Raw genomic sequence first — 63,713 nt, 5'->3', positions numbered from 1 at the left:
CTGTCACACAGGAGGCTGTGTTTGGATTGCAGACCAGTACCTATTTTGTCTGAGTGGATCTATTCACATTGCTTAATGTAGAGCTTAAGAAGCTGATGGCTCCTAGGTAAGCACCAGTGTGCCTGGGATGGAGAATGGAACAAACCTGCTAGTCAGACTGTTTACTGGAGGCTGTTTGGGAGATACCTGGTGCATGGGGGAAGAGGACTTTCCTCAAAGCCTGCAGACTCAGACCTGAAACAATTAGCCACAACTGTGCTGTCTGCAGCTATTTCTGATTTTATGTTCCGTGTTTCAAAGCAGAAGAGAGATTATACAGATGTTGCTGCCTTCTGTTATTTCCTTAAGCTTCTTCTTCCCATACTCTTCTGTTGGGGTCTCTCTCTCTAGCTGGTCAGAGTGACCCCGAAAAAGTTCAAAAGTTTCTTTTCCCAGCCCGGTGCTCGAAGAAGGAGTCAGGGCTCTTCATTTTTCGGTCTCAAGGTTATTTATTACATCTTATCTATAAAATTCTTTCTCCCTGTCCAGCCGAGATCCGTTCGGCAGGACAGTCAGAGGCACTCCGCCCTCCCCCAGGGCGGTGTTATCTTTATATACTACAAACTACATGTACAATATTTACAGTTATTTTCCAATACTATCATCCACGCTAGACAGTGAGTTTCTACTCTAGACCAATCTAAAAGTGCCAATATCACCAGAGAAGATGGAGGTAGAGAAGAAGAAGAAAGGCTAGACATGCCCAAATCCCTCCATCTTGTCACCAGAAACCCCTATACCAAAAATCCTAAACCTACATTTACACTCCGTGAATACTTTATCCCTATACCATCTAAACTGCCGTGGCCTCTATCTCCTCATGCAAAGGTGCCAAGCTGTTCCATGGCCCGCACTCGAACCCGATGGTGTTCTGGGCTGTGTGCCAGGGTCTCTGAGCCCCCTGGCAAGGGTCCCAGGAAACTCCAGACTCCCAGAGGGATGTCCTGAGTTCCGACACTCTTCAAGAAGAGTTAGGGCTGAATGTAACAGAAGGGCTGATCTAAATAAAATCTCCTTAGGCTCCTTAGGTCAGTAGATCTAGGGAATGAAAGCTTAAGGTCCTTCTTGGATTTTGAAATATTTTTTCTCTAAATTAACACCCAAATGTTAGCCAAAGTGAGTTATTTCTGAATTCAGTTAACAAGTCCTTTGAACTAAAAGAACTGCTTCTTTACATCGCTGTACTGGCCATAATGTGCAGCTAGGAAGGAGCTGTATCTTATCACAACCATCAAGGTCTCTACTTCTCCAAATTCTCATGCTGGTAGAGTATATATGTGCTCCAGACCTATTTCTCTGGCATCCAGAAGAAGCAAGCAAGTAGTAAATCACCCAACTTTTTTTCAGAAAAAAATTCTCTCAAAATTCTGTTAAATTCTGTTATTTTAATGCCTCACAGACAGAAGTTTGGAGAGCAAAATGGTTCTGCACTTTGTAGTTTGAACAGCAGAGAATACTGTGCCCAAGAAACCACAGGAGTTAGTTCTTCATTTTTGCCTTAAGCTCATGAAAATAATTATTAATGTTTGTCAGGAGTGGCAAGCATAAATAGTAGTTTGTTCATTTTTTTCATTTATTTCATGTGATGCATTGCTTTCCTAGTTAAATTCTAAAAGCAGTTCTTGTTTTTCTCTCTTTAGTACATTTGTTAGTATGTTTTGTTTCCTGCTTGCAAGCACTGCTTATCAGACATTAGACAGTTGCTGAAGTTTTGTTGAACATTTGCTAACACATAAGATGCCTGATTCCCCTTATAGCATTTTTCTGCTCATGTGGGTGCAGGCACAGATTAAAGACCTCTGTGTGAATTCAATTAAATTCAACAAAATATAGACTCCATGTTAAATCAGAAGATTAATGGTTACCAAAGAGTGCAAGGGCTCTCAGTCCGCTCAGCGGGGTTGCCTCCCCTCTTGTGTCTGTGGAGGAGTCATAAAGGCAATAACAAGTAAATATTTTTGACTCAGTGGGTCAATGATTTGAAGGTGGTGGGGCAGGTCTGGTTTTACCAGACCAAGCAGATTAACACTTATGATTCATCTGGAGCAATGTGGAGATCCCAGGGATATGGAGGACAGGGTGTCCTAGCAAAGTAGCTTAAGAAGGTCAGTTTGGATGGGGCTCTGAACACCTTGGTCTAGTGGAAAGTGCATCAGCTTATGCTAGGGGAGTTGTCCTAGGTGGTCTTTAAGGCTGCTTCTAATCCAGACTCTTCTGTAATTCTGTGAAATTCTCTGTCATGTGTTGCACAAGTGACATGAAAGGTGAGTAGGCAGCAGGCTGCCTCTGCACATCCCCCACACAATCTAACAGCACCACAAGGCTCTGCTGATCAATACTTAATCTCCAGAACTGAGCTTGTTCAGGGGCAAATTCAAAATAAACACAAGTTCTGTTTATCTTTAATGTTGTGGTGTACTTGTAGAAGGAGAAAGGTCCCAAACCCCATGACTGGAATCAGGGCATGGTTTGAGCAGCAAAGTGGTAAACAAGAGGGCAAAGGCTCTCTTGTCTTTTTGTCTTTGTCCCTCCTTCTTGTCTTTTCACAAAGCTAATGCTACCAGGGACCTTTAGCCCAATATCAATTAGTAAAATGTGAATAACAAGGAGCAACTACCCAAAATGTCTGGGAGACCACAAAAGTAATTCAGAGCATCCTGATGAGGAATGCACACATTACTCCCTTCTGTACTAAACCTATTCAGGTGGACTGTTTGTGTCCCAGCACTGCTGCCTGTCCAGCACCCCTCATCTGAAAGAAACAGGCAAAGTCATCTGCAACAAAACCAGGTTTAATTCCCTTCTCTGTGCTAAGGCAGCTGTTTGTCTCTTAGCCACTATTTGTGTCATGATTTCCTGCTCACAGTCATATCCCAGTCCTTTTTATTAAGGACTCCTCTGTGGACTCCCTTCTTGCTGATAACGAAGATCAGGTTTTGAGGTCATGCCAACAGGGAGAGATCTGCTGTCACTGCCTTTGCTTCTGACATCCATCACATTGTCCTCATCCAACAGCAGGTTTTCACAAATCCCAACATACTTTTTACAATCTATGGTGATTCCCACTCACAGGAATATTTTCCCATCCTGGTCTGTGATGAAGTGATTCTTGAGGTCAGTGTGAGGAACTGTCCTGGCTTGATTGCTCACACATACCTATTATCCAAAAGGTTCACAATAGCCTCATCTTCAATGTCCCTCTCCACCAGGATGCTGCTGATGGAGTACTTGCATTGTGGCTGGGCTGTCTCCCCAGAAATGCTCAACACTGAGCTTCCCCATCTTCTGTATTCTGGGACTTTGCTCTCAGCAGACTTATCATAAAAATTTCAGTTTGGCCATCAGATCCCTTTGCCTGTGAGAACAGACCTGTGGCAACAGTGAGGTTTGCCACTCCAGCCTGTATTTGATGTCATATTTGCCTTGCAGCTGGGTCTCCCGCAAAGCAACTCCCTGAGACCCTGCCAACAACCAGGAAGCTCTCGGAAGGGGTCTCAGGAGTTTGGTACCAGGCAGCCGGGGTGTGCAGCTGTCCCAAGGCGGCCGAACAGCACTGGACACCCCATTTGCTGCCCTCCACGCCTCCATCCACCTGTTCCCCTCTTCCCCGAGACAAACCCAACGCGAATTTGAAGCACTTGTGTATTCCCACACAGACCACACTTCCTGTAGCGCTGCTTTTACAAAAAGCCCGCGTATCAGACGGAACACATAAGTCACCGGTACTTTGCCAAGCCGGACGCTCAGCCGTGGATTTTCGCCGCTGCCCGCCCCCTTTCTCGCGGCTCCGCGCTGCGCCCGGCCGGCGGCAGCGCTGGGGCAGGCGGCAGGCCCCGAAGGCCGGGCGGGGCCGGAGCTGGGGCCGTGTGAGGGGCGGTGTGAGGGGGCCTGGCTGTGCTGCTCCCGCCCACGGTCGCTCCGGGGTTGCCGCGGGGTTCAGTCGCCATGAGCAGGCTGTGGGGCGCGGCAGGCCCGGCGCGGCAGGGCTGGCTCTGGGGGGCGGCGGCGCTGCTGGCGCTGGGCGCCCTGCTCGGGGCCTGGCGCTGGGCCGGCCCGCGCCGCCGCCGCCGCCTGCAGCGGGTCGGGACGGTGCTCAGGCTCTTCGTGTATCCGGTGAAGTCGTGCCGGGGGGTGTCGGTGCGGCGGGCGCAGGTGACGCCGATGGGGCTGCGCAGCGGGGAGCTCCGGGACAGGTAGGCCGGCCGGGCCCTGAGGCCTCCGCGTGGCTCCGCGGCCGTCGGGTGTTTGTTTTCCTGAGGGCCTGGGAAGGAGCACCTGCCGTGCGGGTGCTGCCGAGCCCGGCATTAACGCTGTTGGGCGCATTTGTGCCCCCTACCCCCGCAGGTTCTGGCTCGTGATCAGGGAGGACGGGCACATGGTGACGGCTCGCCAGGAGCCGCGGCTCGTCCTTATTTCTGCCATCTGTGAAAACGGGCACTTGATCTTAGAGGCCGGGGACATGGAGAAGATAAGCGTGCCTGTAAAGCTCTCCAAGAAAAATCCCGTCCGCAACTGCAGGTACTGAAGAAGGTTTTTTCTTTCCCCTTTCCCTCTCTCTCAAAGCTGTCTTTCTCATGTGCTTTTCTTTTCAGGATTGTGTATATAATATGAAATGCTTCGCATTTTCTTATGCAGAAATTGGAATGTAGAAGTTCAGTACCTCTGTGTCTTCTGTGTGGGTATTTCTCACTGTCTGCTTTAGAGAGATAGACTTCAAAGCAGAGCCTGTACTGACAAGACAAGGCACAGTGGTGTTAGTAGGTTTAGATTAGCTATTAGGAAGAAATTTTTCGCTGTGTGGTTGGTGAGGCACTGGCATAGGTTGCCCAGAGGAGATGTGGATGCCTCATCTCTAGAAGTGATCAAGGTCAGTTTGGATGGGACTCTGAACACCTTGGTCTAGTGGAAAGTGCCCCAGCTTATGCTAGGGGAGTTGTCCTAGGTGGTCTTTAAGGTTGCTTCTAATCCAGACTGTTCTGTAATTCTGTGAAATTCTCTGCCATGTGTTACACAGGAGGCCAGGTATGGTTGTCATAACAAAAGCTCTTCTTTTAATCTGCTAAACACTGGTGAAAACAAATCTCAGAAAAAGATGACACAGTATCAAGGACCACGGGTTACACATCTGCCAAATGATCTGTGATCTTCTGTCTTCATAGAACATTGTGTTTGCTTATTTGTATTTACTTCTAGTGTTTTTGCTCCTGCTTGGGTGAGCAGCTGCATCTTAGAGCCTCAGTCATGCACTTTGGTGTTTCTTGATCACAACTACTATGTACATCAGCATTTTTGCATGCACACTGGCTGTTCAGAGCTGGTGAGATGTTGGGGTTTAGACTCTTTGGCCTGTGTCTTTCGCCATTTAACTGAGGTGCCTCACGTAAAAACTTGGTAGTCCAAGGCTCACCCTGAGGTCACAAGGGAAAGACTGGCATCCCAGGGACTTAGGGCATTCCCTGTTAGGTGCTACCCCAAAGGAGGTTCAAGTGGATGGGTTACAAACAATAATTTAGCTTTGTGCTTAGAGTTTTGTTGTGTGACTGCAGGCCTAATAATTTTATGTATGTATAGAAATCCTTGTTGAAAAACTGCCAGCAGGACAAGGAAAACCTTTTCTCTGCTGAAATGTCAATTAATATGTAGTGTTTAGGAACTGTAAGTGGTGTAAGGCCCTACAAAGATACTGTGAGTGTTTGTTCTTTGGATAGCAGAGATGGTTAATGCACCAGCTGCTGTAATAGTAACTAAAAGATTGCTGGCAAAGAACTGCATTTGCTTGCTTTTAGCATAAGTCTGTTGCTGTGGAAAGCCTTGATCAGCATAGCTCAGTATCTCTGTTTATACAAGGCAGGTGCAAGTTGCAAGTGGTAGCATTTCTCCTGGAGAAATGGAACAGGCTTTTACAAACCTATGCAAAAAGCCTGTGTGTTAGCCAATGGCACATGCACTGCAAAACCATGCAGTTTGCAGGAGCTCATCTTTCTAAAATTTGTTGTGTCGCTGGAAGAACATTTAGATAGCCTAATACATTGCAGTGATGAAAAGTTAGCTTGGATTTCTTGGATCTTCCAGTTTTAGAGCTCAGTGATATGTTCTTCTTGTTTCTTTCTTTCTTTGCCCTAATAAATTTGCCTTCAGATGGGTGCTCATGGGAGCTCATGCCCCATAAGCTGGAGCTAAAGAGGTGCCTTAGAGCCTCTGGCTGCATATAGCTGTGCATGTGCTGATCTTGAAAACTGCTAAGTGTACTTGCAAATTTTATTTTGCTTGGGAGAGTCAAATGTAGGACCAAAACCATTGTATAGGTATGTTTTCTGCTTATGCAAATGCTGGCGTGCTTCCCTCTGGCTAAGAAACTTCATGCTCTTCATCTGTGCCCTTTGTCAGTGTGTGTTGTAATGCTTAAATTGTGTGATCTATTCCCATGGATCCCTACAGCACTGAGTCAGAAAGCATGCAGGAACTGTGGGATGGAGGGAGGAGAAAGGCAGTTGAATGCTGTCTGGAGCAATGACCTTTAATTCTAGCCTGTATCACAGGGTGGACACAGGAATCCCAGCAAACTGAGCAAGGATATTGCTGCCAGCACCCTAATGATCGCTCCCCCGCATGAGTAAAGAAGGGCGCCTAGGAGCTGGGCTGGATGACCTGCATGGGCATCTCAGTGCTTCAAGCTGCCCATGATTTGATTGCAGATAGGAAATTGCAGTACATTTGGGTCAAAATGGCTACTTTGAAAAGTGTAACCAAACTACTCATGACTGGTGTTAAAGTTTATTGAAAGGTTGAGTCAAGGTTTCGCTGTTCTTGCCAGGAACATGTTCCTTGCATAAACTTGTTTGTATTCTACTGGCAGTGGCTTTTTGTGCCCCATGGACTTTGCTTCCAGTACAAATCTTTAACCTCCTTTAAGATACTGAGCTATTTTGTATGTGAAATCTGAGCTGAAGAGTCTCACTCATCTCTGGCTAAAGTTTGACAGCACTAAAATCTGAAGGAAAGTTTCCTTAACGGTTAGGGACACTTAATTTGTACATATCAGTTGTGGTAACTAATCACATAATTTCAAACTATTGTTCATTTTCTGAAATTAGTTACCTCTCAGTTGATTTCTCAGTAGAAATCATTTGGTGCAGCAGTCATGTGCAAATGCAAGACCAGGCCCCTTTTCCCTCAAAGTAGGGCGAGCAGGTGGGTTACTGTCACTGACGGGGCAGTCAGCTCTGGGCACATTAACACTATTTCAGAGCTCATTATTTCACCAGCTGATATTGTTTGGTCATGTCTGTGTTCCTTAGCTTTCAAAACACACTGGCCACAAGGAGGTTGCCCTTTGGAAATGATTCATTTTCTGTATATTGCTACCACTATTAAAACATGTTTTTTACCTTGGAATAAGAAGCTTCATTGAACCTTCATGTTTCCAGCTAACTTGTTGATGTGTTGTGACTCTCCAGGGTGTTTGGACAGGATATCCAAGGTAGAGACTGTGGTGATGAAGTGGCTCAGTGGATCACCACCTTCCTGAACTCAGAGCCCTGTCGACTGGTGCACTTTGAGCCCTCCATGGTGCCAAGAAAGTCAAAGGACACAATAGCCCTTTTCCGAAACACAGATGAGGTAAATGAGCGCTTTTTCTCAGATGTATGTCCTTTTAACCATTTCTACCCACCCACCAGAAACTGCCCCTTTCGTCTTTGGTGATTGAGCCCAGTTTAGCAAGATGTGTAGTTGTGTTATAAAACCATGTGAGTGTTCTTTTCTGTAAAGAGGTGACTTGCTTAATTTTTACTTCAAATTGGTTTTAAACTATTGACCGTTCACAGCTAAAGAGTCTGAAACTGATACTTGAAGAGGAACTATTACATTTCAGAATACAATACCCTTTTGTGTCTCAGAATAGAAAAATGTTACATCTTTAATGATGTTTTGATGGTGTAATCTGTGTTACATAGGAAGATTCCACTCCCTATCCCTTGTTAGGTCTGGGAATATACTGATGCAAGTCGTGTTACTTTGTATTTTGTTCAAAGGAATGATGTTTAAACAGGCTGGTTACAGTTGTGGGCCTGGGAAGTAAAATTAAAAGGAAGTTTCAGAGGTTTTATGTTGTGTTGTGTTAGGTTGTTCTGTCCCCCTCTCAGTTTGTTTGTTGGATTGTTCTGTTTCCCCCCTTTAGTTGTAATGGTTCAAGCCTGGTTCATTCTGCCCTCCTCCCCACTGCCTGTCATCCCTGCTCCTCCCCCCCCAGCCTTATGAATCCTTTCTTTGATCCCGCCTTGGCAGTCCCTCCCTTCCCTCTAGAAACTTCTAGCTGGAGCGTCGAGTGATTGGATCAGGGACCAGGACCCCTCCCTCGATGTATTCCCGTTGGTCTGTCCCTAATGTCAATCCCCTGCATCCGACTCCCCTCTGGTTTCCCATTCGTCCAGAGGTGGTTTCCTCCCCTGTTTCCCCTGCCCCCTTAAAAGCTGCTGCATTTCTGGGGTCGGGGCTCCAACCGGGAAAATTTATTAGTGCCATAGAAGCCTGATTATACCCTCGGCTGGAGTCAGTTCTCTTTTTCTGTTGGCTGTTGCTGTGAGCCCCATCCGTTGCAGGGAGCTGCCTTCACCATAGTGTGGGGCTGTATCCCTAGGCGCTGTCTCGGGGGAGACCCAAGAGTGCTGCTGCTGCAAGCAGTGTGCTGGTTGCTTGCCGGGCGAAAGGGGAGTACAAGCCTCCCCCCGACAGCTTGCTGCTTCAGTTTTATCTCTTTCTGTGGAAGAGGCTTGAAGGTATGATTAATTAAAGAAATGTCATGGAAAGGTATGGAAAGGAGATGCTGTGCTCAGACATCCTTATATCATGCTGCCCTTTTTTTTTGAACAGTTCTCTCAGGTGAAGATACTTCAAATTGTATCAAATGTAAGGTTTTTAAACAAATTGAAATTGTGAGTACCTTGCTTTAGTGATGTTATTATTTGTAGGTCATCAGTGTTTTGCTTGTTGCATGAAGAGAAGAAGGTATATTCAATTGTAGACTTCTGTAGATATGCATTTGTTATGTAAAGGCACTGAAACCAATACAGATGCAATGTTTCAGCAATAGGGACATCAGATTGTGGGGGGTGATGTTCTGGAATCATAGCAAGAAAGAAAAGGCAGAATTTTTGGGTAGTTATTTCAATGCTCATTATCTTGTGGTTGAAAGGTATGTACAAGAAAATGGAGTAAGACTAATGTAAGAGAAAGGCAGGATGGTTATATACTAAAATTCTTACCAAAATGTCTCTTTTTTTTTTTTTCCCTGCCCCCACCTCTGTGCAACTCCACTTCTTGTACGTTTAGAGGTTTTTAAATACTGTTCATTTGCCTTATTTGCTAATATGGCCCTCCCACTGCCCAGGCATCCCAGACTGATGAATGGACAACTGTAATTGAGTATGGGCTGTTCTGGATGTAGAACTCCCTCTGGTGTTCTGATAAGGCAATTTGAGCACACAAAAATTGCCATGGTGACTGAAATAGGGAAGAGCATTTTGTTTTCCTTATTAACCTACTTTCAGGAAAATCAAAACTTGAACAGAGCAGCCTAAAAGGCTGCTGGTTCCAGCATCTGCAGTGACTTTCCTCCCATGCTCTTACAGCAACCTTAGGATTTGGTGGTGTCTTTTTTCTGTAGGTTGCGTATCCTGACTGCAGCCCAGTCTTGATCATCTCTGAAGCTTCAATGGATGATCTAAATACCAGGCTGGAAAAGAAAGCTAAGATACAGAACTTCAGGCCAAATATTTTTGTAACAGACTGCAATGCTTTTGAGGAGGTAAAATAACTGTCTTAAATGTCTTTTTGGAGGCTTGCTTTTGTTTCTTTGTTATTTAGTTGCTTTGTGTGATGGTGCCAGCAAGTGTGAGGAAAGCTGCTATTCTGTAATTTTTACAGCTGAGTTCCAGAGAGATAAAGCTTCAGCTCACATCAGTGCATGTGAAACATTGATGGAGGTCACAGGTCTATGAATGATTATTTTTCAAACTGAAAAAGCTCCTAAAGCTGGAATAGATTTTTATCTCCCAGGAGGATTTGCAATAGAAAGCTTGTGTAGATGAGAAGCAAAAACTTACTTCCCCTAAAAATTTCCTTTCTGCAAAACTGTAGATTTACCACAGGCCGCAGATCAGATTAGCACCCATACAGCAAGAACAAATTACTTTAGGTTCAGTGCTTCAGACAAGTGTATGTTGCAGGATTCAGGATTCATTACTTGTGTGTCTCTCTTCTTGGATAGAATTATTAGTGCGTCATGAATTGGATAAATGCAATGACAGTAGGGTTTTCTTTATAGTACTGTAGTGTAACTATGCATATTTTGAAGGTGCTAGTAAAGGTGATCATCTGGAATGGTGCACCTTTTTGTGAATGACTGTTCCACTTCTGGAAAAGTAATTGCATGTGCTTGTGTCTAATATGTGCCTAATGTTTACTTCCCTCAGGACACCTGGGAGGATATTCTTATTGGTGATGTGGAGATGAAAGGGACTGTGTGTTGTGGCAGGTAAACATTGGAGACCTTTATTTTACATAGGAACAAAGAGGTTTATGATAAGAAGCCCTGACTGATTTGGCACTGTCTGTCATTGCAGGTGTATTTTAACAACTGTTAATCCAGACACTGGGGTCATTGACAGGAAGGAGCCCTTGGAAACATTGAAAAGGTTATAAAAATACCACTGTTTCTTAGACTGTGGGAGAGGATTTGTGCTAGACCCTGACAGATGTGAGACTAGTGTTTTAAAAGTGATTTGAAGTGTGTGTGGGACATAATAATGCAGTGTGAAGGTCTGTGTATACTGGCTTCCAGTCTACTTCTTGCAATTCTGTGTGGTAAGAAAATTCAGGATGTTCTCTTCTTTCTTGCAAACTCCACGTTCCCTGTCTCTGTCATATCTGCTAAAGTGAAAGCTTGGGGTAGCAGGTATTTAAAATATCTAACTGTGCTTCTTTGACTTTTCTTTATAAAAAGATTTTTGTATATATTAAACATGAAGGTGTGAATACGGTCAGGCTTTTTTCCCTCCATTTGAACTGCCTGGGCATCTTAACTAAAATATTTATTTAGTTTTTAGCCTAGTATGATGACCAAGGCAAGGCATCATTATTTGCATGTCCTTTCTTTCATCATATATATTTTGATGTATCGTTTTTGCTATCACTTATTCTAAAGAAGGGCTTTCTCTTTGCAGTTACCGCTTATGTGACCCATCTGAGAAACACATTTATAAAACCAGCCCTCTCTTTGGGAAATACTTTGCTGTTGACAAAACTGGAACAATTCAAGTTGGAGACCCTGTGTACAAGATGGTCTGGGAATGAAGGAGACTTTGATCAGAAGATGCTTTTTCACTTTGATATGTAGGGTATTTTCCATGTACATAGTCACCAGCATAACTTTTGCTTCTTCCTTGCAATATTTTTTTTTTTGCTTTCTAAGGTGCAGGAGGTTCTTTGACGCTGTGAAGTGCCAGTCATTTCAGATCACATAATCTTCTGGCATGCCTGTAGTAACACATCTTTAGTTTTCCTGGAGGCTGTGGTAGAAGAAACTGATCCATAACAGACTTCATGGCACTACAGTGAATATTATACCTCCTGAAATTTGGTGTCAACCATAATATTGGAATCCAAATTTGTGTACAAGAGTTTGCATCACGTGTTAGATACATTTAGTGCCTATAAAGAACCACAAAAACAGTCATGCCAAGCACAAAGTGTATTTGTCACAGAGCTGCCTTTACAAGTGATCATGGAGTGCAGATGGCAGGGTTCTGCTTCCCTCCTTTGGTCCTATCATCTTGCCCTGTCTATGTCCAGAGGTAGTTTTTAGCAGTGTTTCTTTCCTTGCAGTTGTTTCCCAAAGATTGCTACTGTCTCTTGAGATAGGAGCAATATCATAAGGAGCATTGTGACCTGACTAAATAGGTCTAGAGGTGGGGGTGCCAGGTAATGATGTGTAAGGCTATGGGCTTGTTTAGTTTGTGACGTCAGCTTGACAGTTTGAACTGTCAATTTTTTATCCTGTGAACAATACCGTAACACTGAGGCTGTCGAGTAGTGATGCATTTGCTAACATAGAAGTAGAATTTCCAGTTTGACTAAAAGAACTGGATGTTCACTGTCTCAGAGACTTCATGGGCATTGGAAGGAAAGAAAAGCCTTAGGGAGCGATCTGATGTTGAGCCTGCCCTGTTCAAGCTGCTGCCCAGGCCAATACTGTAGGGCTCATGCACAGCTCCTTTCTGGCTCAGTGAATCCCTTTATGTAGACAGTTAGGCTGCTAAGCAGATGTTTGGGAAGCTGCAATTTGAGCATGTTAACATCCTTACTGGTTCTACATTTAAATCTCTGGTTGTCCCCCAGTCCAGCTCCAATCTAACCAAAATGCCATCTGTTTGTAGGAAGCTGATAAATGTATTTTCTGCTGCATAAAACAAATAAGGGAGAAAACTAGTTGAATTACAGCAAAGTTATCTTTTTTAAAATGTTACATGATTATTTTTTTTAAAGTAGCCTCTAGGACAAATGCCAGCCATCTTTCAAATGCTTGTCTGCTTGTTTCTTTTTTATGGATTACTAAATTTAAAAAGAATGTTGCCCTAGCCTAAAAGAGGAATCAAATTAAGTGTGAAGAAGGACAAATATGATCCTATCTGATGTTTAGATTCTTCATTTTCTGTTGTAATACGAAAAGGGAATTTTGGTGCATGTTCACAACTCAGACCTGTAAAATGAAGAGCCATTGAGCTTTGAGAAAGTGCAGGTGGGTGTATGTGGCAAGCCTGAAGCAGTCATGTTGGGGCGGTAGTTTTCTATTATTTGTGAACTCAGAGTTGCTCTGAATGCCACTTTGTCAGCAGGGGTGCTTTGTAAGTATTAAGCTTTCCTGGGACAGACAAGTGCCCAGTTTAAAATGCATGTTGCATATTTGTGTATTGGTATGCCTGATGCAGCAGCTAGTGGGAAGAAGTGAGAGAAAAATCTTTTAAAAAGAAAAAGAATTCTGCGGTTCACTCTTGAAAAGCACATGTTGGAAGTTCTTAGTGTTAGAAGCTGAAAGCTTGTGGAATTCCTAATGGTATCATTAAGCACAGGCAGCCTGCTGGCCTGCCAAAGCAATTAGTTGAGTGTGTCTCTTCATTAAGTCACAGGAGCTGAAGGAAAAAGAGCAGATTTTTCTGCTTCTGGCCAAACATATTTTTTCTACTGTTGTTCTAGCAGCACTTCATCATTTAGATAACACAAATTATGTGGTATAGATCCCATTGCCCCTCTTTAGGCTGCTGGTTTTGGGCTGATTTGGAAATGGGACTGTCTTTGCAAAAAGAAATTGTCATCTGCATCCCTGTTTGGGAGAGGCCATAGATCTAAAGTGATTTACTCCTGTTAAGCCTCTTAGCAGAATATGGCTGGAATCCTAAAACTGGTCTGCATGGGGGTGCAGCATGCTTCACAGATGGCACTCAAATCAATTATATGGCCATTTTGTAAAGCTGAGAGCATGAGTTAGAACATTGCACTGTAAATATCTTCTGTTCATTTGCTGTAACTGTAGGGATTGTGTTTGATTTTGTTTAAATAATTTAGAAAATTGACTGGAAATGTGTCAGTCATAAGCCACTGTTTTTTAAATTGTGTACTTAACTGTTAATTTTTAACTCTAGAAGAAGAAAACAAAAGTATCTAATGAATACAGCTTTCTTAAGGAGTAACATTTGTTTGTGATTTTTTTTTTCTGTTTCAGTATTTAATTCTGACTATTGTTAGCAGGATCTCATAGTTAATATTGATGATTGTCTTTTTTAATCCTACCTCTGAATTCAGAAATATCTGTAGTTAACCAGAAGATATGTGTAAGAGAGCAGAACCATTAGATATGAATAGTCATCAGACTCAGTTTTGCAACCCTTCTGATCTAGATAAATGTGCTGATTTTGCATTAACTGATATTTGGTAAGGAGGGAAGAAAAAAAGAAAATGTTTACAGACTTAACTTTTTTTTTTTCCAGGGATGTATGAAAATAGGAGAAAATGTTTAAAAGTGTGAGAGTTTACTCAAGTCAATCCATGTAATATCTCAGAGTATAATACCAAAACCTTTTTTTTTACAGCATTTATTGTACCAACAGATCTTGCAGAGGACTATGTACAAGAATGACAGTTGTTAAAAGCAGAAATTTCTGGGTTGCTTAAGATCAGTGGTGGGTACATTTTCATCCAAGAAAACTTGAGAAAGATCTGCTTCTGCATCCTGAGGAGAAAAACAGCATTTCAAAGACATCACTCTGCTGCTCTGTAAGAAGACAAGAGATTTACAAATCTTGCCTCTACAAATGGCAGAAGTTTCAAAAAGGGCTGATGCAGAGTGATCATTTCTGGTCTATCCTAGCACCTTAAATTGCCTTTTTTGTCTTTTAAGATCCATAAGAAATTCCCTGTGCTAGGGAGCTGCAGGGCTGAGGACTACACATGCAAAGTCTGTTTCTTTTGGGGCAGAAGATTCTAAAAAGTGATGCAGGCATAAAGACTATTTATGTATCAGCCTTCAGCTGAAAGAGAATATATTTTATTATGTAAAATATTATATTTTACATAATCTTCATTGTGTAATGTTAACAATCTCAACTTAGAATGTCACTGTTACTAGTAATTCTTTGCATTTTATCTGAAAAAATTGGTAAACTCAGGAAGGGTTTCACACACCAGGCCTTTTCTGTAACAAGTCTGCTTACTCATCATGACCAGAGAACAGGAATGGTTGGATGGGGAAAGGAAATGAGCAGGGCTTAGGTGTGTAGAGGGTGTATGTTAGGGCTGGAGCTGCACGAGATGGGACTGTCAATGAAGTCAAGGTGCTGGGTGTTTCCATGTTCTCCAGACATTTCTGTGCAGATGGACTGAGAATGAGCCCTGGTTGTGGAATAGCATCAATTCCCAGTATTCAACAATAACCTGGCCTGAGGAATGCCACTCTCCCCAGCAGGCCACAGCTCATCACATCGACTTCTGGAAATCACAGAGTGGGTCAGGCTGGGAGGGGCCCCAGGGGATCATCTGGTCCAACCTCCCTGCACAAGCAGGGTCACCCCAGAGTCCAGATGGTTTGTGAATATCCTCAGTGAAGGAGACTCCACAGCCTCTCTGTGCAATCTGTTCCAGTGTATGGTCACCTCCACACTAAAGAAGTTCTTCGTATTCAGGGGGAACTTCTGTGCATTAGTCGCTGCCTATAGCCTCTTGTCCTGTTGCTTGGCACCACCAAGAAGAGCCTGGATCCTTCTTCTTGATACCTATTTTTGGGTACTTATGGACACTGATAAAATCAAACCACAGGTAATTGTAGCCTGAGCTAAACATAGAGGTAGAGACTATCTTCCACCTGTGCAGAAAAGAACATGGAGCAGCCTGTGGTACATCACAGTGAAGAGTTTGGATGGGAACCTCGCATTTTTGCCCTTTGTCCTTGGATTGTTATACATGAGATGCCTAGGCTGGTTGAAATTCCTCTGTCCTCCAGGAGCAGTATTGTAGAGAATTGTATCTTCTCTAGTGCTCAGAATTGCTCTGACAGCTTATCACTGCTTGTTTAACAGCTGTGAGTTCTCACTTTCTTTAGTCACTAGATAATAAGCACAGTGAAACAATTATTGTGCTTCACTGATGTGCTAACCCTCATAGCCTCTTTACTGTTGAGTTCCAAAAACCAGCTTCATTCACTGTTAATTGAGGCTTGTCTTCAAGAGATTATGTAGGATGACAATTCCTCAGTCATAGCAGCCACAATTACTTTTAGTAAGTCACGTACAGTTATTTTTAGCACACCTTCGTAAATCCCTTAGGCATAAGTTAAAAGTGGCAGCTAAATCTCAATTTTTTCAAGGTTTTACATGTAGACATGTAGGACTAAAAAAAATTAAAACAGATGGGTAAGAATGCAGTCTTCTCTGTTTGCAGAAAGCAAGGAAATAGACATGAAGTTTAGACTTGGAAAATACTTGCTTCATTTCTTCACATAGCATGGGCCACTGGGTCAACTTCCTGCTTCCTTTGAAAACTTGATATTTTTGGTAAAAGATCAAAAGCTGCAGTGATAGTTGGACTGCAAGAATATCATGGCAGAGATCAAGAGTACCAGCAATGTCCTAGATTCTTTCAAATGTAAAGATTTCATTCCCTGAAAAACTACGTTTCATTGTGTTTACAGTTGTGCAGTTTGGTGGTCCATATTCTCCGTTTCTTGGATTTATTTAAGGTAAAGCAGAATATTGTCTTTGCAGTTACCTCAAGGGACAGGTAGCATGAAGTTTAATTTCCCTCAGTTGTCCTTTATTTCTGTTTACTACAGTTGTCCAGTGATAGTTTTCCACATCCTTGGCTGTGTGACTTTTAGCAGAACTAAATCTCTTACAATTCATGTTCCTGTGCTCAGAAATGTCAGTCACAAGCATCCTAATTAAGGAGTGCAGGTTACTGTGTAATTAATCCTTGAAGGGAACCAGCAAGACAATTGGATCCATCACTGTAAACTTAGTTGCAAAAAGTCTGGAAAAATAAATCAATGTTTTTCATGTAATTCTGAAAGTATCTTCTCAGCCCTGGAAGTGGTTTTTATGAAAATATGGAGTTTACTTGACATTGAAAGGCACATACTGGAGTCCTTCAAAAGCCAATTCAAGTAAGAGCAGCTCTTGGGCACTGGGTCTGAAGGAGCAGAAGGTCAGAGTTGCATCTTACTTGCATACAACCCAGTGTATTACTGCTCTCTAGTTGAAGAAACTGTACTGAGCTGTGCTGCCGAAACACCTGTCCAAGTGGTCAGCTGGGGTCTCCGTTACAGTAAGACTTGTCTTTTTTAAGCTGAGTGGCAGTGTTGGCTGTGCTCTCTCAGAGGACCTATTCTAGGAGCAACTGTGCTCCAGGAAGCTGCTGGGCCTTATCAGCACCTGGGAGGATGCTGAGAGCAGATAAAGTTTAAACAGCTTGCTGGGAGTTCTGTGGCACTGCTGATAACCTGGCTCAGTTTATCACCTAGGCTCAGGTTGGTCACGTGGAATCTCTCTTGGTAAGCAGTGTGTGCAACCATGAAGGGGTAAGTGACATACATACTTATTTTAAGATTGCCAAGAGCAAAATCTATCTGATTTCTTTAGTTTGAACATGCAGCTGGAGCGGAGGGAAGTCAGGCAGTGCAGCAGACAAAGGAAACCTGCTAAAAAAAAAAATTAGGCTTTTCCTCTTTTTAATTCTGTATGAACCACAGAATTATTTGGGTTGGAAGACGCTTAAAAGATGATCTAGTTCCAATCCCCTTCCATGGGCAGGAACACCTTCCACTAGACCAGGTTACTCAAAGCTACATCCAACCTGGTCTTAAACACTTTCAGGGATGGAACATCCACAGCTCTGAGCATGCTGTGCCAGTGCCTCACCACCTTCACAGTAAGTATTGTACTTCCCAACTGTAGAGAAACTGGAGCTATGGATGGCATGGCTAGATAGTCTCCTTGCATGGGGAGCAGAAGAGATTAGCTCCTGCACCTACGGAGTTTAGAGTGTGTCTGAAGCCTTAGTAAACTTTGCTTGACCACAAAAGTCACTGCATTTAAAGTTTTGGGTTTTTTTTGGATCTTCTTTTCAAAAGAAAATTATCACATTATTTGCAGATATGTTAAAATATTATTTCATTTAATTTAAAACAAACAAATGCAAAAGTACTCCCTCCCCCATAAAGAACCTCCAAACCGTAAAAGTAAAAATTCTGTCTTTTTTCTACTGTTTATTATGAAAAAGACTTCTGATAACACAGCTCCAACCAGCAGAGAGGTCACATTGCTGATCAAAGGGAGTCCTTCATTTAATGCATTTAATAATTATGAAGTCCTCTGCCAGCATCTCTTTGGTAAAAATGCATTTTCCTAAAAAGCCCTGTCAAATTTAGCATCCTTATAAGAGCCTTGGAACACCAATGCTTGTCTTGTGTTCTGTTGACCTTCCATCAACCCTAAAATAGCTGTTCCTATCCCACTGAACTTTCTAAGTACAGAAAGACATTTCGTAACAGCTACATTTGAAGAAAATAAACTATATTTAAGGCTATTAGTCAGTATCACAGATAGTTCCTGCCCTCCCCCGTCCCCCTGGGATTGTTTGCCCTTTTTAAATGGAGTATGTTTGGATAGAGTATGTGTGTCTTTTGTGCCTGTTTTGGAGGGACCTCCCACAGATGCTATTTAACATATGCTCTGTTAATTAAAGGAGAGGTCAGTGTATTTTATCTGTTCATCGAGGTAGAGCTGTCAAAGTGGATTTAGATTTGGATTTAAAGACCATTTAAAATTTATAGATTTGGTGGATGCATGCCTGCAGGTGAGTCTGAAAGCAACCACACTTACCACCAACTTCATTTTTCCATTTAAAAAATAAAATTTGATTGTCCATTATTTAAAATAGACTTCATATAATGCTTTTGGTTTTATTTAGGGTTTACATTTATTTGTGGAGACTCAGTGTTCAGTCTGCATGTTCTCCCAAAAATTGCAAAATCTTGAAATTTGCCACAAAAAAATCGTACAACACAAATGTGGTTTTGAAAAAAGCAATCCAGTTCCTTCTATCCTCTGTCACTTTTTTTATTGGGTAATTCAATATGGATGTTTTTCTTTCCACCTTAAACCCATAAAGTAGTCAGCTGTTTGTGGTGTGTATGTCTATGTGTATATATGCATGCGTATATATTTATTGTTGAATTTTGAATGTCTAAGAAATCAACCTTGGTTTCAAAATGATTGGTTTTCATTTATACTCAAATACTTTGTTTTGTCACATTCCCCAAGGTTGCCCCAAACAAAGGTCTGAAGTCATCTCTGAGTTAGCAACATTATCAATTCTACCCAGTTTATTTCCATTCCTGATTGCTTACTTTTTCTCATGAGAAATTCTTTTCAGGATAGCATGCTTAACTTGTGGAAGGAAATGGAAGTTCCATTCCTGCAAAATATGAAGGTTCCCTGCCTTGCTATTCTTGTTTCATACTCACTGCAACCTATTATAGATGCATGCATGGATATTTCTGTTTTCTTTCCTGGCAGGTTTCCACTAAAAAAATGAAGGCATTACTTTTGGTACATCCTGTGGACTAAAAGTCCCCTGGCATCAGTGAAGTAAAGCAGGAAGGTACACGGTGTCCCAGCCCTAGATGAAGTTGTGATAATTAGTTATTGAAGCTTCAAAGGTTGATTGATTTGTTGTTGAGTTTTTGGGGTTTGGGTTTTTTGGTTTTTTTTTTTTTTTTTTTTTGGTCTTTTTTCTTTCCATTATTTTTCTTGGCTTAGTTTTCTTTCTCCTTTCCTCATCTGTGTTTAATGACTGGTGAATGACCTGGTGTAAGGCACCTTAAAGGAAGTTTCTGCTAAGTGTTGAGCCTCACTGCTTCCTGCTCCACTTTAAGTCCCTCAGTGTCATACATCTCTTAGTGCCTTTGAGTGCTCAGTCTCCTTTTCTGCAAGTTGAACATCTTTCCTAGACCTACAGTGGCTTTTACTTCATTTGCCCATGTAGCCATTCAGGGTGCAGTGCAGCCAGATGGGAAGGGGGTGTTGGGGTTTCATTGGGACTCTCTGCTCACCTTAATGTGTGGTGAGGGAAAGGAAAGGGAGAACCATCATAATTCATTAAAATGGAAAATAGCATGAGTTTTTTGTTTGCCAAAGCCCAGTGAAAAATGGGTTTCTACTGGATAAGGGCAAGTTCTACTGGGAGCATAGAAACCTCACTGTTCCTCCTGGGGTTCTCTTTAACCCCAGTATGTCAGGCAGGTTTCTGGAGAGTCTATGGTCATAAATGGGGTCCCCTCTTGAAAATGCCAACCCCTGGTGTGTGGTGGGCTGTACTGTATCAAAGGGCTATGCACCTTTGAGGTGTCCCAGTGGCATTTGCGGGGATACTGTGCACGGAGGTGACAAGCTGACCCAGCAGCCTCCCACTGCTCCAGTGTGTGCACATCTCCACAGCCTGGTAAAAGAGGTCTCCACATGCTGGATGGTGCCAGGTGGCATACCCAGTGGAACTGGAGAGCAGCCTTGTGTGTGCCAGTGGCCAGCTGCAGCCTGCTTTAGCTTTTGCTGTGACCTTTCTGTTGAGGGCTGGCTGCTGGCCTTCTCTGGAAAACAATGTTACTTATTTTGGTTTTGAATCTCCAGTAAATCTGTTGCTGTCTTTTGCACTGTACTGGGACATGTGGGGTTTTCCAGTTGGTTGTGCCTGTACTGTCACAGAAGCTTTTGATTAATGCATCACCTGCATGCCAAATATCTACCTCTTGAAGATGATATACTGAGAAATAAAGATGCAAAATCAGTTTGGGATGTAGGATGGCCCAGGGTGATTTGGTTGGAGTGAATTTATGTCTAATCCTCTTGGTGTCAATTCTGTGTTCAGTCTTCACCCCATAAGGAAATTAAGAGTCTTGGCACTCATCAGTGCCAAGAAATAAATAACTGACCAAGATTCTCTCCTCAGACCTGTCCCAAGTGAAATTTTGTGCGTGACTTTTTTGTTTGTTTGTTTCATTTGCATATGTGACTAGAACCAGTCCCTGCTAGTGGTATGGCTGAACAGCAGGAAGCCTTACACAAATTGCATGGAATAGGTTCATAAGGGACACAAGGGTGACATGAAGTTTTGACATAGTTCTACTTCTTGAAAATATGCAGTGTATGCTGTCAGTGACTGAGAAGGAATAACTATGCTAAACAAAACCTTTCAAGCTGTTCTTCTCAGCTTTGAGTTGCTCTGGCAAATTCTGCAACAGGGTCTAAACAAGTTGGGAACAATCACCTGGAAAAGAAATCTCTGGGAAGCTTTTGAGGTGGTTTAGGAATGGTACTCCTCAATTCAGTGCTCTCATCCCCAAACCACACACTGCTGTCTCTCACTCCCCCATTTTTCCTTTTGTTTTGGCCAAAATTAGGTATTTTAAACAACATTCTTTTAATGTCTTTTTGATGGATCAGAACAAATGGAAGAAAGCACTCTTCATGTATTTAAAGAAAAACAGGTGCGTTTCCACTACATTTTGGAAGAGCACCCGGAAAATACCTCTTCTGAGCGCTGGACTGCTATGATTTAGCCCAAGGAACCTGCTTCACATTGCTGCTCAACACTACTGCACTAGCTCTGTGCAAAGGAGGTGGCACCCATGGGTGGTGGAGGGTACCAAGAATCTCCGAACCCTCTTTCACAAGCTTGTGGAAACATGATTGCTTCTGCAGCCTACAGGAGGAGCAGGAAACCACTTCTGAATTAGAGCCAGGAATCACTTGTAAAATACTTCTTTGGTCACCTCATGAAGGGCTTGCAGTACCTCAGGTATGTTAATTCACCTGTTTCCTTACAAACCCCAAGGGGGATGGATAATCCTCCTCTCTTTCTTGGAGAAAGCAGAGTGAAACATGAGAGATAAAATTCTTTGATAATGACAGTCAGACCCTGCCAGCATTTTGCAGTTAGAAAGTGGTGGCTTCTGGAGGGCTGCCAGGTGTGGTATTGTTCACAAGGGTCCCAGGATGAGGGAAGAGACGAGAAAGTTGACTCCATGTACCAGAAAGCTTGATTTATTATTTTATGATAGATAATATATTAAAACTATATTAAAAGAATAGAAGAAAGGATTTCACTAGAAGGCTAAGCTAAAAATAGAAAAGGAATGAATAACAAAGGCTTGTCTCTGACCGAGTCAGTCTGGGCAGGTGAACTGTGATTGGCTATTAATTAGAAACAACCAGATGAGGCCAATCACAGATTCCCCCTGTTGCATTCCACAGCAGCAGATAAGAATTGTTTACAGTTTGTTCCTGAGGCCTCTCAACTTCTCAGGAGGGAAAAATCCTAAGGAAAGGATTTTTCATAGAACATGTCAGTGACAGCCAGGCATTTCTCAGAGAGAGGCAGGAGCCTGTGTGTGCTCTGCAGGTCGTGTGCAGTGAGCTGGCAGCATCCAGGAGCCTTTGGTGTGCCAGCCGGCAGACTGCACATTACCTGTGTCTGGAAGCCCATGATCGTGCAGGCCAAGGAACTTTGAGCCGGCTAGCAGGGCTTTGCCAGGTTCAATTCATAATGGAGGTAACACGTGAATTCTGCTTGAGGGCTATCTCTGCTTGCTGCTCCACTGTGCTGTGAGGAGCTTGAGTTGATGTTTACAGGGATGGTTGTTTGTCTTGTTCTTTGCTTCTTGGATGCAGAGCCTTTAGTTCCTCTTCTCTTGCAGTACAGATGGTAGTTGTTTCCCTTTCTGAAGCAAAGCCTGGTGATAACCGTGTGTTACCTCTGCAGATAGTCAGTGTTGATCCACAGCTGCAGTGGTGGCAAAACTGCATTTCATTCCTATGAGGGAAAGGGCAAAAGGCTCATTGAGGATTTAATGTTGCCTGCTGGAACAGAAACCAGAATGGCTTCTCTGCAGGGCATCCTGTCTCCCTAACTTTACTGCAGCCCAAACAGATAGGATTTAAGAGACATGAATGTATGGTAGCCCTCAGTTTGTGTATAGCTGAGCAGCCAGCTCGTCCCGGTTAAGCATTAGGAAAACCTTTCTGGCTGATAAAGAAGGAAAGATAAAATCATTTATGGTAGAAAAAAATCTCTGAGACTGAGTCCAACCCTGCGACCGAACACCACCTTGTCAAGTAGACTGTGGTATCGAGTGCCACATCCAGTTGTTTCTTGAATATCTCCAGGGACAGTGACTCCACCAGTTCCCTGGAGAATTCATTCAAGTGTTTAACAGCCCTTTCTGTGAAGAAATCTTTCCTAATATCCAACCTCTGGCACAGCTTGAGGTCATTTCCTCATGTCTTGTCACTTGTTACCTGGGAGAAGAGACCAACCCCCACTTGGCTACAACCTCCTTTCAGGGAGTTGTAGAGAGCAATGAGGTCATCCCTGACCCTCCTTTTCAATAGAAAGAGAAGGTGGACAAGGCTGTGCAGACATCAGGAGAGGCTTTGCTGGTGGAGATTTTTAAGGACAAGTTGGACAAATCTTGTGTAATAGAGTAGTGGATCCTGCCTTACAGCAGGGATTAAAATTGAATGGTTAATCACAGTCTTTTCCACCCACTTGTTGTGTTGTTTTTTTGGTTGGTTGGGGTTTTTTTGGGGTTTTTTTTTTTTGTTTGTTTGTTTGTTTGTGGTTTTTTTTGTATTGCTACTTTACTCTGTAAATTCTTTCTAGAAGTGTAAGTGCAGAGAAGTGTTCAAAACATTTTAGCCCATGGGTTCAGGCACTTGCATAATAGATCTGGCATTTTAAATCATTAACAACAAATGCTAATTCCTGCCTGTTGTGCAATAGATAACTTTGGATAGAAAAAATAGGCAGGCTAAAGAAATTTAGATTGTTCTTGAACTCTCCCTGCACGTTCTGGGAAAAACAAAACAAACAAAGTAAACAAAATCTAGATTGTATGCAATCTGTGGGCACATTGACAAGCTGAATTGGCCTCACATATCCAGTGAGGACAACAAACCTGTGTGGCTTCTCTTCAGTTATTATTTATGCTTGTCAAAGCTCACAGTGCAATATGGTGTATTTTTACCCTCAATTTCCACTGAAAATTGCTTTTAGGGTGACTTATTTGGTCCTCTTTTTGATTACTGACATGTTCCTCATTTCAGTAGCTCTTGTTTGAATACACATAGCCTTAATCACTGACCTTTTTTTACTTATCTCCTTTAAACTGTGAAAGCTAAGGGTTTGTAAGCCCTAAAAATCCATATATCCAGCATCTCCAAGACCTAGAGCTAAAACTGAAAAATCATTTCTCCTGAGTAAGGTGAGTAGGATTTGACTTGAGATCTCAGTGTGCTACAGACGATCTTTATCTTTTCTTCAAGATGTTTTTGTGGAACTGCAAGGGTTTGTCTTGCATCCTTCAGAGCTCTGCTTTTTTTTGCTTTTTTTTTTTTCCCCCCTGTCTGAGCTGACAAGCCTGATAAATTCACCACGCAGGAGCACCCCTGTTTGTGATACCGTGTTATTTATATACAAAAATGCAGCACTGGAAACCGCATTTCTGCTGTGAGACTTGTTGCAGTGGAAGTCTGCATCCAAGAAGCCCTGATGTGGTCTCCTGCCATGTACCTACTCACTAAGGTGTCTGTAAGACTAAGTGAGAACTCTGTCTATAGAGGGCCTCAGTGCAACTGAACTGAACTCTCTATTTTTGATCATCTTACAAAACTCATAGGCTTCTTCCAGATAAAAGAATTCAGAATGACCTCTAGTCTGTCTTAGGACTGTGCATGAACTTTAGGCTCCCATAGTTACAATAAACTGTAGATTTGTAGGAGAGGGAGTCGTTAATTTGAAAGACTGACATCCATTTCATCCCAAAGGACAGATCCAGCTGAGGATCCTTCACTCATGCCTGAAGGAGCTTTGCATTTGACCACACAATGTCCTAAATCTGTGCTAGCTCTACAGTTGTCAGCAAACTGTTCTCCTACTCCTATCCTTTTCCAGATATTTAGGAAGTAAAGCTGTATTTTACTGTCAGCTGTTTGAGAATGCTGCTGTTTTTTAAATAAACACAAAAGTTAGGATCTTAAATCATAGATAAAGTATAAATACTCTTTAAACCCACATTTGAATACAGTTTCCATTGCTCACCTGTCAGTGCTCTGTTGCTATTACTGGAGCTCAGATCACCCCTGGCTGAATGTTTCAGGGAGCTTTGCTCCCTTTGCAGTTCAGGTGATTTGGTAATAGTGGAAAATGCAACTCTTTTGGCTGGGATCTTAAGAAAGCTTCCTTCTCTCTCTCTTGCTCCCATATCCCTTCTGAGTTGCGTTTTGCATCATGTTGACCTCTGGAAAAATATTGCTCATACAGCGATCCTGCGACTGGCCAAACTTTATTTATTCTTTCCTCTCATGCCACCAAGTGATATATTGATGTTTGATCTTCAGGTTTTCTTACAGTGTATGTTTATGCTGTCTAATAGAACAACAATCTGAAATTATTGTGAATTATATTTTAGACATATGTTTTATCTGGTTGGCAGAGTAAAGAAATGGAAGGAGTGTGACAGGGAAGGCAGTTTTTGTTTACTTACTTTCTCTAATAGACCAATGTAACTAGAACACAGATTAGATGAGAGGGATGGCATGGTTTTGCTTTCTTCTCTGTGCAATTATTGCTTGGACAATGACCTTAAAAAATTTTATCAAGCAGAAGGAATGCTGTGAAACAGCTGTTGCAAGTCACTTAGCCGTGAGCACCATTATCTGTATTGCAATAGTCTTCATTCATTTGCTTTCCTTGCCACCTGTCTGGTCTTCTTTTGCTACTCTATCCTTGTGAGTTTACTTTGTCTTTACTCAGCAGTGTTCATGAGGTGGTTCCTTGCCCTGGCTCTCTTTCCTAATAACACTCATTATTTGCTTTCTTAATCTATTAGAATTGTGTAGAAATAATATTGTCCTGTCATTTTTACCATTGAAAATTAAGTAATATATGGGATCAATTTTCCAAATAACTTCATAACATGTTATACTATTTGAAAATAGGACTGTTACTCAGATATTCAAATTCTCATTTTTTATACTTAGACTTTGTAATGACAGCTTCATTCTTTGATCTGAATAAGTAGCTCAGACCTTGTGCAAATAATAGTGTTTCCACTAAGTGTTTGTATTTACAATATATTTCATGTATAAGAGCTCCAACTAACTGAAATGCTGAGAAGTTTGTTTAAATCAGATTTTTTTTTTATGGTGTCTAGTTACACATGACTTAAGGTTATGAACCTTCATTTCGGTCAGCTCCTGGTCTTTGTGTTGTATGTGTCCTGTATATCTCCATTCTCCAATTTATGTATGCAGCCACAAAAAAACCCCAGACAAAGCAAAACACTTCTGAGACAAGAGTAACACACTTAAAAGAAAAAATTATTAAAGGTATGTCTGTCAAAGGCAAAATTACCAGATTCCTTCTATGCAGATTTTTCTATTAGATGGTTAAGTGTCTTGAAAAGTCTATGATAATAGAGATAGTTGTATTGGAAGAGTGGTAGTGCACATTTTATCTATCTTTTTTCTTGCTGTAGCTGCATGATGGGAATTAGGATTTCCCTAAATTCTCCTGAATTTCCTCTTTGCAGTGTCTAATGCAGAAAAGTCAGTTCTCTCATTTGCGCTTTGTTTTGGTAATGGTTATCTCTTCGTTTATCTGTTAGTGAAAGTAGACAGAGGGAGTATTTTATGGGCAGGCACCTATAGCTCACAGGACTGGCTTAGTCATTTAGAGGAGAGTGGTGGGGTGAAATGGATGAGACTTTTGTTTAGACAGGGATTTTGTTCCTAGCTCTGCCTAACGTGACCCTGCTCAACTTTTCTGAGCCTCCTGTATTTTATCTCTGACATGGGTGGACTGATACTTGCTTTCCTCATAAAGTTGGAAGATGGAACTGTGCTTTGTAATTATCTATCTGAAGTGTCAGCATCATTAGGCATGATCAGGGGAAAAAGTAAAAACAGGACTCCTGGGTCTCCTCCGAGATTTCTCTGGTTGGCAAGGCAATCCCAGCTGTTCTTCCTGTAAGCGCCAGTTTTACTCAGCTGTTTTTATAAATGATGGAGGAGGGACAGTGGGTTCAAGAAAAATGCATGGGATAGATAGGTAAAATCTCTAGAAATGCTTAAACAACATATGAAAAGTGAGACCCTTCTTTCTTCTGCAAGTGGATCTCACAGCAGTGCTACACCACCTCTTAAATTCTGATGGACTCTCTTCTTGCCAAAATCTGAATATTTTCTACAAACCCCAGAAATATTACAGGCTTTTTAAAGAATTATAGGATCATTTAACTGGGAAAAGGTATTTAAGATCATCGAGTCCAGCCATAAGTTACACTTTAAAAACTGTCTTTTTTACTGCCCTTGATTCTAGAAGTAGATGCAGGCCAATGTAAAGGTTGATATGTCTCCTAAAATATGCACACATTTTTTGCATTTACTCTGGAAAAGAACACTGATTAAACTGAGGCTGACCGATCAAAAGGTCAAAGGAGGAATTTTTTTATTTACTGGCAATTTAGAAAAAAAATCTCCAATTCCATAGTTGCTTTTTTTTTCTGTATCACAGATAGCAACTGTCTTGAGAATTCAGCTTGAGCACAATGGGAATGTCAGCATGAAGGATATTACTATTTCAGGTGTTTATTAGAGTGGCTTAATCTAAAATATTCACAGAGTTAAGATGTAATTTGGTAGAGTCCCATGTATAAACATTTTTTCTGCTGTCTGCAGAAATGCAGTCTGCATTTATCCTCAGCTTTAGTGTTCCTCATTGGTTTTAGTGTGTAGGGGAAACTGCAAAAAAACCCCAAACTAACAAACCCAAGCAACTTTTTAGTTCCTGTCAGATTAGCTCTTTTTATGAGCTTGCTTTGAATTTCATTGCACTGTGTTTATGTCCAAATTTTCTCAGTTCCTTTTGTGTGGCAGTTTTCCCTGGTTTGGATGGGTCTTTCATACCAAAAAAGGCAAAAAGAACATAGATTAAAGAGAGTTGAAGGTGTGATATTTAAACTTCTTTAAATCATAATCATTTGTTGTTGAAATTTTTTTCAGTCTAACAGCTTTGTTAGGGTCTAGAGTAAACAATCACTAAGAAATGCGAAAAATATAATTCAATCAGAGCAGATTAATTGCATGCATTATTACTACAGAGATGTGTATATGTGTCCTCAATATACCATGCACAGGAAAGCTTACTTGGAATTTCATGTACTGCTTTTGGAGCAAGAGCTCAGTTTTGATTGCTTGAAGGTCCTCTTTACTGCCTTGGTATTCCATCTTATCATCCACCCAGCTCTGGGTCTCTGATATTTTGGCACCTGCTGGGTCTCAGGTTGAACTCAGTTAATTAACCCATATGTTGTTGTTTATTTCAACAAAAATACCAGATTACTTACAAAGAAATTAAGCAATTTTCAACCTCTGAGCACAGCCTCGTGGGACAGGCAAGGACAGCTGTAAAGTTCTTCTTTTTTAAGAAGTTCTGGTTAATGTCAGCTGAGAAAGCTCTCAGTAAACAAATGAATAATTGATTGCTCAGCTTTCACACAGCTACTGCGTTTTTGTGCTCACATGACTCATTTGTGAACCATTCCTGTCATCCTAATGCCATAACATTGGAGAAATGATGATTGTTTCTTGGAGGATTCTTCTGTGGACATAGTTGCCAAGACCAAAGCTGTAATGGTTTGTTATTATGACCTTTGTTATTCCATTAGGCTCAATAGCTTTAAAAAAATGATGTGTGCATACTTTAGGAAAGTTTTTACCCTTTACATTGACCTGACATCATAGTTTATGCTACAAAATATATTAATGACCAAGTAGTGTTTTCATGTCAGGAGGACAAATTTTAACAACTATAATCTGCCCTTAGTCATCATAAATACAAATGTATTGGTAAAACAGACCTTGTTAATGCAGCCAAGACAAATGCTAGGCCATATTTCAAATGAATTTGAAGCACTAGTCTATACACTCCACAATTTTTTTTGTGTATAGCTTCAAATCCATTATTGTCAAAGCACTGTTAACATGGTTTTCCAGGGGGTATTGTAGAGCAGTAATGGCCCATCAGATGCAAACAATCTAGGCTGTTTTTTTTCTGGATTACTTGAAGATGTGTAAATGTCTTTGAGGATATGGAAGGGCATAGGGATCATTTCATTAATACTGTTTTGATGTTTTTTCGATACTTGAAAAATCAGCTGTAAAAAAACCTCATGATCTGACAGTATTTGCAAATTGCCTTTGAGCAATTTATAAAAGTTTCATTTATAATAAATTCTGTATGTTGTAGTTAACTGAAGTACACCCTATCCAGTACTCACTGCAGTGATAGGTTTGCTGTTGCTCTGCTGTTTCGAGGCTAATACAGTGACCACAAGTGTTCTGTTCTGGTTTTGCTTCCATAAATTAATTAACTATGTAAAAAGGTTGGCTTTGTTCCTTGGCTTACACCCTTTCTTGGACTCTCAAGGCAGAATGAAACTCGTGGGTCTCTCAGGGCAGAATGGAACTCTAGAAGTTGCAAAGCAGCTTTCTGTTTTCTTCCTGCTCCCTTTCATATTTCCTAGCTGGAGTTTGAATAGCTGTATAGCCCTGCGCTGAGAGGTCCCAAGGAAATGTATAAGAAACTCTTGGCCTTTGTTTTTCCAATGCCTTTGTGGAGGAGAACCACCTGCTACTGTACTCTGACACCAGTGCGCTACCAACATCATGGAATCTTCCCTCATGGAGACTTTGCTGTCAGGCTTTCATGCAGAGAAAGGAAATAGTGAACTTTCAAAACTCTTCCATAGACTTGCAAGGAAGCAGAATTGAGTCAAGTTTGGTTATGTGTGGGTTCAGATAGAGGGAAGTTTCTCCAAACTGCTTGAGTTTACTGGAGAAATGTTTCTTTCACTCACAATGACACTGCACTCAGGCAAGTTTACAAATAGCTGTCCTATTCAGATAGTAAGCCAACCTTTTTACTGCTCCAAAAAGTGATGAATAATTTTTGGTGTCAGGGAGCAAGAAGAGACTTAGCATAGCATCTCTCTGCAAGATGGAAACATCCATTGCACATATTATCCCATGCAGATGGATAAGTACATATTTAAAGATTCAGCTCTCTGGTTTTAGAACTAAATCCTTATGGAGAACAGTATGTGTCTTAGGAATCTTGGATGCAAAATTATCCTGCTTCTGCTCAGTGCTTTTTAACTGCTGAATTAATCAAGTACAATTGCTTAAGGCCCTGGAGGGAAGGATGTAATAAATCCTGGGAATATTTGTTCTGGTTTATGGCTGGGAGAAACTGTGTAACATTAAATCAGATGTTATAAACATTTGCAATGGCACATTTTCCTTACTCGGGGCATTGTGGCATGAGTCTTGAGACACTAAAGAGGGTATGTCCTGAGGACTGGATGCATTTATTCTAATTTTTTATGGCTGACAGCGTTGCTTTGCACGGGGTGGGAAGGGGCCGGCTGCTGAGGAGCTGCACGTTGTGCATCCCACGCTTTCGGGTAGAGGGCAGTCGGGTACCGCACATGGAGCTGGGAGCCCAGCTCCAGGCTGAGCCTGCTGCCCCAGCCTTCCGATGGAGAGCATTCCCCATCCCCAGATAAACTTTCCTGAGATGGAGAAAAAGAGAGATGGATTCATCTACCCAGACTCTGATAGTGCTCTGAAGTAGGACAATTTGCTGACAGACATGCATGCTTCTCTGCACTGGGAGCAGGAGCTGCAGAGACATGCAGCAACAGTTGAAAAAACTATCCTGGCTGAAACAGGAATCTTCTTAAGTTTAAAATGGCTCTGCCTTGAGTTATTTTCCTCCCTGCAGGGGGGGACAGTCCCAGTGCACTGAGCAGAGTGGGCTGTTCTCATGCCCAGCGTGTCCTGCCCGTGGGACATCGATCACTGGAAGCAAAGCAAGGAGGCAGAGCCTCTTTCCCTGGAAAAGATAAGTGCCTGCCATTCCAGCAAAAGAAGCTTTGTCTCACTTTAGGAGACAATGTCCTGAGGCATTTGAGGGTTTTTTTCCATCTAAATTAAAACTACCTGAACAGGGTGGTTCTACCGTGCTTGTTCACTGAGTGCTTTGCTCTGAACCCTTCAGAGCAGCTCAGAACCTTTGGAAGGTCTAAATTGTGTCAGCCTGGATAAGGAGCCACAGCTGGACTCCGCTTGTGCCAGGGAGTGAAGGGTGAGCTGAAGTTTCTGGGTTTGAGCCCTGAAGAAGAGCCAGGGCTCTTTGTTCTAGCTAGGGATGGGTGAGAAGCTGCTGCTTCGGTCTCTTGTGCACCAGCCTTCCTCTGCTGCTTGGTGGTTTGCTGGGTGAAGCATTTGGAGGGGTTGTGATTGCTGCATCATCCCAGTACTTTGTGGCCCTAGACTGGGCACAAGAGCTGGGCTATTCCACAGGGAATAATAAGCCCCTGTGGTATCAGATCTTCTTCTTGCTCAGGCATTTGAGAGCCTCTGGGTGATGGGAGGATGCAGCTGCTTGAATTTTTGCTTGAAAGGGTCTCTTTGGAAATGACTCCAGAAGCTGCACGGCAGAATTGGAGCTTTTGTTTTTTACTGGTTCAAAGGAAAGCAGAAGACAAAAGGCAACCTAGGAGCAAATGTCTGCTGCCAAGGCTGAGCACCTAGTGTTCATTCATCCCCTTGGACTGTAAAAGCCCAGCAGGGGACCAGAGGGACCACCTTGCTTGCACTGGTATTAAATCTGATCCCATGTCACTCAGCTTCTGTGGTCTTCTCAGACCTTCCCAGCAGAACCTGCACAGCCGCTGGGCAGTGCATTGCAAACAAATCAGAACCTGTTTTAAGAATGTAGCTGAAAGCATAAAGGATGCAGGATGGAACTGTGTCTGCAGAGGGGGCTGAGTGTCTTCTGCTTCACATTTTGCAGTGGCTGCGCTGTAAAGCACTTCCCCAGAGCTGCACAGAGCAGGAGCCACCTGCCAAAGCAGCCTTGCAGACACCCCGAGCAGCTGGCTGCTTCCCAGTGGGTGTTGGAAGTCTCTTTAGGAAAGTGCTCCCTGCTGAGGGTCTTTTATTCATCCAAGGGATATTTTTGTCATTTTCCATTGAGTTGATGAAAGCACAACTTGTGAGAATCAGAACATGCTTGGGCAGTGAGGGACCTTCCCCTTTCTGGGGACAGTGTCTAGGTGGGAGCTGCATTGGTGAAATGCTTCAAGGTTCGCCTATCATGGCCTTAAATCCAAACAGATTCCCAGCTGTGATGCTGGCACTGCTGGGGATGTTTCTGGTTCTGGTGCCCATGAGCACAGTGCCTCCATTTCTCTGCTCCCTGGTTTCTGCCCTTCCCATGCCAGTGCACCACACCTGTGCCTCTGTCATAGCAGATCAACGTCATACCAGCTTGTTTGCAACGGCTGTAGAGAGCAGCAAGGCCACACCATAAAATATGACCAATTTTTATCAGAACAATTTCCTTGGAAGCTTTTTTATTTCTTTTCTGTTCTTTTTGTTTTTCTCCTTCTGTAACATAACTTTAGGTTTTAAGAGGGGAAGGAAAATAATAGTCTAGAGAAAATAGATTAGTGGGGTCTGGAACAAAGGGGCATTCAATGAAATTAGAAGGTGGTAAATTCAGATCAGAGGAAGATTTTTTTATATGAGGTGGTTCCAGGCTAAGGATCTCATTGCCTCAGGAGACAGCAAAAGGCCAGCAGTGTGATGGGTTTTGAAAAGGCTGAAATTTGGATGGGTAGCAGGAATGCTGAGAGTTACCAAAGTCAAGAGAGGATGCATGGTGTTCATTGGGTAGAAATACTAAGCTTTCAGGCAAAAGATAACCTCTTTTTATCACAAGCTAGGATCTGCAGTGGGACAGGTCGTTTCAGTGCTTGGTGGGACTCCAGAAGCAGACCTGAACATTCCCCGCACAAAACAGTGATGCAGAGAAGCTCATTCAGGGAGCCTGCGACATCACCAGAATATGACCTCAGAATATGCCACACGGCCACCCTTCCTCTCACAGGCTCAGGCTTTCAGAGCTTATGTGAACAGGGCTTGGACACAGACACTCTGGACTTGTTTCTAGTGAGAAATTGTGAGTGTCAAGAAACTTGGGTTTTATTCCTCTGCTTCAATGCTGTTGTAAAAATAAATGTCTTGAGAGATATTCATAAAAGTTAATGGAAGTCTTGAATACAGCTTTTTTCCCCTCCTACCGACCTAATAAAATGTATTGCTTTTTCTCCCAAGTATTTTTATATTAGCAGGCAGCGGCTGCTGCAGGAGGAGAGCTGTTCTAGTGCTATAAAACGACTCCAGATGGAGACCCTCTTGCTGTTCACTGACTTCAGGCTCAAGCAAAGCTGAAATGTAATGCTTGTCCTGATGGTCACCATCCTCAGCCAGGAAATATGGGAATCTGTTTGGCTCAGGGAACAGTGGTGATCTCCCCTTACAATGTCTGATTTATCGGATGTCTGCTAAGACAATAGTTTTGGAATAACTTTTAGATTTTCTTTAAGAAAGGGAAGAAAATGAATGAAATGGAACTGATGCTCTAGGCTTGACAGGCATAACACAGAAATCAGTCCCCACAGATCTGGCATTAACAGTCATTCTGAAAGTCTGGATCCAGTGCTCATAGCAGATCATTTTTCCATCTGCTTGGGAAAGTCACAACCGCTCTCTCCCAACAGCTCACACGGAGATGCAGCCAAAGCTTCTTACTGGCAGGCTAAGCCAGCAAGAGTGTGGGTGCCCACCACCATCAGGACCAAATGCTATAAAAAAGAATTAAGAATAGAAGACTTGTGTGGTGCTCACTGTGCAGGGAAGGGAAAAAAACTGTTTTTTCCAGTGTGCAGAGGTACATCACTGCTGTGGTGGCAATGAGGGGACAGTCTGAGCAAATCCAGGTTTAGCTTGGTCCTGCTCAGGACATCTCTGCAGAGCACCTGGTATCCAGACATGCTGCTGCAGCAGCAGGAGGGCATGCAGTCTGGAAAGATTATATCACTGCTAGAATATGCAGTAGCAGTAGCGGAATAAGGATTTTCTGTGCCTTAGTGCTGAAGTGCTTCAGGATTTATCTATCAAGCTCTGAAATCCAAGCAAAGAAAATCCTGGCTCTGGTGAAGCACTGAACGGATGCTCCCTCTTGTTCCTTCTGGTATGGAAGAGGCAAAGGAAGTTTTCTATTAGCTTATCTAAGCTAAGCTGTATAGTAAGAGTCTTTGCATCATGCCCCCCTTTTGTTCTTGCAGAGAACTCATCCTTTCTCACCTATTAGACAATTTGTGCATATTTCAAGTTTTCTTTGGAAATGGCTTGCACTAAGCTAAACTTTTATTCCCTTTCCCTGTAGTCTGCCAAGTTTTCTGCTCTTTTCTAAGTGACCCACACTCTAACAGCTTGTCCTGGCTGCTGTGCTATTGTTCCACACACATGTGCTATCACTGCTATTGCTGCTGGGCTGTTTGTCTTTTGGTTGCTAGTGGCTGGATGATTAAGCCTCAATGAGCTCCGTTATTTTCTCATGGGTTTTCCTCTCCTCTAGCAGCTCAGCCTGGCAGGTGACTTTGCCATTGTTGTACCGTCTGGGGCTACATACGCACATGGGAAGTTCACAGGGGAGATTTTCTGCATTTTCCTTTCCTGCCGATGGATCTATAAACACTCTGTCAAAGCCAAGTGCTTGACTTTTCTGTTGTCCTCACAGCAGCATGCTGAGGGTCAGCTGTACACCTCGGTTTTCCCCAAGAAAACTTGGAGATTTCAAGGAGGGGAATTGTAATCCATTGTTGGATACTGGTTCAGTCAGGTTTCCTACTCCACTGAAAGCAGCTGACAGGAAAGCAATTACAGGAGCAGATGTGACTTGTGACGTAAATGTTACTTCTGGCCCTTTTGTGCCTTTTTTTTTTTTTAATTAATCCAATAAGGCAATTCCAAACAAGTCAGCTGGTACATGAGGTACATGGGCCTAGGGTGGTTGTTTCAAGCTTTTCCTTGGCTCAGTCAGATCCAGAGACAATTTTCAATACCTTAGCAACCATTTTTTAAAATATCAAGAGGAATTTTTGGAGCAACTTCAATATGTGCATCCTGTGTAATTACCTTCATGAATCCCACTGCTCTGTCCACTGAATGATGTCTCTGTTGTGAGCAAAGTATTGAAGTGTTGCTTGTAATCCCTTTGTAGTAATAAATCTGTGTTTTCCAGCTCATATTTCTTCTCAAGACAAGTTAAATCCATAGCCTGAAGTCTGGAAAGAAAGCTGGCTTTAACTATTTAGGTCTTTTAAATCACCTTATTTTTAAGGACATCACGTAATCTCTGCTGTATCAGATGGAGCTGTTACAGATTGTTTGTAATCTTTCTGGATGCTTACTTGTCTGGGTGTTTTGTGAGGATAAGCCCAGTGAGCCATCAAGTTTGATCTCCCTCTGGGTCCATGGTGAGGGCAGCAATCTGGCCATTGGCACACTAGTCTCTCGGCACAAGCTCCTTCCCTGAGCAGCCTGGTGTCCAAATCATCTTAGGGATGTGAATTGTCCCCCCAGACAGCTGCAGCCCAAGAGCTTTTGTCTCCCTGCACCAAAAGCTGGATGTGTCCTTGAGCTTCCTTGATGCCAGTGCAGCAGTGCCTTGGTGCTGTCCTTGAGCTACATGCCAGCCTTGGAGTCCCAAAGGAAGTGGTAACTACTGGAGCCTCACCAGTCAGACACTGAGATTGCTCATCTCTATGCACAGGACCTTAATTCTTCCCAAACTCACCTAGCATTGTCCCCCTAAGCTCATGTGTCGGCTGAAAACTGAACACACAGGCTGTTACTGACTGGTGGCAGAGCCTGATACACATCTGGTTCAGTGGGTACACATCTGGGGCAGAGGACATATCTGCTGCTCGCCTTGCTGCTGCCCAGCACTGCAGGGGCCCCTCTCCCTACCCACAGCACTGAGCACTGCAGTCGTGCAGAGACAGCATGAGTAGTGGTGAACATTATGCCTGCTCATGAAGCTCACTCTAAAGCTGAATTTGCTCCATACCCTTCACTGGCAAAGGTTTTGCTTTCATGTTCTGTAGAGATAGACAAGGAAGGGAAGTTGGCAGCCACAGCTGGCAAGAGTGGCCACCAGCAGGCTGCAGCTCCAAGCGGCACCTGTTAATGCAAGGGCTGACTCTGTCTCACATTAAGTTATTCACACGCTCATATTTCTGGCCAGAGAAAACTCTTCCAAAATGTGCCCTGCCTCATTAGCAGTCCCCACCCAGGGACCTCCTTTCAACTTCTCCAAGCTTCCCAGCACCTCACCACAGGGACCAGTCAGGGACACAATAGCTCCAGCCTGTTTATTTAATTTCACTTTTCCTCTTCTCTTGGCCGGCAGCCAGCAGAGATGTTCTTTGCAAAGATAATAGTTTCAACTTAATCATTCACCTCTTATGTGTCTAAAAGGAGTTAAGGAGACTGGAAGTTTCCAAGAAAAATAAATGAACTGAACTCTTTTGAGGGGGCCTCTTAAAGGCTGTTTTATTGATTAAAAAAAAGGGGAAAAAAAAAGCAAAGAAGCAAGCTGTTCCTGCACATCACCCTTGCCCTATTTTTTTTTTTTAATGCATGTTTAAATTTGGAGGGACAGTCATGAATAGGAGAATTACAAAGTGTTTCTCTTAGTGAGGATATTTCTGTTTAGAGAGATGCTTTCAGCATGATATTCTAGTTGGGTTCATTCTGGGAGTTGTAAAGCTGAATCTGGATCTCAGAGGACTCCTTCCTCATCCTGCATGTGGATGACAGGCAAAAATGTACCCATTTGGTTTTGGTTGGTTAGTTTTTTAAGGGGATTGTGATTCTGTGTGGTTCATTTTGAGGTAGTTATTTTTGTCATGCCCTGAAGCTCTAATGTTTCAGAAAGCTGGAGGACCCAGTCCCTTGGTGATAGACGCCTTTGGGTTGCCTCTAGCTAAGCAGCCACTATCACCAGCTCCTTTTGGAAATAAGACCTTTGTTTAAGCCACAGAAAACACGTCTTCCTTCCACCTGGCATGGGTGAGGGACAGTGATTAAAACCCATATCTTTCCCACTGGAATATCGTGTCCATGAAGCTGTTGAGAAAATACATGTCCTTGGGAACTGTTGATAAAAATAAAAGGTTTTCCTTTGACAACATTTAACAAAGGCTTTTTTTTTTTTTTTAACTGAAAACCTGAAAAATTGAATGGTTTTTATAAAGAAGCTCACTTGTAGTGGGGGGTGGATTAAGACACCAGCATTAAGTCTGAACCTGAGGAATGAACTCCTAAATCATACAACTTTGGAGGAATCCATCTTTTTGTGTAATCCTCAAACCAAAAGCCATGCTATGGTGGACCCTAAACTATAGGATGAACCAAATGCCATCTGGTAAGTCTGGAAGGACCAACAGGCTGCCCTGAGCTCAGGCTGCTTTCCCTTGGTTCTCTGGGATGGGGCTGTAAGTTGTGATTCTGTGATTCTATGATTATTTCTGTGGTTTTCCTACCTTCAAAGAAGCCTCCTTCCAGAAAAAAGTGAAGTATCTGAATCCATTCCTCCTCTCCTATGGTTCTGGCTCCATCCTCTGAGCCAAGCGACTGTGTGGTGCCCAAGCTCTCCATTGTGGTGCTGCCTTTTGCTCATGCTTGAGTATGTGGATGTGTATGTACTTAACACCCTCTCCCTGCAGCTGTCAAGGGTCTCTGCCTGATCCCACCTTTGGAAAAAAAAACCTAGGTTTCCTTGTGGGTACAGATTGTAGGACTCATGTAAGTGTCAATAAAATAGTGGGAAAGGGAATAAAGTTTTAACTGTCATTCACTATTCGTAAAAATTCCTGCAGTGCAGACACCCATTTTCCAGACTTTGATGACTAGGGGGAAAATTGTCCTGCCAGGCAGAGTGAGATTTCCAGTTCTTCATTTCAGCAAATGAAGGGCTGAATTTAGCAAGCTTGTAGTTAGATGGAAATGAAACATCCATTCTTCTCCTCCCCCTCTTTTTCCCTTTTCCCCTGGGCATGCAGCACCCTCCTCCTTAGAGAACACAGACATGTTAATTGTCATGAGGCTGTGATGAGGCTCTGGGCTAGCCATGTGTTTCCCTCCCCCTTCACTGAGCACTCCAGTAACCACACATTACCCAAGCTCAGTGCTTTCTGCATGACTCAGATATTTTTTTTAAGAACTAAAATCCAATGGACATTTTCTTCACTGATACCGCTGGGACTAGAGGTCTTTTTTTTCCCACCAACCTTAAAAACATGCTGATATACTGCAATTTTTTTTTCCTTTGCAATATTTTGTTGTTATTAAAACAGCACCAAGTCCCACAACACCAAAGGATGGGATCTCTCTTGCTCTTTTTTCCCTTCCTCAACAGCTAATTAAAAAAAAAAAAAAAAAAAAAAGTTTTATTAGACATAAAAGAAAACACTGAGGGATGGTTGGACTGAGCTGGGGGCACTGGCAGTGCAGGATGGAGACATGGCACAGGTTGCAGCACCCTGGGGTGCAAACAAGAGAAGGGGAAACAGCTGCCATCCTGACAATGAATCAGGCTGCAAAAAAACCAGCACTTTTCTTAGACCTGAGGCATCCAGCTGAGCCTGGACATGAATCAACCAATGCCAGGTGAAGAGCAGAAAATGCCTTTGTGAAGGCAAGGGTAATGACCTGCAGTCCCTCTGTCACCCTGGGTCTAGGTCCCAAGAGTTCCTACTCAAAGATCTCTGAAGGCAGAAAAGAGGTTTTGCAAGGGCTGGCACCAGCTTTGGTTGGAACATAATGTGGCACAGATAATCGGCACGCTCGCCTGTGCTTTCATTGTAGATTTGTGGTGGGTGTCTGGGTGGATCCGTGCTCCTGCTGGCTCGGCGCAGGGAAGGCCCAGTGAGCTTCCCCGGGAAGCACAAGCAATGTGTGTAGCCGATGTGTGATTCCTCGTGTGAATCCCAAGGAGTTTAAATGGACATGTTTGGGGCTACAGTCCCCATCTGACATTGCCTGTCTGATGTGATTATTCAAGCCTGAATTCCTTCAATTGACAGCCATGCTATTTCCAGTCTCTTAGTCAGCATATACCACTCCGCTTCCCAGTCTGATGAGACCTGGATTTTCCCACACTCCTCCTTAAATGGAAACACATTGTTCATCTTCATTTTATTTATTTATTTAGTACAAAAAACCAAGATACTGCTATAACTTTGAAGTGCTGCCTTCTACAATGGTTGGTTCCTTTTTGGGGCAATGGGTTTTCCTAAAAGCTGCTCTCAGCAAGATCCTTATCAAACTTTCCTTAACGGGAGACAATGAACATTTCACAGCATGAAGAGGAAAAAAATAAAAAGGTTGGTGAAAGGACAAATGCACTAAGTGAAGAGATAGCCAAGGTGAAGATGAGATCCTCCAGCCTTGTAAACACAGATTATTTTCTGTCTGACTACAGTCTCCAAACATTTCACTCATTGAGTCAGTTCCAGAGTTAATTGAGGAGTGAAAATGGGGACCTGGGCAATGTCTGGACACTTTCATTTGGAACCCATGAACTTCACACTCATGTGACCAAATATCAAGAACCTGACTGCCAGTAGTTGCCAGGGGTTACAATTATGAAGGTATCTGGCAGGGAGAGGTGTCTCTGCAAGTCACCAGGGGTGGCTTTCCTCAACAGGTCACACTGGGACCAGTTTGTTCCTTGCTGGCCTGCAAAATCAGTGGCTGACCTGTGTGGTAGCACTTGCAGCTGTAGGGAGAGAAACCTCCTGCAGAAGCCCAGCTGCCAAGCCTTGTGGGGAAGGGGCAGCATCTCCCAGAGCCTGCCCAAAACCTCTCCTGTGTCAGACTGATGGCAAAGGATGCTCAGGGCAGGGACAACCTGGGGTCAGCTTCAGACGTCTCCTAAAAATGCCGGTGACACTGGACAGCTGGTGTGGGAGATGAGCAAGCACAGAAATGGATCATCCTAGCCCAGCATCTGCCAAATCTGAGCAGCACCTGCCAGCTCAGCTCCACAAGAGCCTCCATGGAGGCAGGCCCTGGGGGTGGCCAATGCTCCAGGTCAAGGCAGGGGCATGGGAGTTGGTTCTGCTGGGGACAATCACTGCTGTGCTCTGGCTGAGTCCGAGCAACTCCATGCACTCCCGGGTGTCAACTCTGTGTGGAGGAAATATATCGGCTGGCGTCTGCCGTGGTTTTTTTTTTCCTTTTAGCCTAATTGTATTTTTAATTATTTGTCAGATTGTTTCGAGCCAAGACTATGCAATTAGTCAATGTTTGTTGGTTAAAACAGAAGTAAACACTAGGTTATATGAACAAAGGAGTGCTCTGGTTTATTGCCCAGGGATAACGCTGGCATTGTTGGGTGGATCCTCATCTGAAGGCTTTGAAGAATTCTTGCTCTATTTATTTTTATAAAGATGGATAACTTTGTTCTATTTGCACAGCTTCATAAGGGCTTGAATAGACAAAGGGTAAAGTGCTGCAAAGGTGGGTCTGGCTCTGAAGGGGCCCGTTAGGAAAATGTATTTTTGGATTCTGATCTCATCCCAAAAGTGTCTTGCATTTCAGTACCTTTAGATAGCTTACACATTGGAAGTGCCAAGGAACCAGAAACCTTCACTCCAAAGTCAACTCTGCTTTCATTAATAATTATTTTAAGACAGCACTGAGAGAACAAAACAGTACTATGTGGAGCAGAAAGAAGCCCATGAGGAATTTGGGGCTGAGCGAGAGTTCAGCCACCATCCCCACTCTCATGCTGGATGTTAAGGATCAGCATCCTGAGGTGCAGGAGAGGTGTTCACACTAGGTGGTGGTGAGGCGTGTGATACAGGGGAGAAAAAAGAGCCACCCTCCAAGCAATAGCAGCAACAGCAGAGCCCGGCCACTGCTGGGGAGAGGCAGGCAGTGGGATGGGCAGAGCTATGCCCCTAGGGCTGGGGAGAGGCTGAGCCTGGCTCAGATTACCTCTAGCACCCACAAAGGCAACATTCAGGGACCACATGTTCTCCTAATTTCTTCCTGTGGGAGAGATACTGACCCCGTTTTACAGATGGGAAAACCGAGCAGCAGAGCAGAAGGACTCACATTTCTTGCCTAATGTGGGACTTGACTTCTTCCTTTGGGCCTGACCTGGTATCATCCCTCACCTTGTTTTCTTGTCATAAAGTTGCTGCCTGTGCCTGTGATGTGCTTCTACAAGTGCTGGAGATCATTACAAATAATATTAGATTTATCACTTCTCTGTGTAACGTGCCAATCCTGGCAGCACGTTGTGAAAGCACAACAGCAACAAGAAGCATATGTTCTGCAAGTCAAGTTAGTGGGATTTTTTTGCACTGCCAAGGACAATAATTTTTTCCTTTTTTTTTTTTTTTTCTTTTTCAAAATAAACATCATGCTGGAATGTGCTGCAGCAAATGGCTTGGGCTCTATTATATTTCATGCAGCTTTCTAAACAATTTTCAACCCTGCTGGCCCAGTGTCAAACAGAAGGCAACCAACAATAGCAAAATCCCATTAAAGCTGAGAAGGTTCCTTCCTGAGGTGAACACGGCCAGAAATAGTAATCTTGGCTCTCTTTCCAGTTTGGCATTGGGGACTAATAATGCCTGTTCTCCTAATGGAAATTATCTAATTTCATCCAAGTGCAGCTCCAGAGAGAGCTGGGCTGACGCACAGTCAATATAACAACATTCTTCTTGAAGACCTGAACAATGGGGCTTTGGTGGGACTGTGATTAACAACGTCAAACTAAGAACAAACAGAAGGTGTAAAAATAGGCATCTGAGAAGTTGACACAACGGACTATTTTTCATCTGTAAGGCCAGAGGAGAATAGCTTGTTAAATTGTATGCTTCGAGCACTTCATCAGATGTTGTGTGGAATGATGAAAAAAAAAATCCATTTCCCATCTGGGTCTGAATGTACTAAGGAACTGCACATGCCTTATTAATATAAATCACGCTAGGAGTATAATTCCCATTAGCATTAAAGAACCATTTTTCAATGAAATGCTCTTGCACCAGGAACACCTAATGGGAAATAATGATGTTTGCTTCATTTGGAGAGAATAGTAAAATACAGTGTGGAGATGGAGAAGGTAGAGAAGCATTTCTTCCCTCCAATGTGATGGGTTTTTGTGTCTGCTGTAAGATATCCCCTTCCCAGCCTAGCAGAACTGTATCCAACCTCTGTGTAGAAGCCCCCAGAGGTTGTAGGGAATGGTGATGAGGGGAAGAGCTCCTCCAGAAAACTGGAACAGTGCTATGGCCCAGGGTCAAAGTGCTGCTGTTCTGTTTCCCGTGGGCCCCCACCCAGGCAGGGTGAGAGAAGAGGTCCAGCCTCCCTCCCTCCACCCCTGCTTCCCTTCTTCCTTCCACCCCTGTTTCCTCCCCAGGGCAGCCTCATATTTGGAGAGAGCTGAGATGGCTTCAGGCCGCCTCCACCCCCTTACCCACTTGGTTCAACCTCACCCTGTGGAACTCCTTGTTGTCAGTCTAAAAATAGCCCTCCCCAAAACCAAACAACCACTCTGGACATTATTTCTCACATCTTGAGAAAAAGCAGCAGTTCCTACATTTCTCTTTAACCATGAAGCCACAGCAGATCTCACAGTGTGCCTGGTATATTAGAAAAGCAGAAGCATTAGAACTAGGTGAAACTACCACACAAGTCACTAGCTCTGGTGCCTTGCCTGCTTTCCCCAGGGCTCTGGTATTCACTCTGTAAGGACTACATATACCTGGGGTGAATGCCAACCCCTGTGTTTGTGCAGGCACACAGTGGCTCCCAAACCTCAGCATCACCTTGCTTTGACAAGGGATTTACTCTCCTTCCCTGCCTTAAGCACTGCAGCTCCCTTCTAGCTACTAATGAAAGTGTAGCCTTGAAATGTTGGACAAAATTCCCACGTCTGGTGAAGCAGGTTTCTTTTAATTTTTACAAAATCTCAAGTAGCCATTTACTTGGTGTTATTTTTAGAGTGTGAGAGGGGAGGTCTGTGTTTTCATAAAACCCCCAGATATGCGTTGGGCCAGTGGGATTTTGTGCGGGACGCGACACAGTTAACTTGGCTCTGTGTTGTGGCTGATGGCATCCAGGAATGACCTCGCTCCCCCCTCTCACCCTGCAGGTCACCCCCTGCTCAGGGTCTGCCAAAATTGTGTCATTTTCTTGTTCTCCTTCCTCCTAACAACAATAAAACTGATGAAACGTATGGAAATTGCTAGTAATGAAAGCAAATTGTACCAGAAGTAATACAACACCATGTTGCCCTCAGCCTCAGCTTTCACACCTGGTTAGTTCCCAGAGCTTCGAGAAACCAGTGCCTTTCTCCATGTGAAAGTCCCAGTTCCCCCCTCCACACCCAGCCTTTCTTCCTGAAGCCCAGCTCTCAGCTCAGCCCCTCCCTGCATCAGCCGACCCCTTTTCACCTTCCCTTTGGCCTCTGGTCCTTTCAAGTCAGGTAGGACACCTCTTGCATATCTCAAAACACCCAAGATGGGAGACAGATTCTTCACAAGGAATATTTCTCTACTTCCAGACTTTGGTGGGTATCAATATCCCACAGAAATGAAAGCAGCTTGACATGATAGCCATCTCTGCCTCCTAGCTGCAGGCAATGCTGCTGCCTGGGTATTCCAGAGCCCTGGAGAACATTCAACATCCAGCGGGTGCCCAAAGCATCCGTGGGGGTCCTAGGGAGGAAATCTGAGAAAGTTTCAGAAAGAAGAGTAAAACCTTGTGGCTGAGCTCACTCCCAGCAGTTCCAGTGGCCATGCACCCGGACCAAATGTGACCCAAGAGGGTTGTTGTGATTAAGGATTTTATTGTTAGCTTGCACTAGAGGGTGCTGCTTCATTAGGCTTTGAGAAAGATTGCAGTAATGGGACCACCTCCGATGTCTTTATTCCTTGCAAAGTTAGGCTGAGACCTGAAATGTGTTGGAGTTCATATTACCATTCAGCATGGCCTCAAAATGAAATGGATTGCTTAGCTGGGAAAATGAGAATGTCTTGGCTTAGAAAGGAGTTTATACATCTGCGGGGCAAGAGTAAACATTTGGGTTAGACACTGTGACAAATGAAATGAAAAACTGGTCAGCCTTGCCTTTTTTCTCTCACAATTCCGAGATGAATGGATGCCTCAAGGAGCTGAGAAATCAGGAAAAAAATTAAGAACAGGACAGTGAAGGCAGACATGGGAGATAATGAGACTTTGGAATTCACTGCTACAGGACAGATAATCAAAATCTCATGATAAAATTTTTTAGAAGAAATAAAAACAAAATACCTTTTATGACCACTAGTCTTTTGGCTAAGATAAAGGTAACCAGATCCCAGGCACTGAGATATAAAATTATGTGTTAGAGGTAGGAAATTACTTCCCCTGTGTGCTGCATTGCTGTGTTGACTGCGCCTCCTCTGGTTTTGTTTCCATTTGCTGAAGGCGTGGAGGAGCAGCTATTGCTGTAGGCAGCCTCCCAGACCCGCAGCTGGGAAGGGGATACCTTACACCATCCTGCTCAGCTCCCAGAGCATCTGCCCACCCTCCTGGGTGTCTCACAGGGAGGTGACCTGGTGGAGCCTGGCACAGGGAATCTGTGAGCTGTCCAAGCAATGGCTGGACTTTATTTAGAGCAGATTTGGTTCCAGCGAGGGAAGCAGTTCTGGAGGGTGCTATATACATGCTGTATAGTCTGGCATGCTTGTTTATGGGCCCATAAAACTCCTCTGGCTGGCACTCCCATTTGGCATTCACCAGGAAGCATCTCCCTTGGGCTAAAAAAGGTTAAAATGGGACTTTTTGTAAGGGCCTTGATGACTTTATTTTCCTGGTGCTTTATATATGCTAATAGCAAGGAACGACCTGGTTTTAAAGTTGGGCTGATATGTACCTATTGCATTTAAATCCACTGTGAACATGAAAAGAGGGGCAGAAGAAAAGCAATAACTATTCTCAAATTCAGATGAGTTTTACAGAGTAATTTTCTTCTAGAAACTTGCCTTCCTTACGGGGTTGATTTTGCCTTTTATGTGTCTACCTTCTGATATCTTTATTTCCAGCTTCCCCACATTTTTGATGGTTGTTGGCAAGAAGGAGGAAACTGTTTCTTAGTCAGGCTTTTATTAGGCAGTTATTAGTATTTCCTTCTTCAATATTGAATGGCTTTTCTGTGCAGTAACGTTAATGTACTGCTGCTGGAGAAGCAAAGAGCCGAAGGCATCAGCCAGGTTTTGTGGAAATAGACTGGGATTGTTCTGGCAAAATCATAGAGATGATGATCCAATATGGGAATTAAAAAAAAAAAAAAAACCATTAATTTTCATCTACACTTGCATCTAAATATTCAGTTTGGACTGAGGTACCCTGAGCCTGTCCTCAATAGCAGTAGTTTGCCTCAGTCAAGGAGCTGCCTATTCAGGTCTCAGCTGAAAACAGGTGTAGTTACACTCTCCTGTCAGATTTCGGAAATACCTGTGGATGATCTTTTCTCACTGGGAGTCAAATCACCTTCATTTTACGCAGTGGTGCTTGTTTTCAGTCACTGTGCACTGTGCCAACTCAATCCAGCATGTGCAAGCAAATGCTTTCCTGATGGGCAGTTGCACATGAGAGCAGGCGGTCAGCAATTCTGCATGTCCTGTCACCTTTAATCAGCCAGCAGAGGGTTAATTGCACACCAGCTCTCTGTAAACCTCGCTGTTGGTGAGGCCTGGGAAATTGCAGCTAGCCCATGACAAGTTCCCCTACAAGCAGATTACGGTCTGATTGCAGCATGAAGGTGGAGTAAGCTATAAAATCAGGATGATTGGATGGTGTGCATGATATGATGCTGATGGAAAGGAAAACAGACTCAGGGGCTCTCCATGCATGACGGACCCATTTTAGATTGCAGAAAGCAGATACAAGAAGCAGCACTTAAATTAATGGGTGACCTGACGAGAGGTTAGAAACTAGAAGATGGTCACAGCAGTCCTGCCAGCCTGTCCCCCAAATGTGTTTTTCCCCCAGCACCCTCACCTTGTCTGGCCACATGATAAAGAAGCTAGTTTGGGGAACTAGGCAATATAAAACTTTTTGTACTGGCAGAGTTAATTTGATATCCCCAGGGGTAGGAACAGGCAGGCTGGAATGCAGGGAGAATGTCAGACTGGCACTTGTAACTTCAAGCAGCTTAAACCATCATGGCATTGCAGGATCACAGTGCCCATCTCCCAGCACAGCATCAGGTGCCTAAAAATGGGATTCACAAAAGCCAACACAGTGAGCAGAACCTGCCTGCTCTAACCCATAGGAAACCCAGGGAAGGAAGGTTCTGATCCTGCTAGTCCTCAGAATGCTGTCTTATTTCCTGGGGGCTGTGAAGAGGCACTTCTCTCCAGCTGATATTTCCTACCCTGACCCTTCTGTAAGATTTATGAATCTGCAGCTTTTCTCACACACACACACACACACACACACACACTCACTCACACACACACACACACACTCACACAAAAAGAGAAAGAAAAAAAAAAAAGAGAGGGAAAAAAAAGAGAGAAAAAAAAAAAAAGGAAAGGTAATTCCTTTCTTTTGTATGCATAGCTGTGGAAAGATGCAGAAGATGCAGTGCTCTCCCACATCCCAGATCTCTGAGCCAGGCACTCATGAGCAGAGATAAATCAGTGCTTCCAGGTCCCCTCTCTGTCTGAAGGGACTTGAGGCATTTAACAGCATTTGGAGAACTACATGAAACCCCTCAGCTTCCCATGGTCTAATGTGTTTCCTCAGAAAACAGCAGCTACAGCAGTTGAAAGCCACAGTGTGCAAACATGCAAGTGTGAGAACAAGTCTCCAGCTCAGTGGCTGGTGTGCTGTCTCTGGAGCTGGGAGCTTCAGGCTTCGATCTGCTCTCCCATATGGACCCTTTCAATGAGACCTGCTCTGCTGGAACATATGGGCAGTTCTTGGGACTGCTCACATGCAGAAAACTCCGCGGAGTTTTCAGACAACTATAACATAGACATTTCAGAGGAATCTTGCTTCAGAGCAATTTTAGCATGCCTTGTGGACTCAATTCCCATCTAGGTTTCCTGGGTGTGCACCCCAACCTCTCCTTGTTACAAAGCTGCTGGTGAGGAGGATCAGGCACTGCTCTCCGAAAGCACATTGATTCGAATTCAAACAGCAGTGAAAATACACCCGCAGGCGGCTTGAAGTCCTGCCCTTCTGCACGGAAACCCAGATCCCGCCTGCTTTCCGACGTCTTCCACGGCTGCTCAGCAGATGACATAACGTTAGTCGTGACTTACTGACACAGGTATTCAACTAAATAACGCGTGAAACAATGGAAAGGAAACGCCAAGGGTTTGACCAGCTCAGTCTCTGGGTTCGCTTGCGGTTCTGGGCAGTTCCTGCCTGCTCTGCTGTTGAGCCTCTCAGATAACGAGCTGTGCTCAGCTGGGGGAAGTCCCTCCAGCACCGCGGCGGATCCCGGCCGGGGGTCTCGGCCCGCGGTCAGGGGGCGGCCCTGCTGCAGCGCTCCCTGCATCCCGCGGTGGTGCGGCAGAAGCACGGGCGGCAGCCCCCGGAACCCCCGGGCTCCCGCACTGCACCCCTGCCCACCGTGCAGCCCCAGCCCGGGGCCGCTCCGACAGGAGGAGCTCCCCAGACGTGGTTGCCCGTTGCCCGCGCGGCCCCGGAGCGGGTTATTTGGAAATGGAAGGTTAGGGAAGGGTGGGGAAGGCCCGTCCCAGGGACTCGGCAGGTGGCGACAGAGCACGGGCCTTGGGGGATGCCCGGCGCTGCGCGGGGCGCCCGGTCCAGGGGTGCAGATGTTTCGCTAATGCCACCCGAGAGAACTTTCTTCCTGGAGGGCTTCCCGTGAGGATTCAATACTTATTTTAACAAGTACTCATCCAGAGAGATATAATGGTATTATAACTTTTAAATGGGTTTTGTTTGTTGTTGTTTATCTCTCACATGTATGTTTCTAGATACAAACATAGGAATTATCAGAGCATATACAGAAGCCTAAAATCTAACACGCAAGGCGCAAGCCGCGGGCGACGGAGAAGGAGGGCTGGAGGCCGCTCTGCCAGCATCCTGGGTCGGCTTCGGAGGGGGCAAACCTGGCTCCGCATCCCCCGCGGCTGGGCCGCCGAGCGCTGCCTGCGGTGACGGAGAGCCCCCAGTGGAGTGAAGAGGCTGCGTCGGGCTCGGGCACGGTTCGGGGCTTGGGAGAGGCGGCCGGGGGCTCGGGCTGCCAGCAGCCCGGCGGGATCCGTGGGATCGACCTGCCCGTAGCTCGTCGGGGAGCTGGACGGGGCAGGCATTTTGCCGAAAGGGCTGCCGTCCTTTCCCGCGGAGCGCTGGCAGGCAGCGCCCGGCCCTTTCCGGGATGCTCCCGGTTTCATGCCCTCGAGTAGGGACGGGGGAGCTGCAGAGCCTCGGGCTTAGTCCTTCTATTTTCCCCCATAAAGAACTCGAATATTTTTTTTTCCACCTCCTTGGTCGGCCTCGAGGAAGAAGAAGAAAAAGAAGAAACGTCCTTCGAGACTCCATTCCTACCTTAAAAAAAAAAAAAAAAAGCAGCAGCCGTACAGTTCATTCGCCTCCTTCTCGAGTCCCTCGGAAAGCAAGATTAAAGGGGAAAGTCGCAGCTGTATATTTATGTTTTCATTGCTAGAAGGGAATTGATTTCCTTGCATTTATTTTTGTAGTTGCAATACACAAGGGCGGATTTGCGTCACCAAAGCAACTTGCTGGTCGAGATAAAGTTGCACAAATATTGAAAAGGGAAGTGCTCGCACTCATTATGAAGTTTTTCTCCGGAAGAAATAAGGATTTCTGCTGTATCCTAAAATACTAAAGCCGCTTCTATTTTGGGACAAATCTCGCAGGCACATCCGCTCATTTAGTCCGAGTTGGAACCTCTCAAAAAACAGGAGATGACCTGGACTGCAGCGAGCCCCGGGTTTCCTGCAGCCTTCTCCCTCTTTGCGCGGGGAGGAGGGGCTGCTCCCTTCCGCGGCAGCGCCGCCGCGCAGCCCTGCGCGTCCCCTGGCAGGCAGGGAGGCCGGCGGAGGCCTCTGGGGAGAAAGGACACCCTTGTCCCCAGGAAGATGGAGAGGCCGGGGGTGAGGCATGTGCTCCTGGTTTCGGCAAAGAAGGATGCGCGGGTGCGCAGCACAGCCGAGCCCCGGGAAAGCACCTGCCCCCGCGGCCAGGACTCCCCGGTTCCCTCGCCCTCCTGAGGCGCAGCCCGGGGGTGAAGGGCTTTAGTGCGAAGCGTTCAGCGTTTCCTTATTGGTTATTTTAGTGCTCGAGGGATGACAGCTGATTCCCGGCCCCTGGCGGCACCGAGGCCCGGGCGGCACCGAGGCCCCGGCCGCACCGAGGCAGCGGAGCAGCGGCCGTGCCCGTGTCGGGTCTGCCCGGCGTGCTCGCAAACGGGCCCGTCCCCCTGGTGCTGCTCATCCCATGGGCCTTGCACGGCAGCGAGGCGAGAGGAGTTTTTAAATCAGTTCCTAAAAGAAAAAAAAAACAAAAAAACAAAAAACCACAAACAAACAAACAAACACCCTCACAAAACAAACAAATAAACACCCCCAACAAACAAACAAACAAAAGCCTCGGTTTTTTGGGTTTTTGGGGTTTTTTGGTTTTTTTTATTTGGGTTTTTTTATTTGCCTTGACTGCCTGGTGAGCAGCCACCGGCTGGTCCAACGCTCCTTGGTAGCAGTGGTAATTGCAGCAATAATTTAACGAGGCGGTTTTCGCGGGGATGCTGCACCCATGGCACACTTCGTTGCCTGTCCCTCGGGCGGGCTGAGGGGGTGGCTCTGCCCGGCGGTGGGAACATGAGTGGAACCGGAGTCGTTCGTTTCGGTTTGAGAGCAAGAGGATAGTCCTGAGATCAGCTGTCGTGAGGGAGAATGGGGGAGAGACGCAGGGAAAAGGGGCTCTCCGATGTCGAGAAAGGAAAAGTAGAGACATAATCAACATTTTCTTTCGCCGCCTTCGTGATTCGGACACATCTTGGCAAGGCAGCCCATCTTCATTTTTCGGTTTTGTCTCGTTAACAAGAGCCAAAACAAAGCAAGGAGGTGCCTGGCTTTTCACGGGGAGCGAAACTCACCTTCACCCGTTATAGCACACAGTTATGGCTAAGGAACATGTTCACTCTCGCTCGCAGGTGGTTTCAATATTCCCACAGAAGCTATATCCTCATACCTGGCGAAAGAAAAATAGTTCACCTTTCTGGCTGTTCCCCCAAAACCGTCAGAATTTGGGAAACGCTTTGGAAAAAATAATATGATATTTCTGAAACAAAATCAAAGCAAAATTACAATCGTCTGACCCAGCAGGCTGCTCACAAGGACAGTGACTTCTTTACTTATACGAAAACTAAAAATAAAGAAATAGTTGATTTTCAGAGTCAGGTCAGGACAAATGTGATGTTAGAGAGGAGGAAAAAAAATGCGCCAAAGATGCTTTCATAGATTTGTCCCTAAATCGTTGCAGTGAATAAAGCACATGATTCTGGTGTACTGGAAAAAATGGGGATAGTTCTGTCGTCAAAGGTTTGAGAAATTATTAAGTAATTTTTAAGGTGCAATTGGTGTGCAAGCAGATGCAGCCACCGGGATGGAGAACCTGACAAAAATCTATCCTAAAATTACACTGCCGTCAAAATAATACTAGGTAATTAATCGCTGCTAATGCAGGATCCAAGGTGTCCTGGGCCCAGAATATCTGGGAGCTCTCATAAATACATATATTGCATGCATCAGCATGGACTCCTTCTCTTCCAGACTATCCCAGGCTCATTTATCTAGGAAGGAAACACATTTCCTTGAGAATCGGTTTCAAGAGAACAGACCTGCTTCCAATAGGCAAGAATTTCCCCTCGCGTTTATTTCAAACGTTTGGAAATCGCGGCTGCAGAAAGCCCGGCAACCTTACGCTGCAGTTTTTAGGGGGAAGGGGAAAAGTGGTTTTTCAAAGTCGAGAGCTCAATTTAAGGGGGTATAGGTGTGTGTTGGGGTGTACTTTGTGGGGCAAACCCCTCCGAATCGCGGGTCCGGGGCCACGCAGCGCGCGCTGTGGGCGCGGTGGTCGAACCCAGCCCCGGCCCTGCGTGGGCGTGTCGGCGGGCGGTGCTGCCCGGCCCCGCGGATCGCGGATTGGGCGTGGGAAGGGAGCGAGGGCTGCTCGCTGCCAGAGAAAGTTTTGGGGAGGGGTGGATGTTTTTTTCTTCCCCCAGCGCGAGCAAAGGGGGTTTGGTTTGGGTTTGTTTTGTTTGCGCCGCTCCGCTCCTCGCCCGCTCGCTTTCTTCGTCTGGCCGTGGGTTCTGGGGACTTCTTTTTAATTTTCGGGCTAATTTTTTCTTTTTCTTTTCGTCATTTTTTGGTGGTTGGCTCTCCCTCCTTGCCCCTCCGAGAAGTGCTCCACCAGCCGCCTCTAGCCCCGCCATCCCTCCCCATGAACGCGGGGCCGCGGGCAGCTCCGCGGCGCGCACCCGGGAGCTGAGCTGGGAAGCGGCGCGTCCCCTCCTCGGGCAGGATGTACACGGCCGGGCTGGCTCCTTTCTACGCCTCCAACTTCAGCTTGTGGTCAGCGGCGTATTGCTCTGCATCGGGGCCGGCGGCCGGCGGCTGCTTCCCTCTGGACGCCGCGGCAGCAAAGAAGCCGTCCTTCTGCATCGCCGACATCCTCCACGCCGGCGGCGAGGCGGCGGCCGGAGCCGCCGACAGCCTGCCCGGAGGGCCTGGCACCGGGATGCCGACCGCGCTGGGAGCCGTGCACCACGGTAGTCCCTTCCACGCCTCGGCCTCGCCGCTGCGGCCCACGCCCGTCGTGGCCCCCGACGCCCCAGCCGCCGCGGCCGCGTTCCCGCCTCGCCTCTCTCCGCTCTCCACCGCCTACCACTCCCACCACCACCGCCCCCCGCAGCACCGGTCCCCCGCGGCGGCGGCGGCGGGCGGCGGAGGCGCCCCGGCCCCCGCCCGGCTGCCCGGCGGCCACACGCACGGCTCGGCCCCTGCGCCCGCCAGCAAGGACCTGAAATTCGGCATCGACCGCATTTTATCGGCGGAGTTTGACCCCAAAGTCAAGGAAGGCAACACGCTGAGAGGTAGAGAAATTGGCTTATCCGCTTTCCCTGCTAACGCTCTCGATGCTCTGTTACTTGTGCTGTGATTAGCGACCACACCCTCGATTTAAAAATTTTTCGGTCTAGGCGAGAAAAGAATTATTAAAAAAAAAAGTTATAAATCAAAGATTCTAACAGCTCTCAGTAAGCCTCCCTCTCACCCCCTCCTCCCCGTTCCGGCTTCCACACGGCAGAGCCGGGGCTTGTGCCCCTGGGAAAATAGCGATAGCGTGAAAGTAGCGAGCGGAGCACTCCGCACTTCACGGAACGGTCGGGGATTTCTGCCTCCCAGGACACAGCCCATGTTAAAGGCTTTCGCTGCAATCCATCCCCCTCGCGGCCTGTAAACATCCTGACCAAGGGAGTAAATATGCCGGAGGATGTCTCACTGCAGGGGCAGGGCCGCCTCTCCCGAGGAGAGACCCTGGGGACAGGAGATGGCTGCTTGGTGGCCCCCCGAGCCCCTCCGACCGGGCACCCGCTCCGAGTCATGCCGGGTTGTCGGTCTCGACCGCGGTATAACAGAGCTCTCCTTGTTCCTGTGCTCGCAGATCTGACCTCCTTATTAACTACGAGCCGCCAAAATGGGGTTCATCTCCCCAACTTGCAGCCTTCCGCCGGCCAGTTCTTCGCGTCTCTAGACCCTATTAATGAGGCCTCTGCTATCCTGGGTCCCTTAAACACAAACCCAAGGAGCTCAGTGCAGCACCAGTTTCAAGACACTTTTCCAGGTACATCTCATTCCTCCTCGACCCTCCTGTGGCGCAGGGCCCTCCATCCTGGAGCAGCCCCCTTCCTCCCGGAGGGACTCGCCAGGCAATTTTGCGAGGGGTGTGTGTAGCTAGGTTCAGATTTTGGGTGAAAGCCGGGCTGCGTGGGGGGGGAGGAAGAGCTGCCAAGGGCCTGGTCTAGAGGACCGTCCCATCGAGTACAGGACTAATAACCTGGGCCGAGAGAGAAGAAGCGGGGAGGTGGGAGAGGAAGAAATTCGGGTTCTACACAGTTCCACCGGTGCCCGAGGCAGCACAAGGTGACAGGACACGTACCCATCGGGCAGTCAGAGCCACGCTGGCCCGGGCCCTCCCTGCACATCGCACTCCAAGTCTTATTCAGATCGATTTAAGACTCCCTTTCAGGCGATATCAATAACGCCATCTCCCCTTCTCTTCCCTCGCTTTTCTCTTCCCCTCCCCAGGTCCGTACGCAGTTCTAACCAAGGACACGCTGCCCCAGACGTACAAGAGGAAACGCTCCTGGTCCAGGGCTGTCTTTTCTAATCTGCAGAGGAAAGGTTTAGAAAAACGGTTCGAAATTCAGAAGTATGTCACCAAACCGGACAGGAAGCAACTGGCGGCGATGCTGGGGCTGACAGATGCTCAAGTAAGAATGGCTTCGGTTTTATTTCAAACCTTACTTCCAGTTTAGATGAATACCAGAGGGCAGTGAATTTTCAAAGTGATTTCTCTTCCTTTATCTCGAGTGGGGATCCTGCCTGAGGAGCTGCACCTTGCCCCGAGCATCTCTTGCGCCCAGGTTCCGCGGTGTACCGCGGCCCGGTGCGGAATTTTCTCCTTTGCTTTGGCCACCGAGGAGCAGGCCGGGTGGAGAGATGAGTGGGGCCAGGGCAGGCCATCAGTGTGTGCTTTACTGGAGTGCTGTAGGAGGCAGTTTAGGGCAAAGGAAGTAGAAGCGAAAACACTCTTCTTAATATCCTTTTTTAAAAACTTTTTTTTTTTTTTTTTTTTTGTTCTAAATCTTTCCTTGCGTTGTGAAATCCTTCGTTCTGAGGAAGTGAAAAAACTTCTTCAAACGGAAGGATTAAACGCCACTCTGTAATGATTCCACTATTGAGACCTGCACAGAATTGTATAACGCTGTGGTATCTTGAGCAAGATTTGGTTTCCTGGAAGAAGAAGTAGAAGGAGAGAGGAAAAAAACCCCAAACAAACAAACAAACAAACACACACAGGGGTGGGGTGTGTGCGGTATTTAAATACACAAACTAGAAGGAGGAAAAAAACAAAAAAAGCCCTTTAGTCGCGTAAGGATGTTGGCAGCGGGAAGGGAGGACGGCGCCTCCTCATCTCCCCGGTTTGCCGGTCCCGGTGGAAGGGGTCGGGGCCGGGCGCTGCGCGGGGCGCGGTGGGGCCGTGCCGCCCATCTAAGGGCGGCGCGGCCGCAGGTGAAGGTGTGGTTCCAGAACCGGCGGATGAAGTGGCGGCACTCCAAGGAAGCTCAGGCCCAGAAGGACAAGGAGCAGCCGCCGGAGCCGGAGCCGGCGGCCCAGCGAGCCGGCGCACCGCCCGCTGCCCCCGGGGAGCCCGAGAGCAGCCCCAGCCGCTCCGACGGCGACAGCGACAGCAGCGACGCTGAGTCCCTCGATATGGCCCCCAGCGACACGGAACGGACTGAGGGCGCCGAGCGGAGCCTGCCAGCCGCCGGGCTGGGCAAATCGTCCGGCAGCCCCGGCCTGCCTTCCCCGCCTCCTGCCGCCGCCAGCCCCGAGCCGCGGAGCGGTCTATAGTCGGGGCGGCCCGGGACCTGTGCGCTAATTTATCTCCCTTCCCCCGCCCTGGGAGCGCGTCAGAGCCGGCCCAGAACCTGCCCCGGCCCCGGCCCCGGCCCCGGCCCCGGCCCCAGACCCAGACCCAGCCCCGGCCCCGGCCCCGGCCCCAGCCCCAGCCCCAGCCCGCTCCCGCCTGTGGCCAGCACCCGGCCAGGCCCGGGGCGAGGGGCCGAGGATGCAGGCCGAGTGGGGAGCCCCAGCCCCGGGGCGGCAGAGCGTGAGGCGGCCACCTTTCCCTCAGATCTGCTTGCAGGACACCGGGGGATTTTTCTTTTTCTTTTCCTTTTTTCTTCCTTAAAAAAAAAACTTTAATTCTCCGTTTCCCGCCCCTCGTTCTCTCCAAGGAAAATCCGAGCGAGGGACTGCGAGAACGCTCTCAGAAATACCCACCTTTCCCGCCACCGCCCCCCCCAAACAATTTACAATGTGAAGTATTTTGCCAACGTCCTCATTGGTTGCAACTTGTTGCTTCGAATAATCCGGCCAAGAAATACTGCACTGACAAAATATATAAATATATATATATATAACTCCTGTAAATAAAATGTTTGCTATGGTTTGTAGCCAAGTCAGTCTTTTGACCAGGGCCGACGGCTGGTGTGGCTGACCCAGCTTCCTTCACCCCGCTCGAAGGCAGCAGCTGCCTCTCCTCTCCTCGGAGCTTCCCCAGGCAGCCTTCTCTTCTTTTCTTTTTCTTTTTTTTTTCTTTTTCCTAATGAAGGCAGTGACAAGGACTCGATTTGATGACGCAAAGTTGTACCCCCGTTGAGAAAGTCACCTGTGCCATTCGTAGCCCCGCATGTGCCTGTGCCGTGTGAGGCGGCTAGGCGGCTTTTGGTTAGGGATGCCAGGCAGGACTGGGCTATCCGACCGACCGCGGCTCCCGGCGCCGCCGTCAGGAGCCGGCGGGGCAGTTGTAGGGAGCAGGAGGGACACGACGTGTGTGATTTGTTTTGCTTCGCTTCGCTTTGCAGTCCTTGGCTGATGCTCCCGTTTGCCGCGCACTTCTCCACAAGATTCCGTGACGTCACAGCGCCGCTGTGCGACTCCGGGGGACGCGCTGTGACGTCATACAGGCGCTGTGCGCGGCGAAGAGGCGGACGGTGACATGGGGGTAGGGTGAGCACCGCGATGGGGAGGACACACGGCGGATTGTCCCCCTGTTCTGGCGGGTGCCGCTGAGGCCGGGTGCCTCCCCTGTGCGTGCGGCCCGGCGGCTCCGCCGGGGCTCCCCGGGGGTCCGGGCCGGGATCCGACGGCTCCGCTCTGGTTCAGAGTTAGCTTCGCCCTCGGAATAATATAAAGCTCCGCGCTACTCCGTGCTCCGTTCCACCCGGGCCAGGAGGGGGGACGGGGGTCGCTTCTGAGGCAGTCTGCTTCCCCCTCCTCCCTTGCCAAGCAGCACGGATTAGAGCGAAAGCCGCGGCGGTGAGCAGCCCCCGTGCTTTCCTCTGGGAAGAGAGTTTTTTTGCCTTGGCACAGAAATCCGCGAGGGCCGGGCGGCTGCTCACGGATGCAGGGAAAAAGCAGGAGAGGCCTAGCCGTCCTCCTTCTGCCCCACAAACGGGGCCGATGGGCACTGAACCTGGGCCATAGCTAGAAAGAAAGAGGAGACAGGAATAAAGCGAAAGACGGGGAAAATGCCGGTGTCCTCCAGCGATGTGGAGGTGGGTACACGTCTGGCCTTCTCCCGCTGCTTCTCAGAAGGCTCAGGCGAGAAATCCTTCGGGGCCCGGGGGGGTTTTCCGGGAAGGACACTTTCTTGAGGGACCACCCTTGTTAGCGAGAGCAAAGCCCCGAGGAAAGGGAAACACACACAGAATTCCCCCACCAGAAGCCCTGGGGAGAAAAGCTGGAGCATACAGCAGGCCAAGAGAAATCTTGCGGGACGAAGAAGAGACGGGTGAATTGGTAAAAAACGTGTAACCGAGAGGGCAGAGGCTCGGTCAGAGCCACCACAGGCAGGGTGATCTCCACGGGAGGCACGCACAAAGTTCTGATGCATTCCTGGGTGCCCGCGGCGCCTGCACGGGGTAGCGCTCCCGGGGCACAGTCCCTGACCGACCCCTCTTGGGACTGAGAAGTGGGATGGGGGAGGAAATTACCTGGAAGGCCTTTGTAAATTAATGTTCTCCTTTAAAACCTTGCCAGGGAGGAAACGAGCCGGTGTCACGGCAAATCGGGGCACGGTGTGGGCAGTGCAGTTCGCTTTCAGCCCCAGAAAGCGGCTGCGCCCATCAGCGCGGGATTTGCCATGATGTTGGAACTCCCCTAAATCCCAGGGAAGCCGCGGGACAGATGCCCAACAAAACACGACTTTTTCTCCTCTGATAAACTACCGTGGTGTGGCTCACGGAACCGCAGGAATTTGTTTGCCTCTTGAGTTAGCTTCCTGAAGACTAGCCCGTGTAGGAGAGAGGGTTTTGGAGTGGCTCTTGTCAGATGGGAAAGGAAAGGCGCGTCGGGAAAGAGTTTCTCTTCCCTTAGGTTAAAGGAATCTGCGCCTCCTCCAACGCAGGGCTGGCTGCGCGGGGCCAGGCTCTGTCCACCTCGGCCTCCCCAAATAAAGGGAGCAACGCCCGCCTGGACTTGGGGTCGGGGAGAGAGAGAGGCAATGCCTGTATGGCATCATTTTAAGATAACACAGGGGAAAAAAAGGGGGGGGGGAATAATGCTGTTGAGACTCGAGCTTTGGGTAAAGACGCTCAGGTCAGAATGGAAGAGATGAGATAAAAATCCTTCGTCCTGAGCACGCTTTTTGTGCTCCGTGTACCTCGGGTGCTGCTCGGGCCAAGGGGCCAAGTGGCGGAGCGGGAGGATGGGTTTCTTCCTCTCCCGTGGCTACAGGGAAAATTAATTACAAATCTCTCCAGTTTGCTCCTGCTGTGCACGTGCAGGTACAGCAAAGCTACGAAACGAGTTTGGGAAAAGATGCGCCCATGGAGGGATTTGTGTCCCTCTCTTCAGGGAAGGAAGTTTTCCCCGTCCCGCGACGCTGCAGCTACTGCTCTATTTCTGCAGAAAAAAATCGGGACAATGTCGTGACCGCAGGCAGCTCCAACGCTGTTGGCGGGCTAAGGCGACATGTCCGTAGTGGAATGCAACACCCCCGCTCCCAGAACAGGTCAAAGAAAGCTTGGAGGAGCCTCTATTTTGTTTGCTTGCTCTGGCCAGGTAACACGAAAGGCTTTTGATGCTGGTTGTTTCCGAACTAGAGACGCCCGAGCCCACTGTTTTACTGCCGACCGGAAAATCCCCGACGGCATTTCAATCGGGGGCAGCAGTTTTCGTCTCTTCACCTCCCCAAAATCCGCTGTGACTCTTTCCGAGTCTGTGCCGGACACTGCAACCCCCTCGGGCTGTCCCCGCCAGCCACAGCTCGGCCGGGTGACAGCGAGGTGTGGCGGCGGGGCCGGGGATCCCGCGGAGGGGCCGGCAGGAGCTTCTGCCCTGGTCCCTCTGTCCCGGCCAGGGCAGACTCACCGCACAAACTCTCTTCGTTGCTTCGCTCCCCCACTCGGACGCCCCGCAGAGATTTTTCACTCTGATTTAAAATGAAAAGTCGTACCACAGACCAAGAAGCAGGAGCTATCGATACCCGCTGCCTGACGGAGGTTTTCCTGCCTCCTCCTGCCTGGTATGTACGGGAAATCGGATTAATACAGAAGCGGGAGGCCTCGTCATGCCGCTCCGATATCCCAGCACCGTCTGGGGGAATCCACACTCGCAGAGATGCTCAGCCGGGCTGATCAGAGCCAGGTCTGGCCGGCGTTCTTCTCGGGGAGCAGCTTGCAGATAAAACCACCTTTCCCTAGCGCTGTGTTAGGAAGCTCAACGAGATACTTTTCACACGATTTCTTACCAGAGACCTCCCATCTCCAGAGACCAGAGTCAACCTCACAAATAACAGCCACATTAGAAGAAAAACACCCAAAACAATAATACAACAAAAAAGAAGCAATATTTTAATTAAGAGATGGTGCAAAAGGGCCGGATGTGGAACTGGCATCGGGGTCCTCCTCTGTCCTGCCCGGCGAAGACGGGGTGTTGGCCGCGGTCCCCCCGCCTCTGTGCTACTCCCCCCAGAGCCCCGCGGACGCGGAGCCGGCGGCAGCGAAACCTGAGTTCGCCTCCCTCGTTAGCAGAGCAAGACCGGCCCCGCTCCTTAGGAAAATATTTTTATTTTATTTTAATGTCGGGCTTAAGCTGATGTCTTAAAAAAATAATTGTTTTCAGACCCCAGTTCGCTCGGCATCGCCGTTTCACACTCGCAGGCACACACAGCTTTCCCTGCAGTTCATGCCTCGGGACAGCCTGGCGTCGGTAAGACAAACTGCAATCTCCAAAATGTCAACTTTTGCCACAATCTCGACTAAAAAAAACCACCCCTTATTGCTGTTGAGGGCTCATCAGAAATAATGGCTGTTTACACAAAACCTTTATTCACTTTCTTAAATAAACACCAGTGAATTCAAATAAAGCAAAGCCTCAGCTATAATTCAAGCACAACGTTTTCTGTGTGTATTCTCGGCTGCGGACCTGGAGAGACTCCTCAGAGAGAAATATGAGGTCTCTTTTCACAGTCCACCTCCATTAGCTAAATATGCTAGCTCACCTCGGCCAGGTTTATATACTTCAGTTTTCCTCCCTCCCCCCCATGTTTTTCCCCAGGTGAAGCGGAAATATTTCGTCCCTTTTTCCTCGGTCTCTTTTTACAGAGGTATGGTCCGGGAGCTTTTATTTTTAAATCAATTTGCAGAAGCTCCTTCCCCTCCCCTTTCACAGCCCGGGCTCGGGGTCGCGCTGCGGGAGCACAGCCGCCCTCCGCAGCCAGCCCAGCCGCAGCGGATGCTCGTGGCTCGGCGGGCAGAGGTGGCTCTGATTATAAGGGAAGGTGTGTGGCTTGTGGGTTGGCGATCCCTGTGAGGCGATTCCAAGGTCTCGCTTATCTCGGAAAGAACTGCCTATAAACGCAGTTCGTGTGGACTCAAGAGCTCAGGACCCGCGCAGGGAGCGGCGGCCCCGCCGTCCATCGCCCCTGGAGGGAACCGGGTTCGTCCCGGCGCTGCGCGGAGAACACTGCCCTCCTGCTCCCCTCATCTCCTCCTCTCCCAGGCCGGGACTCGCGGCCCCAGCCCTAATGAGATCCATTAAGCGTATTATTGATGCGGAGGTTTGCTGTGAGGTCCCGGCTGGAGGGAAGCGGGGCTCTGCTGCAGATACAGGCGCTCTGATCTGCACCACCTGGCTGAAACCAGAGAGCCGCCACTTCATTAATGGGTTTAGCCTTTGCTAATTGGTGTCTTTAGGAGCCTTGCCAAATTCTTCTCCGCGATCTTTGGAAGCAGCTTTTGTTTTTCCTTCTGCCGGTGACATTCGTTGACTGCAATCAGAGCCGATCCCTCTGCAGCGCCGGCGGCCCGCCAGGCAGCCCGACAGCCCCCGACGGGCCGGGCTGGGCTACGCGGCCGCTCTGGGCACCTCCTGCCCTCTGCTGCCTCCACCATCACCACCTACCATCATCATCTTCAGCAAACGTAGAAACGCCGCAGCTGAACCCCACAGCTCGCAGAGCCAAACCCTCTCCTCTCGCCTCGGTGCCGGCTGCGGCAGGCGACACGAGTGCAGGTGGGGCGAAAGGAACCCTGTGACCCACACCCCCCCTGCGGAAAGCAAGCACGGGGGCCGGGGCTGTCCCTGTCCGCTGGGGCACTGGGGAAAGCGGCCACGGGGCCGATCCCAGGGAAAAAGGGAGCGGCAGGGGCGGTACCCGGGCGTGCCAGCCCCGTTCCCGCAGCAGCCCGGAGCCGCCACGGCTCTCCCCGGCCTAGAGAACCGGCGCCATGGCCGAGCCCCTTTCGTCACCCGCCCGCGGGGTCAGCTTCATTCCCGGCCCCGCGGCTCTGAGCAGCTTTTCCGAGACTCAAATGGCCGTAGCTAATGAAATCCGCTCGCCGCAAATCACAGAGCTCTGCCGAACGCTATAATCAAACTTCGGCTTGCCTTAAAAAACCCGTGCCACCCTCCTCCACCCCCGTTCTCCGGGCAAACCCCAAATCAAAGGTTTCTAGCCATCACACCCCGCCAGTTATGTCTGGTCCCAGGCCATCTCTCCCGGCCTTCGTGCCATCGCCTGTTCTTCCCGCCTCCTCCCGATGACCAGTTCCTTTCCTCGGCCACGAAAAGAGGCGGCTGCTCGGGACCACCCCTGTCCGCTTGGTCGGTCACCTGCATTGGCAAAGTGGGGGTGATGAAAATATGGGGATGGTGGAAAGAACAGAGAGGTTGGAGGGTTTCTTGCCCAGCAGCCCAAGAGAGGGATCGGTGGGGAAGTGACACACTTTCACAAACACACACACACAAATCACTCCAGCCTCATTTCCCGGGTAATGTGTCACCAGCCGTGTAAGTCAAGTATTCAGGGGTCAGACACGGCTGATAAATCACGCCGAGCGGGGATTTTATCCTCCTCACAGCACCGTCATCGCCGGGATTTGCTGAAACACTTCGCGGGCTGGCCCTGGGGTAAAGGGTCAGAACCCATACGAAATGAAGAGGCACTCTGGTCCCCCCGTCATCCCTAACCCGGAGCCCGCCCGGCCTTGGCCCATTTAAGTAGAGTTACAAAGGGCTGTGACCCGTGCGGGGCAGGGCCAGACTCCCCCCCCCAAGCTCCATCTGACTCTCGAGCCCGTGCCTGAACGTAGTCAGGGAAAGCAAGAAGAAGCAGGATGAGATGAGGCATGGAGCCGGTCCGTCTCCCCGAAAACATCCCAGTACGATTCTAAAATGCATGAGCTCCACGCTTCCATGGACGAGCCCAAGACCCGGCCCTAAGCCTTGTCATTGTCCTTTGACAGCACATAAGCAAAACATGTAGCTGAAGATGAAAAATAACTCGAAAGAATTACAGCCTGTGCTTTGCAAGCAAGCCATTTGAGCTTTTCTATTATCATCACTATTCTAACGACAGTAGAAGTATGTCGGAATTCTGTTTTTCAGTGCATTAGTACAGAAATCCGCACGTAGGTATTGGAGTATGGACACGGCCATACATACACGCATATTTATATGTAAAAACAGTTAATTGCAAATACCTGTCTGTGTAAATGACTAGACTGTGCCAGGGTATCAATGTGTTTATAATACCTTTTCGGCAAAAGTGCCTAGATTACAGGCATGTTTAATTCCTCACCATGACGAGATCTGTCTGGATCCTAACAGAGATGCCCAGGACAGTGACTATAAGATGACTTGGTGAAGTAGCGTGAGCTTGGTCTACAAAAATGGGCTGTTGATGAAGAGAAAAGGGATTAGACTGCAGCTGACACAACAGCCCCTTCTTATGGCTACAGCCTTTCAGCACGGCTCTGGAGATGGTATTTTTACCCGTGGTGTAACAGGGAGGATATGGAGCTTGGTTCTGGCTCGGGCTTGGTTCTGTACGGCTTCCCTTTTTATTGTAGTTCTTCAGTTCTCTCGAACTTAATACAATACTTAATACCGTTCGCTTCACAGCATTATATTTCCAAGGACAAATCTTAATGGGGATAGTCAGCCTCAAGTGGCCCCTTCCCCATCCCCGGAAAATCCCCCCTCCGCCCGCATCCACCAGTATCTGTGACTGCATCGGTGGCGAGTTAACCGCCGGTGGGTGAGGAGGAAGATTTCTCTACTATGTCCTCAAAACTTTGGGAATGTCGCCCGGGATGGGGTGGAAATGGGAAAGGTCCTGACGCCCTCTCCGGAGCTGGGGATTGCTCGGACCCCCGCCATCCCTCGCCCCCGCAACCCACCCGGGGCGGAGCAGGCTGGGAGGCGGCCCCGCGGCCCCGGCGGGATCGGGCTCCTCTCTCAGCTACAGTAGATGTGTTTATTTGTGCGCGCACCCCTCTCCATAAATCCCACCATCTATAATCATTATCTACATGGAAACTTTTGCCCCCTGCAGCCCCCAGGAACCTCTCTCCCCCCCACCAGCCCTAGTTAGGCGGTGATGATTTTAAAAGCATGCGATGATCTAAGCCCTAATACTAATATTATGCATCATTTGGACAGGATAACCATGCCACCTTGTCAAACGCTGCCTCTTTACACAACCCATTTGCTGCATCGCAGAGTCATAACGGCGGTGATGGATGGGTCGGGGACACCCCCGGCGCCCCCCGGCGCGGGCAGGAATGCGGGCGGGCGGAGTCCCCGCTCCTGCGGCCGACCCGCACCCCGCCGGCGACAATTTATGGTGTGTGTATATTTGCTGGCTCCAGATATCGGCAACGTAATGGATGGTTATATTTTATGAATCCGAGGCTAGGATCTAGAGACTCGGGAGTCCCTTCCATGTATGGTGCACTCCTGTCTCGCCCTTAATCCGCCCGGCAGGCAATAAACTTCCCCTCTAAATGCGCCAGGAGATAACAGACAAATTTTATTGATTACAAGAAAATGCTGGAAACTAAATAAAGGGTTTTATGAGGATCCCTGCGAAGACCCCGTTCCCCGCAACCATTAAGAGCAATATCGACGTTTTACTGTGGGTAAACTGTGAACTTGTTTAGCCGTAAAGGTTGGAGCGAAAAGTGCGATGCTCGCCGGGAGGAGCTGTGCTCGGAGATGCCACCGGGTTGCCAACCCGGAGCAGGGTGCCAGCTGACGTTCAGGGCTCCCCTTCGGTTTGGTTTCTCTCTCTCTCTCTTCTCCCTTGTCGAAGGCGCCGGGAACCTCTCCCAAACTTGAAAACAGGGAGAGCTTGGGCGCAGCACCGCAGATGCTGAGCCGGTAAAGAGGGAAAGGCATCTCACAGCGGCGTTTGTAGCGAGACCCGTGAGACTTATCACCTGGGCGTACCCCGAGGGGAGCATGCGGGGGAGTCCACTCGCATTTTAAAGTGGATGATGCAGGAGGGTTGCTTCATCTTTCCCCTCTTCCCACAGGTCCGGGTGGGGGAGGTGCGAGAAAAGAGGCGAATTTTTGTATTTTATTGTATTCCGACCGTCTTCTTTGTAGCCTCAGAGGTGTAAGGGGCGTTGAATTCTCCGCCTGGAAGAGAGAGGATATTGGGGCGGGCGGAGAGGGGGAGGTCCGGCATCAGGCAGCCGGGCTCTGCCCGGGGACAAGGTAGAGACCTACCTGTGGTGGCTTCGCTATCCCCCGGGGTCTGCATCTCCCCTTCCCGCCTCCGCCGAGGGCACGGACCGCTTCGGGGAAAACAGTTTAATTCTTCCATAACACACTGCAGCAGCACACGGGACGGGAGGGGGCTGCCAAAGGCATCACGAAAATCTGAACCCCAACTGCATCCCTGACTTTGAAACAGAAGTGAACGCATATTTTTTTTTTTTTTTTTTTTTTTTTT

General features: G+C 46.8%; 2 protein-coding genes across 4 annotated transcripts; both read left to right on the top strand.

Moving 5' to 3' along the window:
• The first annotated feature begins 3,386 nt into the window (after positions 1-3,386).
• On the top strand, positions 3,387-16,664 carry MTARC2 (mitochondrial amidoxime reducing component 2). Its single transcript, XM_050973110.1, has 8 exons — positions 3,387-4,232; positions 4,384-4,557; positions 7,497-7,659; positions 9,704-9,844; positions 10,512-10,573; positions 10,662-10,733; positions 11,262-11,430; positions 14,184-16,664. The coding sequence occupies exons 1-7, from the start codon at positions 3,985-3,987 to the stop codon at positions 11,389-11,391; spliced, it is 990 nt and encodes a 329-aa protein (XP_050829067.1). The 5' UTR covers positions 3,387-3,984; the 3' UTR covers positions 11,392-11,430; positions 14,184-16,664.
• A 155-nt stretch (positions 16,665-16,819) lies between these two features.
• On the top strand, positions 16,820-54,440 carry HLX (H2.0 like homeobox). 3 transcript variants are annotated; one of them, XM_050973109.1, is made up of 6 exons: positions 16,820-17,511; positions 21,128-21,438; positions 46,725-51,774; positions 52,344-52,523; positions 52,988-53,172; positions 53,975-54,440. In XM_050973109.1, the coding sequence occupies exons 3-6, from the start codon at positions 51,204-51,206 to the stop codon at positions 54,314-54,316; spliced, it is 1,278 nt and encodes a 425-aa protein (XP_050829066.1). In that variant the 5' UTR covers positions 16,820-17,511; positions 21,128-21,438; positions 46,725-51,203; the 3' UTR covers positions 54,317-54,440. The 3 variants fall into 3 exon arrangements, with proteins under 3 accessions (XP_050829066.1, XP_050829065.1, XP_050829064.1); XM_050973108.1 differs by having other exon boundaries at positions 19,161-21,438; XM_050973107.1 differs by having other exon boundaries at positions 16,820-21,438; positions 46,725-46,956; positions 47,633-51,774.
• Positions 54,441-63,713: the final 9,273 nt, after the last annotated feature.

Source organism: Serinus canaria, chromosome 3 (genome assembly GCF_022539315.1).
Source record: "Serinus canaria isolate serCan28SL12 chromosome 3, serCan2020, whole genome shotgun sequence".
Classification (NCBI taxonomy): domain Eukaryota; kingdom Metazoa; phylum Chordata; class Aves; order Passeriformes; family Fringillidae; genus Serinus; species Serinus canaria.
The sequence above is the reverse complement of the archived record's forward strand: the minus strand, read 5'-3'. Positions and strand labels throughout refer to the sequence as shown.

Coding starts and splice junctions, on each gene's coding strand:
- MTARC2 (XM_050973110.1), top strand. CDS start 3,985: ATGAGCAGGCTGTGGGGCGCGGCAGGCCCGGCGCGGCAGGGCTGGCTC. Junction 9,845..10,511: donor ACTGCAATGCTTTTGAGGAG/GTAAAATAACTG, acceptor TACTTCCCTCAG/GACACCTGGGAGGATATTCT. Junction 10,574..10,661: donor GGGACTGTGTGTTGTGGCAG/GTAAACATTGGA, acceptor CTGTCATTGCAG/GTGTATTTTAACAACTGTTA.
- HLX (XM_050973109.1), top strand. CDS start 51,204: ATGTACACGGCCGGGCTGGCTCCTTTCTACGCCTCCAACTTCAGCTTG. Junction 52,524..52,987: donor GTTTCAAGACACTTTTCCAG/GTACATCTCATT, acceptor TCCCCTCCCCAG/GTCCGTACGCAGTTCTAACC. Junction 53,173..53,974: donor TGGGGCTGACAGATGCTCAA/GTAAGAATGGCT, acceptor GCGCGGCCGCAG/GTGAAGGTGTGGTTCCAGAA.